The sequence below is a fragment of the Eschscholzia californica genome, unplaced genomic scaffold (assembly GCF_041429995.1).
Source record: "Eschscholzia californica isolate CP2 unplaced genomic scaffold, dmEscCali1.0.p SCAF_2, whole genome shotgun sequence".
Taxonomy (NCBI): domain Eukaryota; kingdom Viridiplantae; phylum Streptophyta; class Magnoliopsida; order Ranunculales; family Papaveraceae; genus Eschscholzia; species Eschscholzia californica.
This window is the reverse complement of record NW_028238309.1, coordinates 50777420-50847593: the sequence shown is the minus strand read 5'-3', so window position 1 is coordinate 50847593 and position 70174 is coordinate 50777420. Positions and strand designations below refer to the sequence as shown.

The following is a 70174-nucleotide window of genomic DNA, read 5'->3' as shown; positions in this document are numbered from 1 at the left end:
CGTATTGAAATTAACCTTCTATACTAGATCTTCGACGACCGAGAAATTTAACACCGCTCAAAAACTATGAAAAATTTCTCTCACTCTTGCTCTATCTCTAGCTCTCTAAAGAAGAGTTGTTGTTGCTTGTGTTGGTGTTGTTATTACAAAGCATTCAACCCCTATTTATATATAATATAAGCCGGTTAACTTAGTGTCAATTTAGAAACCAACCAATTTGAAACTTGACAAATTGAAAAACCGCCATTCTCAATTTGGATTTCACAAACCGCCTCATCTTGATTTCCAAACCGCCTCATCATGTTAAACCGCCTCCCACAATTCTCCACCTCGTACACAATTTGATACTCTTCAAATTTTGGACGAACACCAGGATACTCCTTGTATATATCTGCTTCATGTAACTTCCTCCGACTGCGCCATATGACCATGGCTGCCTACGTACCCTTTTACAGGATCAAGCCTACCGTAGTTCTACCAACCCTTCACATAAAGTTTACCTTGTCGCCATTACGCCCTTTTGGGCAACTTAACACGAGCCGATTTGTAGCAATTCCAGGCAATGCTGAAACTTGCTACATGTCACCACTTTAGTCAACATGTCCGCGGAATTCTCATCTGTATGTACCTTCATGAGAGAAACATCACCTTCCTCTATGACATCTCGTACAAAGTGATACCTGACATCGATATGCTTAGTGCGAGCATGATGAACCTGATTCTTCGCCAAGTGGATTGCACTTTGACTATCACACCATACATCTACGCATCCTGCTTAACCCCTAGATCATCCAAAATACCCTACAACCACAATGCTTCCTTCACACCCTCGGCCACAGCCATATACTCAGCCTCCGTAGTAGATAACGCAACTGTAGATTGTAACATCGATCGCCAACTAACTGGAGCACCATGTACCCTAAATACATAACCAGTAGTAGATCGTCTTCTATCTAGATCGCCAGCATAATCCGAGTCAACATAACCGCTTACCTGACATGTGTCTCCACCAAAGCACAAACCCGTATCAACGGTACCCTTTAAGTACCTCAAGACCCACTTCACAGCTTCCCAATGTGTCTTCCCAGGGTTTTTCATAAACCTACTAACCACACTGACCGCTTGTGAAATATCCGGACGAGTACACACCATAGCGTACATCAAACTGCCAACTGCACTAGCATACGGTACACGATCCTGTTGGGTTTTACACCCTTCTACTAGTGTTTATAGCGGAATTAAGACATCTAATGTCTACACTAGTATTCCCAGGATCACATGCATAAACCTATGATAATCATTAATTAAAACTAGAAAGATAAATACCTTGTTCGCTAGTTTTCCCTCGAACCTTTCCAATTGCTTATGAGAAGACCAAGAGCTTCAAGTGTAGCTCCTCTACTTGGGACACGAGCAAACAAATTTGATCTCCCACCTTGTTGTATAGCTAGCACACCAATGGTGGTTGGAAGAAGAACTCCTTTCTTCTTGACTAGATAGATAGTTAATGGGAATTAGCTCACTTTCTCCTCTCTACTTGATGTGGTAGAGTAAGAAAGCTTAGAGAGAAATTCCACACCTTATTCTCTGCCCTAAGAGTGTTTGTTATAACTAAAAGTCGCGGAAGCTATCGAACCTATCCTAGAAATTGATCCGATTATGAAGATTAATCGAAAAGCTAAGTCAAAATCAAATATGCGAACAGAATTTAACGAGGTTCGGCTTTAAAGCCTACGTCCTCGGGCGAACAAGAAATCTTTATTGAAGGATAGATGAAGACGACTAACACAACCCGCAAGTTCGTCCCAAGATGGTACCGTATAGTAATAACCTTCTATACTAAATCTTCGACGACCGAGAAATTTAACACCGCTCAAAAACTATGAAAAATTTCTCTCACTCTTGCTCCCTCTCTAGCTCTCTAAAGAAGAGTTGTTGTTGCTTGTGTTGGTGATGTTGATCAACCCCCTATTTATATTATTATGAGGCGGTGGGAATTGAACCAAAATTGGAAACCAATTTGGTATGCATCCACCGACCTCAATTTTGGAAAGCTTAGCTTGGCGGTTTCTATCCAATTTAGAAACCAAATTGAATAGCTTTTAGAAACCAAAACCGCCTCTCACCTCTTCACCAAACCGCCTCTCACAATTCTCCACCTCGTACACAATTTGATATACTTCAAATTTTGGACGAACACCAGGATACTCCTTGTAAGATATATCTGCTTCTTGTAGCTTCATCCGGCTGCACCATATGACCATGGTTGCCTACGTACCCTTTTACAGGATCAAGCCTACCGTAGTTCTACCAACCCTTCACATAAAGATTACCTTGTCGCCATTACGCCCTTTCGAGTAACTTAACACGAGCCGATTTGCAGCAATTCCAGACAATGCTGAAACTTGCTACACGTCACCACTTTAGTCAACATGTCCGCGGGATTCTCATCTGTGTGTACCTTCATGAGAGAAACATCACCTTCCTCTATGACATCTCGTACAAAGTGATATCTGACATCGATATGCTTAGTGCGAGCATGATGAACCTGATTCTTCGCCAAGTGGATCGCACTTTGACTATCACACCATAAATCCACGCACTCCTGCTTTATCCCTAGATCATCCAGAAGACCCCACAACCACAATGCTTCCTTCACACCCTCGGCCATAGCCATATACTCGGCCTCCGTAGTAGATAACGCAACTGTAGATTGTAACATCGATCGCCAACTAACTGGAGCACCATGTACCTTAAATACATAACCAGTAGTAGATCGTCTTCTATCTAGATCGCCAGCATAATCCGAGTCAACATAACCGCTTACCTGACATGTGTCTCCACCAAAGCACAAACCCGTATCAACAGTACCCTTCAAGTACCTCAAGACCCACTTCACAGCTTCCCAATGTGTCTTCCCCGGGTTTGCCATAAACCTACTAACCACACTGACTGCCTGTGAAATGTCTGGACGAGTACACACCATAGCGTACATCAAACTGCCAACTGCACTAGCATACGGTACACGATCCATATGATCCTTCTCCACCGTAGTAGTGGGAGATTGTTTCCCCGAGAGCCTGAAGTGTGGTGCCAAAGGTGTTGACACCGCCTTCGCATTCTGCATCCCGAATCGAGAAACTACTCGTTCGATGTAACCTTTCTGATTCAAGTACAGTTTCTTACTTGACCGCTCTCTCTTAATCTCCATTCCCAGTATCTTCTTTGCAGCGCCCATGTCTTTCATCTCAAACTCTTGACTGAGTTGGGATTTCAACTTATCTATCTCCACCATGCTTCGAGAAGCAATAAGCATGTCATCCACATACAAAAGGAGATAAATAAAGTCACCTTCGCGAAGCTTTTTGATGTATACACAACAATCATAGTCACTTCTGCGAAAACCATGCTTTAGCATGAAAAAATCAAATCGTTTGTACCATTGGCGAGGGGATTGTTTTAATCCGTAAAGAGATTTCCTCAAACGACATACTTGATTTTCTTTACCCTCAACCTTGTATCCCTCTGGTTGAGCCATATAAATTTCTTCTTCCAAATCACCGTACAAAAAGGCGGTTTTCACATCGAGTTGTTCCAGCTCAAGATCCCTGTGAGCAACAATACTCAATAGCACCCGAATAGAAGTATGTTTCACGACCGGTGAGAAAATCTCATTGTAGTCGACCCCTTCTTTCTGTGCATAACCTTTGGCCACTAGTTTTGCCTTATACCTTGTACCTTTGATCTCGGAAGAATCCTCTTTCTTCTTGTACACCCATTTACAACCAATAACAGACTTACCTTCGGGCAATGGGACAACCTCCAATGTCTGGTTCTTGTGAAGAGACTTCATCTCTTCTTGCATAGCAACCAACCAACTCTCTCTTTCCGCCGCGGTGATAGCTTGTTTGAAGGTGACCGGCTCGTCGTCTTCCACCGAGAGTGCATATTCAACCAGATTTGCCTGCCCGTAATGCCTAAGAGGTTTGTCTGACCCTAACCTCTGTACCGGCTTATATAACCGTTTCGGCCTAGTGTGTACTGAAACATCCTGCTGTTGTTGTTGTAAAACTTGTGTACCTTCCCCTTGAACCTCCTCATGATCGGGTTCATCAATTTCCTCATCCTGAGTATTATCCTGATGCTCCACCTGATCATGATTCCTAGAAACCCGTTGGTCTTCGGCTTCTACTTCCACTACTTGAGCTTTAGTAGACCCAACATCACCACAACTAGGCACCGTAGCTTTCGCCATAGCTACAATAGATGACTCATCAAACACCACATCTCTGCTGATTACAAACTTCTTGTCTTCCGTACACCATAGCCGATAACCCTTGACTCCTGTAGCATATCCTAAGAAAATTGCCTTCTTTGCTCTATTATCAAGTTTGTTACCTTTAACATGGTAATAAGCCGTACAACCGAAAACCCTAAGTCTCCCATAATCTGCATGTTCACCTGACCACACCTCGTAAGGTATGCCGTCATCTAAAGAAGAATGTGGAGACCTGTTCACAATATAACAAGCTGTAGCAACAGATTCTGCCCACCATTCTACGCCTAATCCCGAATTGGAGCGCATACATCTAGCCTTCTCAAGTAGTGTACGGTTCAATCTCTCTGCAACTCCATTCTGTTGAGGTGTGTTTACTACTGTCCAGTGCCTCACAATGCCTTCCTGATTACAAAACTCCTTGAATGCCCCATCCGTGTACTCGGTTCCATTATCCGACCTTAACATCTTCAGCTTTCGACCAGTTTTGTTCTCAACCATTGCTTTCCACACCAGGAATGTGTTGAATACCTCATTCTTATGCTTCAAAAAATAAAGCCAGACAAATCTCGAATGATCATCAACGAATGTAACAAAATACCTGGAACCACCCTTGGAAGGTAACTTTGCCGGTCCCCAGACATCGGTATGTACGTAGTCTAATACCTCTTTGCTCCTGTGCTTGCTTGTAGAGAACGTCACCCTGTGTGCCTTCCCGAACACACAATGCTCACAAAACTCCATGCAAGGCTTCTTCATGTCCTTCAACAAGCCTTTCCCGCACATCAAAGATAGACCCTTTTCTGACATATGCCCAAGGCGCATATGCCAAAGTCTCGTACTAGCCGTTGGATCCCTTCCACTGATTCCTACTGCTACATCTCCCGTAATTGTTGTCCCCAAAAGTTTGTATAAATTACCGTAACGAGTACCTCTCATTACCACCAAAGAACCCTTAACGACTTTTATGGAGCCATTCTCTATAATTATCTTACAGCCGTTCCGCTCCAACACACCAAGGGAAATTAGATTTTTCCGCAAATCGGGTATGTGTCTTACGTCCGTCAATGTTCTCACCACTCCATCGTGCATCTTGATCCGTATTGTTCCGAGTCCCACAGTTTTACATATACTATCATCACCCAGTATAACTGTACCACCATCTATACTCCTATAGGTAGTAAACCACTCCCTATTTGGGCACATATTAAAACCAAATAAAAAGATGAACTCAAATGAGGGGAGAAGTCTAGGGGTTTCGGAATCTGCCACATAAAATCATCTTTAGAACAAATAGTTAAATAATCAATTCTCTTTTTTTTTATAACTCGGAATTTCAGATAATGAACTATCTTAATTCCGGAAGATGTTTTCGTTTAAAACCAATAATCTATAACAATGTAATTGTATATTTCGAAAAACAAATCTCTAAACTATTGTTTATCAATCAATAAGCATATATCATCAAAGAATCTAATCTAAGCATGATATATCAAATTTAAAAGTATAAACAATGAAAAGAAAATCAATTCTACAAATTTAAACAATTTCAACTTTAAATCACAATCAAGAGAATTAACAAAATAAAAATATGTCTCTAAAGGTTCAAGTATGGGTTTCATCCTAAAACCCTAGATGGATGGTTAGCTAATCATGGCGAATAAGATTAAATTAATATGAAGAATAAGAGAGAATGGAAGAAAACTAAACTTTTTCTCGCTGGAAATTGTTTCCTGTTGCAGCCAAACGCGCCTTAAGGGAAAATTAATTTCTCATCTTCTCGGAAATATTTTCCCTGTGGGAAAAGTATTTTCCAATCTCTTTTCTCGTCTTCTTCACTGTTTTCTCTCTCTCTCTCTCTCTACTGTTTTAAACTTCTTCCAGTACCTCTCTCTCATACAACCATGAATAAAGAAACCTCCAGAGAAACAAAAATGAAGAAGAAATAAATGCAATTGATTATTTATCTCTCTCTCTCTACAATTTACTCCTTTCTCTCACTACAAATATTTCCCTCTCTCTCTCTGTTTCTTTCTCTCACAAAAAGAATTACAGAACAAGAAGAAGAAAAAGAAGTGGATGATAATGGTGTTTCTCTCTCTCTCTCTGATTTTCTCTATAGGTTGAGCTTAGAGATGGTGATGTTCTTGACCCCCAAACCGAGATACTCTACCCGTTCTTGCTCTCCGTTTCTTATAGCCTCCCCAAATTCGTTCTTCAGCCGAGAGAGTATATGTCTCTCTCTCTCTAGAAAATATCTCCAGCTCTTATTTCTTTCTGATTTCCATTGATTCTATTCTATCTTTGGCTTCAGCCGAATCTCTTTCTCAATCATCAATCTCTGTTTTAAAGAAAATATCATCTTCCATCTTTCTCTCGGCTTTGATCTCTCTCTGTACTTCACTTTTTCCTTTAGAGAAGAAATCTCCCCAAATATAATCTTCTCCCTAGCTAATGTATCCATCTCGATTTCCAGCTCACATACTCTCTCTTTCTTTATATTCTTCACGCTCTCTGTTCTTTTTTAAGTAACACAGAGATGGTAAGAATAAGAAATGGGATTTCTTTGAAACAGTCCACGAATGGAATTAGTGAGGATTATTGGCTGCTTCGCGGGACACCATTTTAGAGTGCGTCACATGGGAGCAAACCGTCTGATTTAACGTACACTGGATCTGGACGCTAGGTGGCAAGCGGGAGTACCAGAATTTCGGCGCGCGCATGTATTCAATCGTTCTGCATCACCTATACCGAATGTTCTCCTATACAGCCCACCAGCATACCGAAAACGTATCCCTCGCCGTCTGGTTGGTCGCCATGTGTCAACTAACCACCATATGTCGGGCATTTGGTCAACTTATTTTGACTCAACTTTGACTTACTCTATTTTCCTTGTTCGGGCTCCGATTTGACTTCCGTCTTCGCCCACGAGTTCGTCTTGGACTCTACTTTTCAACCGAGCACCAAAATTGACCAGAATACCCTTGTCATTAAAATGACCAAAATGCCCCTCAAGTATGTCTTTATCACATGTTTTCGCATCGAACTCCATAACCGAGACCTGAGAAAGAAAATCAACCAAATCATCAGAGTAACCGCTCGAACTGGACTAACTAACCCGAGTTAAGAGATTCAGATGAGACATTCTCATGTCTCATCAAACATCCCCAAACTTAGATTTTGCTAGTCCTCGAGCAAAAATAAAACTAAACCCATCTCACCACTTTCGTAGGGAATCACGATTGCACTTAGCACGTGCAATAAGCCGTTAAACCTCTAGGTTGCCCTAGAGGACGAGTTTCGTCTCGTGAGGGTTTGTAGTGAATATACCCACAAAATTCAAATATCAAAAATGCAGAAGGGTCTAAATATGATGTGGACTAAAAATGTTTATCTGGTAAGTTTTCGAAAGTTAATAGAAATGAAATCCGAGTCACTCAAACCATACAAATGCTAAAAATCTTTTCACTAGTAATCAAGACCCAAAGTGCACATGACTAGCCAATATGAGCATCGTTTCGGTTCAGAACAGACAAGACCTTGATTACCTTCTCAATACATTTCGCCTCGACTGCTGCCTCACGGTCATACACTTAAAAATTAAAGTCACTCAGAAATGTTTCACTCAATGTGCGAGTCTGAGCATGAAGAAAAACTCAAAGAAGGAAACAACCACTAATACGGAATGGGGAAGCTAACCTACTCTTCTTACCTGATCTACTATCTAACAGTGTTTCCTAGAGGTCAATAGAAACTAATGATAATGTGAACCAGAACTCCTGAGAACTTGACGTCTTCAAATCTTCAAGAATTTCTTCGAAGGATAAACACTTAAACAAACATTTTTTTCTTTGATTTTTCTATTTCTTTTCTCTTTTTCTTTTTTTTTCTCTATTTCTATTTTCTTTTCTTTTTCCTTTTTTTTTTTTTTTTTTTTTTTTTTTTTTTTTTTTTTTTTTTTTACATAGACTCTGGTAATCATAACACAAATAGGACTTTCTTCACATTATTCTTTCCTTGGGTAAAATTCTCTTCATTTTGCTTCATGCTTTATTCTCAGGGTTCTAACAAATGGATTTCTATCTTCCTCTAGTTGACACTGTTTTCAAGTTTCCAGACTACAAGAGAAAGGTTCACTTCCTGATGACATCCCTAGTGGTTGTAAAATTTAAACTCAGGAGATCAAATGAGTTCGTTTAAATATTGCGAGGTTGAGTAGCTCTTCACTCTACTCGGAGTTAGCACAGAAGAGATCACTCCAAAGCAAAAAAGAAAGGCTCAGAATCTCACATGGTTAAGTCTCCACTAATGATCGATTAAGTTCTCTCAGAAAAGTCAACTCTTCACCTACCTAACACTCACATGGCTAGTGCACAGACAACTTCAAGACTCGAAATTCATGGAAAAACCTTTAGCAAACGGATAGTCTGACAAACTAGACTCTATAACTATTAACAAGCAAAAACAACTAGACTCACATTTTCAATCCAAAAATTAAAAATTTTGAAAAATTTTAAACCCTTTTGAATTTTTGAAATAAGGACTTAGCAAAAATTTCAATCCCCTATCCCCAAACTTAAACCGAACATTGTCCTCAATGTTCTGAAGACTATGCAAAAATAACAGGATGAGGGAAAGATATTACCTGATTCGGAAGTCCTAAGCGTGGGTTGCCTCCCAGAAAGCGCTAAGTTTAACGTCTTCAGCCAGACGAAACAGATGATTCGAAAAAATAAAAAGAATTAACCTACTGGATTACAGATATGTGATTAACTGTAAACCAATATTCGATACATCTGTGGGTCCACCCAAAACACAAAGTTTTCAGTGAACGAAAGTCTCACATTTTTGTGAATTGCAGAGAGTGCATGTGAGACTATTAAAGATGAGGGGCAATCCCCAAACTTAGTGGATGCACAGTCCACTAAGTAACTATAAATACTTGGACCAATGACTAGAAAGTCATCAAAAGGATCGACATAACAATGAAGGGCCAATATATCCGTCGAAGGCAGAAAGTCATCTGCAAGCTTAGTGGATAGAATATCCACTATTTCCATAGACGTTCTAGAGGAGACATCTGAAGTGTCCCAAAAGGGATCAACAACCGAGTCTGAGACCATGTGAAAGGTCAAACTAGACTCTAAGGGTAAGGCAATATGCTCGGGGACCAGGTCAAGGTCCATGGTTTCCTTAGGTACACAGTCTGACAAAGTATCTAACATGTCTCTAACGTTATCAATGTCCTCAAAGACATCTGAAGCCTCGCAGTCAGGTATAATATCATGCCTTCCTAGAATTTCATCTAAGGCTGACTCCTTACAAATCTCAAATGTCGGAAAGTTCAGAATAGTGTCATTCCCAAACTTGCTCATAGAGCCATCATCTTGAATATCAATGTCTAGTGTAGTCCTATCATGGTGAGATGACATAGGTGGAGGAAGCAAGACAACAAGGTCATCAGACCTTTCAGGCTCTAGGGTATTATCAGTAAATTCATCGACATTTAACTTAGTACTAGGGTTAGACGTATTAACCTCGTCATCGTACCTAGTACCTTCCTGAGTTTGGGGTGGTGAACCCCCTTCCTCGTCGGCGAATAACTGTGACTTAAACATTGTCATCTGTTGAGCCAAGGACTCAGTATCCTGCTGCATTTGAGTCGCAAATTGTGACATAATCTCAATAAGACGACTCTCGGACTCTGATCGAGATCTATCTTCAAGAGTCTCCTCATAATAAGGTTCGCTAGTGTAATTAAACGTAGACTCTTGATAATAACTTCCTCCGTACATATTAGGATCATACCTGTCTCTAAAGTCATTGGTCTCAGAATAGTGTGGACAATAAGGTCTCTCATATATATTTGGCGTCGGACCATATCCATCGCTAATCGGACCATCTCTACACATTTGCTGATAATCTCCTAATGTCATATGAGATCGATCAGGCTCATATGGTCTACTCCACTCACTAATCGGACTGTTTCTAGACATTCGTTTATAATCCTGAAATGTCATACCCGGTCGGTTAGGCTCGTCTCTACACATCTGTTGGTACTCTCCTAGGGTCATACCAGTTCGGTTAGGCTCAACTAGCCTATTCCCCTCGTTAAGTCGTTGACAATCTCTTAGAGTCGTACCACGTTGGTTAAGCCAGTCTTTACGCAACTGTTGGTATTCTCTTAAGGTTATATCAGTTCGGTTGATTACGGGTCCCTTTAGATCAAGGTCATCATCATCAACAGGGTACGTCCAACCATTGGAAAAATGTGCCATGATGGTCAGGCACGATCACAAGATGAGAATTGACACTTATGTAACTAAACTTGACTCCTTTCTTTTGGTCTTTTTTTTTTTTTTTTTTTTTTTTTTTTTTTTTTTAACACGAAAACCGAGGAAGCACTACTAAGATCTTATAAAAAGTACCCACTAACAGGGGATTCGTGGGTGATTAGAGAAAGTTACCTCCCGTTCGAGACGGGCGACGACCTTTGCAGACGACTCGGGCCACTCTCCCCGCGAGTGTTCGAACCCGAGGCTTCGTTTTGGTTTTTCGGTTACAATTTATGCCCTTTAAATTAGGGTCAAAACTTAAATCCAAAAATAAAGTTTAGAAAGTCTAAAGTCTCTCTCTCACCAAAAATAAAATAAAATAAAACTGTAAATTTCTTCTTTTCGACTCCTCCTCCTTGTTTGCGCCTTCTCTTTCGCTTCTTAATGTCCTGCACACCAAAAATAGAGAAGCAAGTCAAAGTGGCCAAAAATAAAAACTTACCAAAAATAAAAACTTTCCAAGTTTAGAAAAAATTTTGAACTTAGTCCCCGGCAGCGGTGCCAAAAACTTGATGGGCCTAGAAGGTTACCCTAAATAGGTCACCACCCGCAAGTATACGGGCGTCAAGTAATAATTCCGGTAAGACCGGTTCGTTCCTCAGAGACTAAGTGAAACCTATTCTAAGACTTGGAAGTAACTCGGGTTTGAAATTGGTTTTGGTTTTAAAATAAAATAAAATATTAAAACAAATAAAAAGATGAACTCAAATGGGGGGAGAAGTCTAGGGGTTTCGGAATCTGCCACATAAAATCATCTTTAGAACAAATAGTTAAATAATCAATTCTCTTTTTTTTTATAACTCGGAATTTCAGATAATGAACTATCTTAATTCCGGAAGATGTTTTCGTTTAAAACCAATAATCTATAACAATGTAATTGTATATTTCGAAAAACAAATCTCTAAACTATTGTTTATCAATCAATAAGCATATATCATCAAAGAATCTAATCTAAGCATGATATATCAAATTTAAAAGTATAAACAATGAAAAGAAAATCAATTCTACAAATTTAAACAATTTCAACTTTAAATCACAATCAAGAGAATTAACAAAATAAAAATATGTCTCTAAAGGTTCAAGTATGGGTTTCATCCTAAAATCCTAGATGGATGGTTAGCTAATCATGGCGAATAAGATTAAATTAATATGAAGAATAAGAGAGAATGGAAGAAAACTAAACTTTTTCTCGCTGGAAATTGTTTCCTGTTGCAGCCAAACGCGCCTTAAGGGAAAATTAATTTCTCATCTTCTCGGAAATATTTTCCCTGTGGGAAAAGTATTTTCCAATCTCTTTTCTCGTCTTCTTCACTGTTTTCTCTCTCTCTCTCTCTCTACTGTTTTAAACTTCTTCCAGTACCTCTCTCTCATACAACCATGAATAAAGAAACCTCCAGAGAAACAAAAATGAAGAAGAAATAAAAGCAATTGATTATTTATCTCTCTCTCTCTACAATTTACTCCTTTCTCTCACTACAAATATTTCCCTCTCTCTCTCTGTTTCTTTCTCTCACAAAAAGAATTACAGAACAAGAAGAAGAAAAAGAAGTGGATGATAATGGTGTTTCTCTCTCTCTCTCTGATTTTCTCTATAGGTTGAGCTTAGAGATGGTGATGTTCTTGACCCCCAAACCGAGATACTCTACCCGTTCTTGCTCTCCGTTTCTTATAGCCTCCCCAAATTCGTTCTTCAGCCGAGAGAGTATATGTCTCTCTCTCTCTAGAAAATATCTCCAGCTCTTATTTCTTTCTGATTTCCATTGATTCTATTCTATCTTTGGCTTCAGCCGAATCTCTTTCTCAATCATCAATCTCTGTTTTAAAGAAAATATCATCTTCCATCTTTCTCTCGGCTTTGATCTCTCTCTGTACTTCACTTTTTCCTTTAGAGAAGAAATCTCCCCAAATATAATCTTCTCCCAAGCTAATGTATCCATCTCGATTTCCAGCTCACATACTCTCTCTTTCTTTATATTCTTCACGCTCTCTGTTCTTTTTTAAGTAACACAGAGATGGTAAGAATAAGAAATGGGATTTCTTTGAAACAGTCCACGAATGGAATTAGTGAGGATTATTGGCTGCTTCGCGGGACACCATTTTAGAGTGCGTCACATGGGAGCAAACCGTCTGATTTAACGTACACTGGATCTGGACGCTAGGTGGCAAGCGGGAGTACCAGAATTTCGGCGCGCGCATGTATTCAATCGTTCTGCATCACCTATACCGAATGTTCTCCTATACAGCCCACCAGCATACCGAAAACGTATCCCTCGCCGTCTGGTTGGTCGCCATGTGTCAACTAACCACCATATGTCGGGCATTTGGTCAACTTATTTTGACTCAACTTTGACTTACTCTATTTTCCTTGTTCGGGCTCCGATTTGACTTCCGTCTTCGCCCACGAGTTCGTCTTGGACTCTACTTTTCAACCGAGCACCAAAATTGACCAGAATACCCTTGTCATTAAAATGACCAAAATGCCCCTCAAGTATGTCTTTATCACATGTTTTCGCATCGAACTCCATAACCGAGACCTGAGAAAGAAAATCAACCAAATCATCAGAGTAACCGCTCGAACTGGACTAACTAACCCGAGTTAAGAGATTCAGATGAGACATTCTCATGTCTCATCAACGCCCCTGAATCAAGCATCCACTTATCGAAGATCTTCTCAGACACCTCTGTCACCGAGAAACATTCGTCCGCCTCTTCTGACACATATCCCGCCTCTTGCATCTCTTGTTTCTCCTTGTAGCCTTCGTTCTTTTGCTTCAACTTTCTCTTTGGACAAGCCGCTTTAAAGTGGCCAAGCTCACCACAACTAAAGCACATTTTCTTGAAAGAGCCTCTAGATTTGGATCTAGATTTCCCGCCCTTTCCCTTTCCCCTTTCATTACTCCTCCCCCTCGTTACAAACAACCCTTGTGCTTGATCCTTGTCTACTCCACCCGACGCCATACTGTTAGTAGCAACCTTACGAAGGTCATCTGCTAATAACGAATTTCTCGTCTCTTCCATGCTTAGACTATCACCAACAAGCATCAAAGTTTGAACAAGGTTCTCATAGGATTTAGGTAATGAAAGTAACAATATGAGGGCTTGGTCCTCATCCTCAACCTTAACATCAATATCCTTCAAATCTGAGATAATCCTGTCAAACCTATTCACATATTCCTGAATTGAAGAACCCTCTTCCATTCTACATGTGAATAATTTGGATTTTAAGTAGACCCGATTCGTTAAAGTTTTCGTCATGAAACTGCTTTCTAGCTTTAACCACACACCCGCCGCCGTTGTTTCTTCGTCTACTAGGAACGCCACGTCCCTCTCAAGACACAACATAATGGTAGCCCGTGCTTCGAGATCTAACTCTTCCCAATCCTCATCTGACATATCTCCTGGTTTCTTTCCCGTCAACGTCTTGTGTAATTTCTGCGAGATTAACAGATTCTTCATCTGCATCCGCCAATAAGAAAAATCGTTTTTTCCATTGAACTTCTCTATCTCATATTTCCCTGCTTTGACCGTACCACTTCTCGATCCCATCTTCTCTTCGTTCAATCTCAACAAGGCTCTGGTACCAATTGTTATAACTAAAAGTCGCGGAAGCTATCGAACCTATCCTAGAAATTGATCCGATTATGAAGATTAATCGAAAAGCTAAGTCAAAATCAAATATGCGAACAGAATTTAACGAGGTTCGGCTTTAAAGCCTACGTCCTCGGGCGAACAAGAAATCTTTATTGAAGGATAGATGAAGACGACTAACACAACCCGCAAGTTCGTCCCAAGATGGTACCGTATAGTAATAACCTTCTATACTAAATCTTCGACGACCGAGAAATTTAACACCGCTCAAAAACTATGAAAAATTTCTCTCACTCTTGCTCCCTCTCTAGCTCTCTAAAGAAGAGTTGTTGTTGCTTGTGTTGGTGATGTTGATCAACCCCCTATTTATATTATTATGAGGCGGTGGGAATTGAACCAAAATTGGAAACCAATTTGGTATGCATCCACCGACCTCAATTTTGGAAAGCTTAGCTTGGCGGTTTCTATCCAATTTAGAAACCAAATTGAATAGCTTTTAGAAACCAAAACCGCCTCTCACCTCTTCACCAAACCGCCTCTCACAGTGTTTATATAGAACCCTAATAAGAATCCACCTCCTTTTAGGTTTCCTAAAACACCCTTTAGAATAAGATTTAGGGAAATAGTCGAAAATAGCAACTATTGGTATTTTCTCAATTCCCTAAGTAGGAGGTGCCCAAACACCACGAAAATTGGCAGATATAATGTTTATTATATCAGCAACTAACCCTCCAAAATTCAGCCCAATCCGAGTCCTAGAAGTACCCGAACCGGTCTAGGCCCAAAAACCCTGTTTTTGGCCCTTTTGTACTATCTTTGCCTAATTCCCTTTTAGGCCTATGAGATATGTTTATGGGACACTCCCATGATTATATCTCACTCCCACTAGTCATATCCTAGATCAATTTGTCACTCTTATGTGTAACCCGTTGTAGGATCCGATCGAAGTTAGCCGCGAATTACTCCGTAATTCGACGATCGTAGTTGGTCTCTAGCTACAACTCTACGATCCCTAAATCAATCGGACTTGATGATCTTCCACATCAATTGTCCTAACCTCCTTTTACGACGCGGAGTTTAACGGAACCAAAGTCAGACATTCCTTACATAAGATGAGCTGAGCACTCATGTTTTGAGGAATCTCTTCAATCTTGTCTTTGTGAGAAGTTTGACGATTTCATCATTCTTTGGATGAACTTCTCACGTTGAGGGTTATTCCAGCGTATAATCCCTATTATGCACTCACGTAGTCGAATCGAATACACTATTCCTGTAGCCCATGAAACTGCGCTATCCCATCGACTCCCGTACTAGTCTTCGTGAGTCATTGTTGTCCATGCAATGACCTGGACTAGGGAATTGATAATGAATCACTCCAAGTTCACTTAGTAGGGTTTCATTCATCAGATCACGTATCTGACAAGCCTACTCGGAGCGTTTTCTTTATCGTGTGGACTGTCTCTTAAAATACCAAACCAAATTTTAAGGACAAAATAAAATTTCTTTTATTTTATTTATCGAATGTAAGTAATTAGGTACATAAACTCTATTATGAATCCAAATTACATTTGTTGCCATTCCCCAATGCGCTTTATACCAATGTCCCTCATGTGTGAATCATGTTTGGGCTGAGGTAACGGTTTGGTTAACGGATCTGCAACGTTATCATCCGTATGAACCTTGCAAATTACCACATCTTTTCTTTCTATGATTTCTCTAATCAAGTGGTACTTCCTTTGGATATGTTTGGATTTTTGGTGCGCTCTTGGTTCCTTGGCTTGGGCTATAGCTCCGTTGTTGTCACAATAGAGAGTCACGCCCTCTTCCATGCCAGGTACGACACCAAGTTCTATCAGGAACTTCTTGATCCAAACTCCTTCCTTTGCAGCTTCCGAGGCCGCTAGGTATTCTGCTTCAGTGGTAGAGTCTGCAACTGTGCTCTGCTTGGAACTTTTCCAACATACCGTTCCTCCATTCAGACAGTAGACGAACCCAGATTGTGATTTGAAGTCGTCTCTATCCGTTTGAAAGCTTGCATCCACATGGCCTACAACTTTTAGTGTATCTTCCCCGCCATATACCAGGAAATGATCCTTAGTCCTTTTCAGGTACTTTAGGATATTCTTGGCGGCGTGCCAGTGCGCTTGGCCTGGATTTGATTGGTAACGGCTACACATGCTCAAAGCATATAAGACGTCTGGGCGAGTGCAGATCATGGCGTACATGATTGATCATATTGCCGAAGCATAGGGTACTTTCATCATGTGTGCTAGCTCATCAGGACTCTTAGGACACTGATCTTTGCTAAGCACCATACCATGTGACATGGGAAGGAATCCTCTTTTGGAGTTTGTCATCTCGAACCGTTGAAGAATCTTATCTATATAAGTTTCTTGACTAAGTCCGATCATCCTCCTTGATCTATCTCTATAGATCTTGATTCCCAATATGTATTCTGTTTCCCCTAAGTCCTTCATAGAGAAGCATTTCCGAAGCCAGTCTTTAACTGATTCCAACATCGGAATATTGTTTCCTATGATTAATATGTCATCGACATAAAGGACTAAGAAAACTAGGTCGCTCCCACTAACCTTCTTGTAAACACAAGATTCTTCTGCATTCTTGAGAAATCCAAATTCTTTGATTTTCTCGTCGAATCGAAGATTCCAACTCCGGCTTGCTTGCTTGCTTGAGTCCATAAATGGATTTCTTAAGCATGCAAACTTTTCCAGCATTTTTGGAATCTACAAAACCTTCGGGTTGTGTCATGTACACATCCTCTTCCAAGTGTCCGTTCAGGAAGGCGGTTTTGACATCCATTTGCCAAATCTCATAATCATAATGAGCTGCAATTGCTAGAATGATCCGAATGGATTTAAGCATTGTGACAGGTGAAAAGGTTTCATCATAGTCTATGCCATGAATCTGTTTGTATCCTTTTGCCACGAGTCTAGCTTTGAAAACGCTAACGTTTCCATCCTTGTCAGTTTTTACTTTGAAAACCCATTTGCATCCGATTGGTTTTGCTCCATCGGGCAAATCGATCAAGTTCCATACTTGATTTTCTGACATGGAATCCATTTCCGATCTCATGGCTTTTAGCCATTTTTCGGAGTCGGGGCTCGTCATAGCTTGGCTGTAGGTACTCGGCTCATTATCTTCTAACAGTAGGATATCTGTTTTCTGAGATAATTCCTGGAGCCTTTGAGATCTACGAGGGGCCTGAGCAACTTTTGGAGTGTTCTCAACTAGTTGAGATGTCTCCTGCGAATTTAATTCGACTTGAGCGGGAGGTACTCTCTCGACCTCATTTTCCTCTTCCATACTTTGTGTATAGATAGGAGCCGCTAAACCTCTTGATATTTCTATATCTGTGTTTATTTGTTGCTCATATCGAATTTCATCGATATCTACATTTCTCCCACTTGTCTGTTTGGAAAGGAATTCCTTTTCAAGGAAGACACCATCTCGAGCAACAAACACTTTGTTCTCAGATTCGTGGTAGAAGTAGTAACCCCTTGTCTCTTTTGGATAGCCCACAAAGAGACATTTGTCTGATTTAGGTGCGAGTTTGTCTCCTTGTAAGCGTTTTACATAAACTTCGCATCCCCAGACTTTGAGAAAAGACAGCTTTGGAATCTTTCCAAACCATAACTCATATGGCGTCTTTTCTACAGCTTTTGACGGAGCTCGGTTAAGTGTGAAAGCAGCCGTTTCTAGAGCATACCCCCAGAACGTGTTTGGAAGATTTGCTAAACTCATCATATATAGATCGAACCATGTCTAACAAGGTGCGATTTCTCCTTTCAGAAACACCATTCATCTGGGGTGTTCCTGGCGGAGTGAGTTGAGATATTATACCACAACTCCTAAGATGATCGTCAAATTCTTGACTCAAATATTCACCACCTCGATCGGATCGAATGGCTTTTATTTTCTTGCCTAGTTGATTCTCTACTTCGTTCTGAAATTGTTTGAACATGTCAAACGATTCGGACTTATGCCTCATCAAGTATATGTAACCATAACGAGTGAAGTCATCCGTGAACCTGATGAAGTAGCCATAGTTACCTCTCGCCGGAGTACTCATTGGTCCGCATACATCCGTATGTATGAGTTCCAAGGATTCTTTGGCTCGGTCTCCTTTTCCTTTAAAAGAAGACCTCGTCATTTTACCCATTAAACATGATTCGCATGTGTCATATGATTCTAAATTATACGAACCTAGAAGTCCATGTTCATGGAGCTTCTTCATGCGTGTCATGTTAATGTGACCCAAACGACAATGCCAAAGGTAACTTGGATTTGAATCATCTGACCGTAGCCTATTGGTTTCTATGTTGAAGACTTCGTTCTCAATATTCGTAATATAGAGACCGTTGTATAGCTTAGCACTGGTATAAAACATTTCACCTTTGTATAAAGAACAACGATGGTTTTTTTATTAATAGGTGATATCCCTCTTTGTCTAATTCTGAGACAGAGATAATGTTTCTAGAAATAGAGGGTACATAATAGCAATTATGAAGTTCTAAAACTAGACCAGTTTCTAGAGGTAGACTGAAAGTTCCTACAGCTTTCGCAGCAACCGTTGCTCTATTTGCTACTCGTAGGACAAGCTCCCTTCCAGATAAATACTTGATTCCCTTAAGGCCCTGCACATCATAAATGATATGAGCACCACATCCGGTATCGAATACCCAGGATTGAGAATCAAATGTATTTGCTAAGTTAACTTCGATAACATAGATACCTTGGTCGGAATCACGAGTTCCTTCCTTTTTCCTTTTGTTCTTCTGAATCAGTTGAAGTTCTTTCTTTGATTCAGACATTTCAATGCCTCTCCGGATTGCCTTAGAAGTTCCGTACTTCCTCAACCGTGATTTGTTTCGGGACATGTCCCTTAATCGACGGATGATTGTATGCGCATCCATTTTCCTGAATCTCTTTTGAAGATTAGGCTCCATGGTTGCCAACATAAGGCAAGTTACTGAAATTGATTTCATCCGGATACTTTTGGCCTGCTTTTGTTCCTCAATCTTTGAGTTCGCAGTTATTTTTGGAATAGGGGTATCCAGTACGCTTTCTTTGTTTGTAGATTTGAGAACACTTCTCAATCTCTTTTCCCAATCAAGGAAGTTATCCATGTTCAATTTGTCCTCATCAAGGATTGAACATAGGTTGAAAAGATTGATTTTTGCCATAGTAAAACTACATGAAACAGAAAAAGGATTTTGCTAAGTATTACATTCGATAATTTTTGCAAAAAGTCCTAAGTTTTTGCCACATTATTCAAGATAAAACGTGTCCCTAGATGAATAATGCGATTCCAAGATCCCATCTCTCAAGGATTAAGCGGACTAGGGTCCTGCCCTTAATTCCCATTGATTTAGGTGAGTGAATACTTTCACTGATCATACTATATGATTCTCGGTTGATGGATTACATGTTTAGTGTAAAACCCATCCTTTTGCCTCGAGTATCCAAGACTCTCTTGCTGATCTCGTTGAGTAGAACCATTTAGACATGTAGGCCTCTTCTATAGGCCTACCCGCAATGTCCCAAGGTAGAGGAGGTACTCTGCGAAGGCCGACCCACCTTCCTCGAACAAGGGCGCAAGGAGTGTCTTAATTTGGATAGGCACTGTACTCAAAATTACTTTTAGGGACTTTTACGCTAGTCTGGCGTTCGTTTTAGTGAACTAATTAGCCTAACTAACATCCACGACATAAAGCGTAAATAAGTAAGTAAATGCGCGCGAGAAAGTAAATCAAGCACATATGGATCCTAGTATGGCCCCTAACTTAGAAGATCTAATCTCCTTTGGTTTGCTTCTTGTTTCGCCTTTTAGTTCGTCTAGATCTCCGTCTTTGAACCTCCATTGATTTCTCCCACTCGCCTTTGGATTTCTTCCTTGAGTTTCATCAATGGACTCATAAACCCTAAACTCTAATTACAAGACTCAAACGATTCGCAGATCGTGTAAACTTGAAATTAAAATTATTACAAAACATGCACCCATCCGTGCTCAAAACAAGAATAAGAAATAAATTCTATGGCCATACTAGTTTCCGCATTCACATCACATGCAATCATATAATATATTTCAAGGCTATCTATTATATATGCATGTATATCCGGGAGATACTTTTGTCGACATCCGTATGTCATGTACGCACCTTAAGTCTACATCAAAAGATTAGACTAATGGTGTGTCTTGGTTTGATTTTAAAATTTGATTTTAAAGAGAAATTCCGTTTGGGCCTTGAATGGCCCGGGTTAATTTCGGAAATATTTGGATTGGAATTTTGGGAGAAAATTTGGATAAAACTCCCACTCGAATAGTGGTCCCTTTTCGTGGTCCGAAAAGCCTTGAAAAGACCCGGGACAAGTCCTAGACAAGTCCCGGCCCAAGCCCACAAAAGGGCTTGGACAAGGTCCGGATATGGCACGGCCCATAGGGCCGGCATGTCCGAGCCGAGGCCAATAGGCCTGATCTCGTCCTGGCCGGAGCCAGGAAGCTAGTCCAAGCACCAGACGCGTCCTAGACGCATCTGGTGCTGGACCGGACCAGCACTAGGTGTCTCGGACTTAGTCCGAGACACCCAGGACCCCAGACGCATCTCCAAGACGCGTCTGGTAGTAGCTACTGGACGCGTCTGGAAGACGCGTCCTGGTTAAGCTACTGGTCGCGTCTGGAAGACGCGACCTGGAGCAGCTGGACGCGTCCTCAGACGCATCCAACAGTAATCTGGGACGCGTCTACCAGAGGCGTCCTCCAGGCTACTGGTCCGGCCAGGAAGCTTCCTGGCCGGACCTATTGAGTTTCTAAAAAACTCAATAGTCTCCCCTTTTTTTTTTTTTGTGTTGCAATTTTAAATTGCTTTTTCCAAAATTTGAAACACTTCTAAATATTTCAAATTCTTTTTAGAACAATTCTAAGTTTCCAAATTTTATTTTTCACAAGTTTCCAAAAACTTAAAAACAACTCTCTTAATCAAACCAATTTGGATCAAAATTTTAGGTTTTGAAACTCTTTTCAAGAACAAATTTTGAAATCTTTTGACACAATAATCTATCTAGGAAAGCATGCAATTGGTCCAAAACTTAGATAAGATAGGCTAATTGCAAGAGGCTCTGACGCCACTGTTGGGTTTTACACCCTTCTACTAGTGTTTATAGCGGAATTAAGACATCTAATGTCTACACTAGTATTCCCAGGATCACATGCATAAACCTATGATAATCATTAATTAAAACTAGAAAGATAAATACCTTGTTCGCTAGTTTTCCCTCGAACCTTTCCAATTGCTTATGAGAAGACCAAGAGCTTCAAGTGTAGCTCCTCTACTTGGGACACGAGCAAACAAATTTGATCTCCCACCTTGTTGTATAGCTAGCACACCAATGGTGGTTGGAAGAAGAACTCCTTTCTTCTTGACTAGATAGATAGTTAATGGGAATTAGTTCACTTTCTCCTCTCTACTTGATGTGGTAGAGTAAGAAAGCTTAGAGAGAAATTCCACACCTTATTCTCTGCCCGAAGAGTGTTTATATAGAACCCTAATAAGAATCCACCTCCTTTTAGGTTTCCTAAAACACCCTTTAGAATAAGATTTAGGGAAATAGTCGAAAATAGCAACTATTGGTATTTTCTCAATTCCCTAAGGAGGAGGTGCCCAAACACCACGAAAATTGGCAGATATAATGTTTATTATATCAGCAACTAACCCTCCAAAATTCAGCCCAATCCGAGTCCTAGAAGTACCCGAACCGGTCTAGGCCCAAAAACCCTGTTTTTGGCCCTTTTGTACTATCTTTGCCTAATTCCCTTTTAGGCCTATGAGATATGTTTATGGGACACTCCCATGATTATATCTCACTCCCACTAGTCATATCCTAGATCAATTTGTCACTCTTATGTGTAACCCGTTGTAGGATCCGATCGAAGTTAGCCGCGAATTACTCCGTAATTCGACGATCGTAGTTGGTCTCTAGCTACAACTCTACGATCCCTAAATCAATCGGACTTGATGATCTTCCACATCAATTGTCCTATCCGACAAATTGTTCGCATTGTCACCTTGGTCGAAGGACATCTCCTTCAACTCCTTCAGATCCATATGATCCTTCTCCACCGTAGTAGTGGGAGATTGTTTTCCCGAGAGCCTGAAGTGTGGTGCCAAAGGTGTTGACACCGCCTTCGCATTCTTCATCCCGAATCGAGAAACTACTCGTTCGATGTAACCTTTTTGACTCAAGTACAATTTCTTACTTGACCGCTCTCTCTTAATCTCCATTCCCAGTATCTTCTTTGCAGCGCCCATGTCTTTCATCTCAAACTCTTGACTGAGTTGAGATATCAACTTATCTATCTCCACCATGCTTCGAGAAGCAATAAGCATGTCATCCACATACAAAAGGAGATAAATAAAGTCACCTTCGCGAAGCTTCTTGATGTATACACAACAATCATAGTCACTTCTGCGAAAACCATGCTTTAGCATGAAAAAATCAAATTGTTTGTACCATTGGCGAGGGGATTGTTTTAATCCGTAAAGAGACTTCCTCAAACGACATACTTGATTTTCTTTACCCTCAACCTTGTATCCCTCAGGTTGAGCCATATAAATTTCTTCTTCCAAATCACCGTGCAAGAAGGCGGTTTTAACATCGAGTTGTTCCAGCTCAAGATCCCTGTGAGCAATAATACTCAATAGCACCCGAATAGAAGTATGTTTCACGACCGGTGAGAAAATCTCATTATAGTCGACCCCTTCTTTATGTGCATAACCCTTGGCCACTAGTCTTGCCTTATACCTTGTACCCTTGATTTCGGAAGAATCCTCTTTCTTCTTGTACACCCATTTACAACCAATATTAGACTTACCTTCGGGCAATGGGACAACCTCCCATGTCTTGTTCTTGTGAAGAGACTCCATCTCTTCTTGCATAGCAACCAACCAACTCTCTCTTTCCTCCGCGGTAATAGCTTATTTGAAGGTGACCGGCTCGTCGTCTTCCACCGAGAGTGCATATTCAACCAGATTTGCCTGCCCGTAATGCCTAAGAGGTTTGTCTGACCCTAACCTCTGTACCGGTTTATATAACCGTTTCGGCCGAGTGTGTACCGAAACATCCTGCTGTTGTTGTTGTAAAACTTGTGTACCTTCCCCTTGAACCTCCTCATGATCGGGTTCATCAATTTCCCCATCCTGAGTATTATCCTGATGCTCCACCTGATCAAGATTCCTAGGAACCCGTTGGCCTTCGGTTTCTACTTCCACTACTTGAGCTTTAGTAGACCCAACATCACCACAACTAGGCATCGTAGCTTTCGCCATAGCTACAATAGATGACTCCTGTAGCATATCCTAAGAAAATTGCCTTCTTTGCTCTATTATCAAGTTTGTTACCTTTAACATGGTAATAAGCCGTACAACCGAAAACCCTAAGTCTCCCATAATCTGCATGTTCACCTGACCACACCTCGTAAGGTATGCCGTCATCTAAAGAAGAATGTGGAGACCTGTTCACAATATAACAAGCTGTAGCAACAGATTCTGCCCACCATTCTACGCCTAATCCCGAATTGGAGCGCATACATCTAGCCTTCTCAAGTAGTGCACGGTTTAATCTCTCTGCGACTCCATTCTGTTGAGGTGTGTTTACTACTGTCCAGTGCCTCACAATGCCTTTCTGATTACAAAACTCCTTGAATGCCCCATCCGTGTACTCGGTCCCATTATCCGACCTTAACGTTTTCAGCTTTCGACCAGTTTTGTTCTCAACCATTGCTTTCCACACCAGGAATGTGTTGAATACCTCATTCTTATGCTTCAGAAAATAAAGCCAGACAAATCTCGAATGATGATCAACGAATGTAACAAAATACCTGGAACCACCCTTGGAAGGTAACTTTGCCGGTCCCCAAACATCGGTGTGTACGTAGTCTAACACCTCTTTGCTCCTGTGCTTGCTTGTAGAGAACGTCACCCTGTGTGCCTTCCCGAACACACAATGCTCACAAAACTCCATGCAAGGCTTCTTCATGTCCTTCAACAAGCCTTTCCCGCACATCAAAGATAGACCCTTTTCTGACATATGCCCAAGGCGCATATGCCAAAGCCTCGTACTAGCCGTTGGATCCCTTCCACTGATTCCTACTGCTACATCTCCCGTAATTGTTGTCCCCAAAAGTTTGTATAAATTACCGTAACGAGTACCTCTCATTACCACCAAAGAACCCTTAACGACTTTTATGGAGCTATTCTCTATAATTATCTTACAGCCGTTCCGCTCCAACACACCAAGGGAAATTAGATTTTTCCGCCAATCGGGTATGTGTCTTACGTCAGTCAATGTTCTCACCACTCCATCGTGCATGTTGATCCGTATTGTTCCAAGTCCCACAGTTTTACATATACTATCATCACCCAGTATAACTGTACCACCATCTATACTCCTATAGGTAGTAAACCACTCCCTATTTGGACACATATGGTGTGACGCCCCTGAATCAAGCATCCACTTATCGGAGATCTTCTCAGACACCTCTGTCACCGAGAAACATTCGTCAGGGTCTTCTGACACATATCCCGCCTCTTGCATCTCTTGTTTCCCCTTGTAGCCTTCGTTCTTTTGCTTCAACTTTCTCTTTGGACAAGCCGCTTTAAAGTGGCCAAGCTCACCACAACTAAAGCACTTTTTCTTGAAAGAGCCTCTAGATTTGGATCTAGACTTCCCGCCCTTTCCCTTTCCTCTTTCATTACTCCTCCCCCTTGTTACAAACAACCCTTGTGCTTGTTCATTGTCTACTCCACCCGACGTCATACTACTAGTAGCAACCTTACGAAGGTCATCCGCTAATAACGAATTTCTCGTCTCTTCCATGGTTAGACTATCACCAACAAGCATCAAAGTTTGAACAAGATTCTCATAGGATTTAGGTAATGAAAGTAACAATATGAGGGCTTGGTCCTCATCCTCAACCTTAACATCAATATCCTTCAAATCTGAGATCATCCTGTCAAATCTATTCACATATTCCTGAATAGAAGAACCCTCTTCCATTCTACATGTGAATAATTTGGATTTTAAGTAGACCCGATTCGTTAAAGTTTTCGTCATGAAACTGCTTTCTAGTTTTAACCACACACTCGCCGCCGTTGTTTCTCCGTCTACTAGGAAAGTCACGTCCCTCTCAAGACACAACATAATGGTAGCCCGTGCTTCGAGATCTAACTCTTCCCAATCCTCATCTGACATATCTCCTGGTTTCTTTTCCGTCAACGTCTTGTAATTTCTGCGAGATTAACAGATTCTTCATCTGCATCCGCCAATAAGAAAAATCGTTTTTCCCATTGAACTTCTCTATCTCATATTTCCCTGATTTGACCGTACCACTTCTCGATCCCATCTTCTCTTCGTTCAATCTCAACAAGGCTCTGGTACCAATTGTTAGAACTAAAAGTCGCGGAAGCTATTGAACCTACCCAGAAATTGATCCGATTATGAAGATTAATCGAAAAGCTAAGTCAAAATCAAATATGCGAACAGAATTTAACGAGGTTCGGCTTTAAAGCCTACGTCCTCGGGCGAAAAGAAATCTTTATTGAAGGATAGATGAAGACGACTAACACAACCCGCAAGTTCGTCCCATGATGGTACTGTATAGAAATTAACCTTCTATACTAGATCTTCGACGACCGAGAAATTTAACACCGTTCAAAAACTATGAAAAATTTCTCTTACTCTTGCTCTATCTCTAACTCTCTAAAGAAGAGTTGTTGTTGCTTGTGTTGGTGTTGTTATTACAAAGCATTCAACCCCTATTTATATATAATATAAGCCGGTTAACTTAGTGTCAATTTAGAAACCAACCAATTTGAAACTTGCCAAATTGAAAAACCGCCATTCTCAATTTGGATTTCACAAACCGCCTCATCTTGATTTCCAAACCGCCTCATCATGTTAAACCGCCTCCCACAATATTCTATTTAAGAAGAACATATTATCTACTTGGGATGGTAAAGAATGTTGCAATTGGACAGGAGTGGTTTGCAATCCGAAAACGGGAAATGTTGTTGAACTTCATCTTCAAAACTTATCACTCGGTGGTTTTAAATCCTTCTTTGCTTCAATTAATTAAAACATTTAAATTATTTGAACTTAAGTTTGAATAATTTTGATGGTATTCATATACCTTCTTTCTTGGGGTGGCTCCATAATCTGAGATATCTCGATCTACACGAAGCAACTTTTGGTGGAATTATTCCTCAGGAAATTGGAAATTTATCCAATATTCATTTTCTTGATATTAGTAACAACTACCAGCTAGATGTTAGTGATATTCAATGGCTCTCCCGTCTTTATTCGAGTTACGTCTAGATTCATCCACATTACCAACTCTTCCACACATAAACTTTACATCTCTTTCAATTCTTGGATAACAATATTAATTGTTCATTACCTCCGTGGTTATATAGTCTTACTAGACTTGAACAACTTTATCTAAGTGAGAATAATTTCTATGGAACGATTTCAAAAGATATTGGTTATCTCACTTCAATCAAGAGTGCCTTTAAACCCAACACTATATCAAACTCAGATAACAACAAAGCTATATAATTGGTTGATCATAGTTAATGTTTACTATTTTATTAGTAGTTCTGGGTAATAATGATTCGAACGAAACAAAAGGAGTTGGAGGGAGAGGGATGGACTTCCCAGCATACTACATCACATTTTTTTCATAAACCTTCCATATTGTTTTGTTATCAACTCAACTCTTTTAAGTTGTTTGAGGGGCAACTACGCAGGTACAGCCCTTTCAACACGCCTGGCCTAATTGTGTACTAATGTGCCTCTATTAAGATGACGCAAATGAAAGAAAACACAAGTAATATCAGTGAGTCTTCGTGACTAGCATTGGCATTTCTACATAAAAAAGCCACCAGAAATCCTGTCAAACAGAGAGAAAAAGCTTTGGTCACTGACATCCTAATTTACGTATTGTGCTTTTCTTATGGGTTCTAGGTAAATTGATATTGAATTTGGGGATTAAAGGGCGAAGAAAGTGGTTTAAAGGAGTAACAAACAAAGAAATTGGTTTTGGAGGGATAATGGCTGGTTCTTCCTCTTACAGTCGCCTCAAATGAGTTTGGAGGACCACTTTTATTTATCTCACCACTGTTGGAGGACCTATGGTTGTTCAAGGTGCATCTTGCACGTGTAGCGCCCCTTCAAACACGCTCTTCTTCACTTGTATTATGTACTCTCTATTAAGATAATGCAAGAAAGAAAATCAAACCACAAAAAACACAAATTACAATTAAAATAAGTTAGGAGATAACTCATCAACTAAAATATTAACTTTGCTCCACACATCTAGTACTGATACTCTAGGCAAATTAACTGGTTGGGCAGAAAATTCATCGTTCGTCTTTGAAAAGACTCATTCAAACTAGGTCAGTTTGCATCCAAAATAATTATCAGTAGAAGTCTTGGTGACAAGCTAGCATTGAAATTTCTACATAAAGAAGAAGACACAAGATGAAATCTTAAAACATTTATTGTGAATAGTCTATAAAACTTCAATAAACAACCAAAAGAATTAGAATGAGAAAATAATGAGTTCAATAGAACCCATTCAAATGATTGAATAAAAAAATTTAAAAAAGTCAGAAAATTCTATAGATTTTAAAGAGTGACCAATCCATTATACTCTCATAATATTTGTAAGTCCCAATCAGATAGTTGGACTACTGAATAGAAATAGAATCTAGCTCAAGTTTACACCGAGAAATAATGTTTCCTAATAATAACCACCAATGGAGACGACTAGGAGTATTGATTCCAAAATTCATAAGGGTAGTAATGATACGAACATGACAAAGAAATTGGAGGCAGAGGGATGAACTTGCAAGCATGTGCTATTTGACGCTTAACATACTACATCACATTTTTTTCATGAAAAGTTAAACTTCCATATTTTTTTCCTATCAAGTTAACTCTTTTGTTTTTTCGAGGGCTTTCAACAAAAAAATAGTTGACATTTCTACATAAAGAAGACAGAAAAACAAAAAGTTGTTCGAGGGGGAAACTACACAGGTTAAGCACCTTCAAACACGCTTGGCCTAATTGTGTACTTGTATGCCTCTATTAAGATATTGCCAACGAAAGAAAACACAACTAATATCTGTGAGTCTTCATGACTAGCATTGACATTTCTACTTAAAGAAGACACAAAAAATCCTATCAGACAGAAAGAAAAAGCTTCCGTCACTGTCGTAACTTACAATGTCATAGCTTCGGTCACTGTCATACCCCTAAGGGGCAGCCAAGTTATCCTATAGTTCATTATTTATATCCTTAATACCCCAAGTCCAATAAATCATATATTCCACGTCCGATGTCAATCGAGCTTGGAATCTCTGAGATTTTGGAGTAAATGTGATACCCACTGACCTAGCAGTTGTTGGAAAATCAAACCCATTGAGAGGGCCGATGAATAATCAAACTTAACAAGGTAGAAAAGGCTATGAATAATCAAACTTAACAAGGTAGAAAAGTCTGAAAACTTGAGCAAAGTCTCCGACAAATTTATTGTCCCAATCTTTGCAAATTTTAATGGAGCCATACTAATTTATTACTCTCTTTGTGGCCATAACATCTTAAGATATTACACTCCACGAAGAATTGATTGATTGTACAGAAACCCGAGTCTTGAGACTGATTACCGATTGAAGGTCGTGTTGACTCGAAAATTGACAATTCAGCTAAAAAATAGAATACAGTATGAGAGGTCCTAAGACGCGGAAACTTTAGATTTTCTGTGTGTCTATATATATATTAACAATTCAGTTTGAAAACATAGTTAATTTCTGGTTTTGATTTCAGTTCTTAATAATGGAGTCGAGATCTATTTTTCTAGCTTCCTTTCTTGCTGCATTTTTCTTATTCGGAACAGATTACAACAACTTCAGTTTTGGTTTTGTTTGTAAGGAAAGGGAGAGACAAGCTCTTTTGTCCTTCATAGCAGATTTAAAATATCCAGATGATTCATTCTCCAATGAAATTCTAAATACTCTATTTAAGAAGGATCTATTATCTACTTGGGATGTTAAAGAATGTTGCAATTGGACAGGAGTGTTTTGCAATCCGAAAACAGGAAATGTTGTTGAACTTCATCTTCAAGACTTATCACTACGTGGTAAATTAAATCCTTCTCTGCTTGAATTAAAACATTTATATCATTTGAACTTAAGTGGGAACCATTTTAAAGGTAATCAGATACCTTCTTTCTTGGGCTCCCTCCATAATTTGAGATATCTCAATCTTCACAGAGCAGGTTTTGGTGGAATAATTCCACAGGAACTTGGAAACTTGTCCAATCTTCATTTTCTTGATATTAGTACCTACCAAGCTAATAGCATCAAGCCGCTAGATGTTACTGATCTTCAATGGCTCTCTCATCTTTCTTCTCTCCAACACCTTGACATGAGTTATGTGAACCTCAACAGGGTGAGTCATAAGTGGCATCATGCGATTAACATGCTCCCATCTTTAGTCGAGTTACATCTTGCTGACTGTAATCTAAATTCATCCAAAGTACCAACTCTTTCACACATAAACTTTACATCTCTTTCAATTCTCGATCTTTCTAGCAACAGAATGGATTCCTCATTACCTTCATGGTTATATAATCTTACTAAACTTGAAAAACTTGATCTAAGTTACAATAATTTCTACGGAACAATTTCAAAAGATATTGGAAATCTGGGCAACCTGCAGGAATTAGACTTGCCGGAGAACAAACTTTGTGGACATAAATCTGGAGTTTTAGTAAATTCATCTAAATGTATGACCAGTAGTTTAAAGTTGTTGGATTTATCAGCTAACAAACTTTCTGGTCCTTTGCCTGAGCAATTGGGGAAATTACAAAATCTCGAATACCTCTATCTTAGATGTAACTCGTTTTCTGGTTCAATTCCCTCGTCCTTGGGAAGATTATCATTATTAAGGGTTTTAGAACTTCCATCTAACAAATTGAATGGATCATTGCCGGAAACAATAGGGAATCTCTCGAGCTTAGAAAGATTTGAAGTTTTTGATAATAACTTACAGGGCGTTGTAACTGAAGTTCACTTCGCCAATCTACGAAGATTAAAAGAGTTACAAATGGATTCAGTTAATTTGAATTTGAGCTCTGCTTGGGTACCTCCTTTTCAACTCAAACGATTATCATTTAGAAATTGTCACATAGGATCTCGATTTCCCCAATGGTTAAAAACACAAATAAACTTAACACATATTGATTTATCCAACACAAGCATTTCAGGCACTGTTCCTACATGGTTTTGGGACATGTCTTCTCAAATGTATGATTTAAATCTGGGCCAAAATCGACTCACTGGAGAATTGCCAAAGTTCTTCAATTCTAGTTTGTACATAGAAATTGACTTGAGTTACAACCATTTTAACGGCTCAATACCCCGTGTATCTGGTGTTTCAGTGTTAGATCTTTCTCACAACTCCTTATCATGTCATATTTCCTCGTTTCGATTTCATACATTAGACAGTCTTGATCTCTCAAACAATGCCCTGTTTGGAGAGATTCCAGAACTTTGGTTTAACTCATCCTATCTGTCATTGCTAAATTTGGAAAGTAATAAGTTAACAGGAAAAATTCCAAGCTCTATTGGTTCTTTAGTTTATTTAGAATCCTTGCATTTGGGTAATAATTCTCTATCCGGTGAACTACCTCAGTCATTGCGAAACTGTACCAATTTAATAGCCATTGATCTTGGTGAGAATAAATTCAGTGGGACCATATCAACATGGCTGGGAGCAAACTTTCCAAGCCTTTTAGTTCTTAGGTTGCGTCAAAATAAGTTCAATGGTGGTATTCCAGAAGCACTTTGTAGCCTTACTTCGCTACGAATACTGGATATCTCTTATAACATCTTATCAGGATCAATTCCAAGATGTTTCAGCAATTTAAGTACCATGGCTTTGAAGCAAAAACAGATGGGTTATTTTATTCGTGGAGGGCGTAAAGAAACTTTTTCACTGGTGACAAATGGAAGACAATATGAGTATAGTAACACTCTTGGACTTGTTACAACCATGGATCTTTCTAGAAACAACTTATCCGGGGAGATTCCTCAAGATCTAACAACTCTTCACGAGTTACGATTTTTGAACTTATCTGGGAATCATTTTACTGGAAAGATTCCAGACAAAATAGGCAAGATGAGCACATTGGAATCTCTTGATTTCTCAAGCAACAAACTTTCAGGTGTAATTCCTCAAAGCATTACAGACCTGCTTTCTCTGAATCACTTGAACTTGTCATATAATAACTTGTCAGGCGAAATTCCTTCACGTAACCAATTGCAAAGCTTTACTGAATTGAGTTATGTCGGCAACCCAAAACTCTGTGGTTTTCCACTCGAGAACTGCAATGAGGATGAACACCCACAATCGCCGGGATATGGTAGAGAAAAACAAGATGATGAGGAGGATGATTGGCTTGAGATGAAGTGGTTTTATATAAGTGCAGGACTAGGATTTGTAACAGGTTTTTGGGGTTTATGTGGGGTGTTATTATGGAAGCAATCTTGGAGACATGCTTATTTTGGGTTCATTACTTCTATTACACAAAAGCTCTTCAAGTTATGTGTGCGGTAGTTTGGACATATGTATCGATATCGTAACAATATTTCAAATAACAGACCAATGCCAATTATAATGAGACTTTGGTTCTTAAGGTAGTGATGGTTTCTTTTTTCTTTGTGTGTCATCTCATTAATTCGGGTTTGATGACTTGCTTGTAACTGGCTCATATGAAACTTGCTGGTTGAAATGTTATAAGTTAGCATGTTTGTTATCACTCACAAAAGTTGTCTCTGAACTTTTTCCCTCGTACTTATGCTCTTAAATCTAGGCTAATGAAGGATGAGTCATATTCTCTACACTCTCCAATCTATCCAAATTAACATTTCTTCTTGTAAAACTAGGGTTTCAATGAAAACAGGAAAGAAAGAATTAGGGATTTTCGAATAAGCTGAAAGAAGGAATTAGGGTTTTCTATCCCTCTTATACTTAGGTCATGAATAACAAATATGACCTAAGTCCTTGTCTAAAAGAACTCGCAACAGTCAAAGTATTTTGACTTCAATTGATTCTCTAAAAGCAGCCACAAAACTCTTGAAGACTTTTCTATAAAGGCAACCTGCAACAAGAAGAAAATTAGTTACTCAACTAATTTTCATAACAAACTTTTTCTGTTATTTGTAATTTTCTGTTTTTCCTCTTTGATCAAGTACAAAAGCAAAACAATGTAATTGAAACAGGCATTGAAATAAAATAGAGCAAAGAGAGATTTCTTACATGGTATCAGTCTAGGGTTCTTAAAGATCCAAAGCTAGTTTTGTAGATCCAAAACTAGGGTTTTCTCTCAAACAGCTCAATAGCAATCATCATCTCGCAAGATAAACAAAATCAAGATTAAAATTCAGAAGATTTAACATTCATCATCATCAAAATATCAAGAAAATTGAATAATTCAGTTTCAAAAGGTTAGAAAATTACTTTTTTCGGACTTCTTTCCAAGCAATCATCAAATGGCTTCACCTCAAGGTAATTTACCCCCAATTTCATTTGTTACTAACTTCATAACTGAGAAGTTAGATGATTCTAACTTTCTCATGTGGAAAGACCAAGTGGAAACCCTTCTCAGCACTTATGACTTGCTAGGGTTTGTCACAGGCACTATTGAATCACCACCCCAACTTAGGTTCATATATGGGATTGAACAAGTCAACCCAGACTTCCAACAGTGGAGGAGTAAGGAGAGTTTTGTAAGATCTTACTTGAAAAGTACTCAATCTGTTTACTATGATACATATGGGCTGAACTCAGCCAAAGAGATTTGGGATTATCTCTATCTTATTAATAATGAGGGTCTTGAGTCTCAAAAAGACCAATTAAGAAGAAAGCTGCAGACAATAAATAAAGAAAGGAAATTCCTCTATAACTGAATATCTTAGAGAACTGAAACAAATTTCTGATTCTTTAATGTCTGTCAATGATAGGGTCAGTGAACCTGAGTTAATAAGGTTTGCAATTCAAGGTTTAAGTGTAGATTATGATCCTTTCACTATTGCTATTAGGGCAAATAATGAACACTTAACCTTTGCTAAACTTAAATCAAGATTAGTTCAACATGAGCAATGGTTGTTATCAAGAGACACTGATCAAGAAGCTTACTATGTAAAAAGGTATAATCAGAAGCAATATGCTAAACCAGGGTATAAGCCATCACCCACATATTATAGAAATCAAGGCCAAATAAAGAAAGATGCTACAAGTTCACAAATTCAAGTTAGACCATCACCAAATTCTCAAACCAAAGTGGGTATTAGGGCTGATGATTTTGATTTCACCACTGTCCCTTATGGTATATGTAAAAGATGGGGACACTCTGCTGGGGTTTGCTATTTTAGGTATACACCAAACAAGCCTCATATGGGCTATCATTCAGAATCTCAAAATCAGCATGAGGCAAATGATTCTAGTATAGAAAACACTCATGATACTATAACAGAACCACAGTCTTACTTATATGAGGATGAAGCTTTACTTGAATGTAATAATGCTATGCTATATGAATTTGAACAGTCCAATGATGATGATGATATTTTTCAAGAATGTCACACAACTATTGTACATGATCAGGATAATGATATATTCTCAGATTGTGTCTCAGTCATGACAGATTTTGATGAATGTCATGTAGTCACAGAAGCAAACTCAGTAAAAGATAGGGCCTGACTGGCTGATTCAGGAGCCAGCAGCCATATGACACACACTGCTTCAAATCTCACAACTAGTCAATCTTATCAAGGCACAGAGGCTGTTATGATGGCTAGTGGTAAGTTCTTACCAATCACTAGCACTGATTCCTCTCAGCTATCTACTTCTAATCATACTTTTGAGCTAAATAAGGTGTTGTGTGTTCCAAATCTTAAGAGAAACTTGTTGTCTATCTCAAAATTTACTAAAGACAATTCATGCTCAGTTGAATTTCTGCCTTGGGGTTATACTATTAGGGACATTTGGTCTAAAAAGCTCTTGGCAGAAGGTCCTATGAAACAAAACTTATATCCTATAGAAGTTCATAACAGTATGCTACAAGATAGGTCTTATTCAGCTAATCTAGCTCAAACTTCTACACACTATGACATATGGCATGCAAGACTCGGTCATTCTCACCATGGTGTACTTCAACAATTACAAAAGGAAGATAAGATTCATTTTTCTACTTCAAAAGAAAAGTCTTTTTGCTCTTCTTGTGAAATGGGCAAAAGCAAATGTCTTCCTTTTGAGGATTCATCTACAACCACCAATACTCCACTTTACTTAGTTCATTGTGATGTTTGGGGACCAGCCCCTGTCACCACACCTAATGGAGCTAGATACTATATATTATTTCTTGATGATTTCAGCAAATTTAGTTGGATTTATGCTATGAAGGTAAGGTCAGACAGTATTAAGTGTTTCACACACTTCAAGGCAACACCTGAAAATCTACTTAATGAAAAAATTGTCTACTTTCAATCTGATGGTGCACCAGAACTCATGAAAGGGGAATTCAAAAGTTTTTTGGACAAGAATGGTATTATTTTCAGAAGTTCATGTCCCTATACACCACAACAAAATGGGAAGGCAAAGAGAAAGCATAGACATATCACAGAACTAGGTAATACTTTATCCTTTCATTGTTCTTTACCTAAATTCTTATGGTTTGATGCTTTCAACACAGCAGTATACATCATTAACAGAATACCCACAAAAACACTTCAAGGGTTATCACCATATGAAGTTCTTTTTCATATTGTTCCCAATTACTCCCACTTAAAAATTTTTGGTTGTGCATGTTTTCCACATTTGGGAGTACTTAGAAAAGACAAGTTAAGCCCCAAAAGCCTTCAATGTGTATTTTTAGGATATAGCAATGAACACAAGGGGTACAAGTGTTATGAACCTATATCCAAGAGGGTCTATATATCTAGACATGTTACTTTTGATGAAGGAAACTTTCCCTATTCCAACATCCAACAGTACATGTCTAGTGGTGATCAGAATAAGCACTCACATGTTAGCTTACCTTAGCCATCTCTATCAAATAGACAAGCTATCTCTACTGAATTAGGGACACCTAATAATAGTACACCAACTAATTCAGATTCTAGAGAGTCTGGTTCAAGAGACTTGGGCATTTCTAATAATAATATTAGTACACCAGCAACATCTCCTGTTCCAGTGTCTATTCAGCAGCCTAGTCAGATTATAACTAGGGGCAGAAATGGAATTATCAAGAGTAAGCAACTGCCATCAGACTTTGTGGCTCATTACACATCATCTCACACTTTAGATGTTGCCTATTTGTCCATTCTAGAGTTACCTACTGAACCAACATCTTATAAGGAAGCTGCTAAACATAGTGAATGGACAAAGGCTATGACTGATGAATATCAAGTTTTACTAGATAATGAGACATGGTCTTTGGTCCCATATGACAAAAATATGAATGTACTTGGCTGCAAATGGGTCTTCAAGCTCAAACAGAAGAGTGATGGTACCATTGAAAGGTATAAAGCCAGACTTGTGGCTAAGGGTTTTCACCAACAAGAAGGGATAGATTATGATGAAACATTCAGCCCAGTGGTTAAAGCAAACACTATTAGGATTGTACTCACAATTGCAGTAACAAAATCATGGCACATAAAGCAACTTGATGTGTCAAATGCCTTTTTACATGGCATTCTTGATGAAAATGTCTACATGATTCAGCCACCAGGGTTTGCACAAACAGGCAAAGAGACACATGTTTGTCATCTTCACAAAGCTTTATATGGGTTGAAACAAGCTCCTAGGGCTTGGTTCAACAAGTTTGCCTCATTCCTTTATCAATATGGGTTTCATAAAAGTAGGACAGACCACTCAATGTTTGTCTATCATTCCTCACCAGGGACTTTAATTCTATTGTTATATGTGGATGATATCATCCTCACAGGCAGCTCAACTACTCATATTGATTCACTGATCAAGGATTTAAGTGTGGCCTTCAAAATGAAAGACTTGGGTTCCTTGTCTTATTTTCTAGGAATTGAGGTATCTTATGATCCAATACATAAGAATATGCTTCTAACTCAAAACAAGTATGCATTACAACTACTACAGAGAGCAAAATTATTGGATTCAAAGCCATCAAAATTGCCTGTATCTACTGGCCAAAGAATTTCACTTATAGAGGGTGATGAGCTATCCAATCCAACAGAGTTTAGAAGCTTGGTAGGTGCCTTACAGTATCTCACTTTAACTCGACCAGACATATCATTTGGAGTGAATTACTCAGCACAGTTCATGCACAAGCCAACAACATCTCACTTAGTACTTGTAAAACAGATACTTAGATATATTAAAGGGACAATGGGCTCTGGTATTAAGTTGGAAAAAGGAGATTTAACATCTCTAAAAGCATATTCAGATTCAGACTGGGCTGGTTGCCCTGACTCGAGAAAATCAACAGGAGGCTATTGTTTATTTCTTGGTTCGAGTCTAATCTCATGGAGCTCGAAGAAACAGGCAACAGTTGCTAAATCTTCAACAGAAGCAGAGTATAAATCATTATCAAATACTGCAACAGAGATGGTCTGGGTATCTTACCTCATGGATGAACTTGGTTTTCCCTTGAAGAAACCGTTCGTACTATACTGTGATAACATCAGTGCGAAGTTTTTTGCTTCGAATCCTATCTTCCATGCAAGAACAAAACATATAGAGGTTGATTACCACTATGTTAGGGATTTAGTTTCGAATGGAACCATTGTCGTTCATCATCTTCCAACAAAGGAACAGATTGCAGACATATTCACTAAAGGGATTCCACTCGATCTCTTTGATTTCTTTCGGAACAAACTGATGATTCACAAGTCTTCATCATCGGTTTGAGGGGGGCTGTAAAACTAGGGTTTCAATGAAAACAGGAAAGAAAGAATTGGGGATTTTCGAATAAGCTGAAAGAAGGAATTAGGGTTTTCTATCCCTTTTATACTTAGGTCATGAATAACAAATATGACCTAAGTCCTTGTCTAAAAGCACTCGCAACAGTCAAAGTATTTTGACTTCAGTTGATTCTCTAAAAGCAGCCACAAAACTCTTGAAGACTTTTCTATAAAGGCAACCTGCAACAAGAAGAAAATTAGTTACTCAACTAATTTTTATAACAAACTTTTTCTGTTATTTGTAATTTTTTGTTTTTCCTCTTTGATCAAGTATAAAAGCAAAACAATGTAATTGAAACAGGCATTGAAATAAAATAGAGCAAAGAGAGATTTCTTACACTTCTCTTTCACTTAAATACCTATAAAGGTGCAACTAAGGTGTTTTTCATTATACCAACATCTCCATCGCAAAACTAAATCTGAAAAACTGAATTTATAGAATTTTTGAAGAAAAAAATCTCTCCACACAAAATTTAATGATTTTAAGAGGATGAGTCAATATTTAATTCTAATATCCATGTCCCAGAAAGAAACTTAACATTTGATATCTCTCTACAAGACTTCAATTTTCCACTCAATATTACAAAGAAAAAACTACGCACCAGTTGAAACAATTTGGTGGAACGACTCTTATGTAATTTTAAGTTTTTCTTGTGTTTTGCATTGGAGATGCTCTTGCGTATAAGTTTATTCAAGATGAGTTAAAACAATTTGGTGGAAATGTTTAAGTACCAGTTGTTGATCGAAATAGATTAGATGTTATTTATTGGAGACAATTATCCTCTTCTCTAATTAAACAAACTGAACTTAAGATTGTTCATCAAAATCTTCTAAGTTTTCCGAACGAGTTTGATACAAAGTATGAAACAACTTTTCAATCAGACAAATAAAAACCATTGACATTTCTACATAAAAAAAACCACAAGAAATCCTATCAAACAGAAAGAAAAAGCATTGGTCACTGGCATCCTAATTTATGTTTTGTGCTTTTCTTATGGGTTCTAAGTAAATTGATAATGATCTCATAAAAAAAAGAAAGTAAATTGATATTGAATTTGTGGATTAAAAGTTGAAGACAGTGGTTTGAAAGAGTGACAAGGGAAGAAATTGATTTTGGAGGAATAATGGGTGGGTCTTACTTTTACACACTCATCAAATTAGTGTTGGGTTTAAATTAATAGCTTAAAATTGTACTGACTTTAAAGGCACTCTTATAGTGAAGTTCATAATTAGGAGGACCATTTTTATTTATCTCACAACTGTTGGAGGACCCATGGTTGTGCAAGGTGCATATTGCAGGCGCAGCGCCCCTTCAAACACGCTCTTCTTCACTTGTGTTATGTACTCTCTATTACGATAATGCAAGGAAGAAAATCAGACCACAAAAAAGCACAAACTACAATTAAAATTACTTTGGAGATTATTCATCAACTAAATATTAACTTAGCTCCACACATCCAGTACTGATACTCTAGGCAAATTAACTGGTTGTGCAGAAAATTCATCGGTCGTCTTTGAAAAGACTCGTCCAAACCAAGTCAACTTGCATCCAAAATAATTTGATCTGTTTGGCCTCATTCATAACTTCACATCAATTATCGCTAGAAGTCTTGGTGACTAGCTAGCATTGAAATTTCTACATAAAAAAGAAGACACAAGATAAAATCATAAAACGTTCATGCTGAATAGACTATAAGACTTCAATAAACCACCAAAAGAGTTAGAATGAGAAAAGACTGAGTTCAATAGAACCCATTGAAAGGATTGAATAACAAAATTTAATAGGCCACAAAATTCTACAGATTTGAAAGAGTCCCCATCAATTATGCTCCCACAATATCTGTAAGTCCCAATCAGATAGTTGGACTACTGAAATGTTTCGAAAAGTTTAGTATCTGGAATGACTCATTCCCTCAAAAGAATTAGAATCTAGCTCAATGTACACCTACAAGTAAATTTTCCAGAAAAATAACTAATAGATAGAGACGACGAGTATTGATTTAGAAATTCATAAGGATATTAATGATAGGAACATAACAAAAGAAATTGGAGGCAGAGGGATGAACTTGTAAGCATGTGCTACATCACATTTTTTTCTTCTCAAGTTAACTCTTTTAAGTTGTTCCAAGGGGGGAACTGCACATGCTAAGCCCCTTTGAACACGCCCGGCCTAATAGTGTACTAATATGCCTCTATAAGATGACTGAAACAAAACGCAACTAATATCGGTGAGTTTTTTTACTAGCACTGCATTTCTACATAAAGAAGACATAAGAAATCCTATCAAATAGAAAGAAAAAGCTTTGATCACTCTTATAACTTACAATGTCATAGCTTCGGTCACTGTCATACCCCCTAAGGGCCATACGAGTTACCCTATAGTTCGTTATTTATATCCTTAATACCCCAAATCCAATAAATCATATTTTCCACCTCCTTTGTGAATCGAGCTCGGAATCTCTGGGATTTTGAAGTAAATGCAATACCAACTGACCTAGCAGTTGTTGGCAAATCAAGCCCATTGAGAGGGTCGATGAATGATGAAACTTAACAAGGTAGAAAAGTCTGAAGACTTGAGAAAAGTCTACGACTGTTTTTATTGTCCCAGTCTTTGCAAGTTTCGATGGACCCATGCTTATTTATTACTCTCTTATATTGAAGATCATAGTTTGGAGGACCATTTTTATTTATCTCACCACCTGTTGGAGGACCCATGCTTGATCAAGGTGCCTATTGCACGCAAAGCGCCCCTTCAAACACGCTCTTATTCACTTGCGTTGTGTACTACGTTGTCTCTACTCTCTATTAAGATAATGCAAGGAAGAAAATTAAACCACAAAAAAAACATCTTACAATTAAAACAAGTTGGGAGATAATTCATCAACTAAAATACTAACTTAGCTCCACACATCTAGTACTGATACTCTAGGCAAATTAACTGGTTGTGCACAAAGTTCATCCGTCATGGTCTAAAAGACTCATTCAAACTAATTTGCATCCAAAATAATTTGATTTGCTTGGCCTCATTCATAACTTCACAACATTTATCAGTACAAGTCTTGTAACTAGCTAACATTGAAATTTCTACATAAACAAGAAGACACAAAATACAATTTTAAAACGTTTATCGTGAATAGTCTATAAGACTTCAATAAACAATTGAAAGAATTAGAATGAGAAATTTGTGAGTTCAACAGAACCCATTAAAAGGATTTAATAACAAAATTTAACAGGATAGAACATTCTATAGATTTTAAAGAGTCTCCAATCAATTATACTGTCACAGTATTTGTAAGTCTTCATCAAAAACTTGGATCACTGAAATATTTCGAAAAGTTTTGTATCTGGAATGACTCAATCACTCAAAAGAGTTAGAATCTAGCTCAAGTTTACTCCAAGAAATAATGAGTCCATAAAAAATGGAGACTGAGTATTGATTCCAAAATTAATAAGGGTAACGACTAAGCTGCGTAATTGTTTGATCGTAGTTAATGTTCACTATTTTATTAGTGATTCCGGGTAATAATGATCCATTTAAAATAAATTGGAGGCAGAGGGATGAACTTGCAAGCGTACGCTTTTTGATGCTTATACTACATCACATTTTTTGATAAAGAGTTAAAACTTCCATACTTTTTTTAGGGGGAAACTATACAGGTTAAGCCCCTTCGAACACGCCTGGCCTAATGGTGTACTAATATGGGGCCAACAAAACCAAACACAACTAATATCAGTGAGTTTTCATGACTAGCATTGACATTTCTACATAAAGAAGACACAAGAAATCCTATCAAACAGAAAGAAAAAGCTTCCGTCGTTGTCATAACTTACAGTGTCATAGCTTCGGTCACTGTCATACCCCCTCGGGGCCATACAAGTTACCCTAAAGTCCATTATTTATATCCTTAAGAATCCAAGTCTAATAAATCATATATTCCCGCTCTGTTGTGAATCGAGCTTGGAATCTTTGGGATTTTGGAGTAAATGCGATACACACTGAGCTAGCAGTTGTTGGCAAATGAAACCCATTGAGAGGGCCGATGAATAATCAAACTTAACAAGGTAGAAAAGTCTGAAGACTTGAGAAAAATCTCTGAATAATTTTATTGTCCCAATCTTTGCAAGTTTCTATGGATCCATACTTATTTATCACTCTCGTTGTGGCCATAACGTCTTAAGATATTATACCCCATGAAGAATTGAGTGGTTGTACAAAAAGTCGAGTCTTAAGACCGAATACCGATCGAAGGTCTTGTTGACTCGAAAATTGACAATTTAGCTGAAAAATAGAATACAGTACTAGAGGGCCTACCACGTGGAAAAGCTTTAGATTTTGTGTGTATATATATATGTCTTTTCTTTCCAACTTTCTCATAGTTAACTTCTGGTTTTGATTTCAGTACTTAATAATGGAGTCGAGATCTATTTCTCTAATGTTCTTTCTTGCTGTATTTTTGTTGTTCAGACGAGATTACAACAAGTTCAGTTTTGGTTTTGTTTGTAAGGAAAGGGAGAGATAAGCTCTGTTGTCCTTCAGAGCAGATTTAAAATATCAAAATACGTCATTTTCATATTTTGATAAAAATGAAAATATTTATAATGAGAAGAATATGTTCTCTCATTGGGATGGTAAAGAATGTTGCAACTGGACAGGAGTCTTTTGCAATTCGGAAACGGGAAATGTTGTTGAACTTCATCTTCAAGACTTATCACTAGGTGGTAACTTAAATCCTTCTCTGCTTGAATTAAAACATTTAAGTTATTTGAACTTAAGTATGAATGCTTTTAACGGTATTCAGATACCTTCTTTCTTGGGCTCCCTCCATAATTTGAGATATCTCGATCTACACGGAGCAACTTTTGGTGGAAAAATTCCTGAGGAACTTGGAAACTTATCCAATCTTCAGTTTCTTGATATTAGTGACACCAACCTGCGAGGTTTTTTTAACGACCTAGATGTTAGTGATCTTCAATGGCTCTCTCATCTTTCTTCTCTCCAACATCTTGACATGAGTTTCCTGAACCTCAGCAGCGTAAGTCATAAGTGGCTACATGTGATTAACATGCTCCCATCTTTAGTCGAGTTACGTCTTGCTTACTGTCATCTAGATTCATCCATAGTACCAACTCTTCCACACATAAACTTTACATCTCTTTCAATTCTCGATCTTAGTGGTAACAAAATGAATTCTTCATTACCTGAATGGTTATATAATCTTACTAGGCTTGAAGAACTTTATCTACGTGGCAATAATTTCTACGGAACAATTTCAAAAGATATTGGTTATCTGACTTCAATCAAGAGCCTTGATTTAAGCTTTAATCATGAGCTTGAAGGGGAGATACCTAGTACATTAGGAAATTTGTGTAAACTGCAGGTATTAGACTTGTCAGACTGCAATCTTCATGGAGATATATCTAGATTTGTAGTAAATTTATCTGGATGTATCACCAGTAGTTTAAAGCACTTGACATTACAATCGAACTACCTTTCTGGCCCTTTGCCTGAGCAATTGGGGAAATTACAGAAACTCGAAGGCCTCGTATTGAGGGATAACTCATTTTCTAGTTCAATTCCCTCGTCGTTAGGAAGATTATCATTATTAAGGTATTTAAACCTTCAAACAAATGAATTGAATGGATCATTGCCGGAAACAATATGGCATCTCTCAAATTTAGAAACATTAGTCGTCTCTGAAAATGAATTGCAGGGCGTTGTAACTGAAGCTAACTTCGCCAATCTAACAAGATTAGAATGGTTAGAAATTCCTTCAGTTGAATTGAAGTTGAGCTCTGCTTGGAGACCTCCTTTTCAACTCGAGCGATTATCATTTAGAAATTGTCACATAGGAACTCGATTTCCCCAATGGTTAAAAACACAAATAAATTTAACATATATCGATCTATCCAACACAAGAATTTCAGGGACAGTTCCTACATGGTTCTGGGACATGTCTTCTCGAATGTACATTTTAAATCTAGCCCAAAATCGACTCACTGGAGAATTGCCAAAGTTCTTCAATTCAAGTTCTGGCTTAGAGATTAACTTGAGTTTCAACCATTTTGACGGCCCACTACCTCATGTATCAGGAGTTTCCATACTAGATCTTTCTCACAACTCCTTATCACGTCCTATTTCCTCATTTCTATGTCATCTAGAGTTAGGCGAAATGAATGCATTAGCAACTCTTGATCTCTCAAACAACGCCCTTTTTGGAGAGATTTCAGAATGTTGGTTTGGGTTTCGCTCATCATCTTTGTTATATCTAAAGTTGGAAAGTAACAAGTTAACAGGAAAAATTCCAAGCTCTATTGGTTCTTTAGTTGGATTAGAATCCTTGCATTTGGGTAATAATTCTCTATCTGGTGAACTACCTCGGTCATTGGGGAACTGTACACATTTAGAAACAATTGATCTAGGTGAGAATAAATTTAGTGGGAGCTTATCAACATGGCTGGGAGCAAACTTTGCACACCTTATAGTTCTTAGGTTGCGTCAAAATAAATTCAATGGTGGTATTCCAGAAGCACTTTGTCACCTCAGCTCACTACAAATACTGGATATTGCTCATAACAACTTATCAGGATCAATTCCAAGATGTTTCAGCAATTTAACTGCCATGACTTTGAAGCAAGAACCCAGGGAATATTCTAGCATCGCCATTGGACCCTTAGACGACGCCGCTTTAGTGGTGACAAAAGGAATACAATATGAGTATAGTAACATTCTTTTACTTGTTACAACCATGGATCTTTCTAGGAACAACTTGTCCGGGGAGATTCCTCAAGATCTAACAAAACTTCACGAGTTAAGATCCTTGAACTTATCTGACAATAATTTTACAGGAAAGATCCCAGATGAAATAGGCGATATGAGATCTTTGGAATCTCTTGATTTCTCAAGCAACAAACTTTCAAGTGTGATTCCTCAAAGCCTGATAGGTTTGCATTTTTTGAGTTACTTGAACTTGTCATATAATAACTTGTCAGGGAAAATTCCTTCTAGTACCCAATTACAAAGCTTTACTAACATGAGTTATGTTGGCAACCCTGAACTTTGTGGTATTCCACTCAAGAACTGCAATGGCGATGAACAAGCTCAACCACCCAGATATGGTGAAGGAAAACAAGATGACGAGGATGATTGGCTTGAGATGAAGTGGTTTTACATTAGTGCAGGATTGGGATTTATAACAGGTTTTTGGGGTTTATGTGGGGTGTTATTATGGAAGCAATCTTGGAGACATGCTTATTTTGGATTCATCACTTCTATGACACAAAAGCTCTTCAACTTTTGTGCATGGTAGTTTGGAAATATGTATTGATGTGGTAAGAATATTTCAAATAACAAACCAATCTCAATTAGAAAGAGATTTGCGTTTCTTAAGGTTGTGATGTTCTTTTTTTCTTCTTTTTGGGTGCGCTCGCTAGTTCCAATCTGATGACTTGTTTGTAACCGTCTCATCTAAAACATACTAGTTGAAATGTTATAAGTTATCATGTTTGTTATCAATCACAAAAGCTATCTCTGAATTTTTTTTTCCTACGTAGTTATGCTCTTAAATTTAGGCAAATGAAGGATGAGTCATATTCTCTACACTGTTCAATCGATCCAAATTAACATTTCTTCTCTTTCACTTACATACCTATAAAGGTCCAAACAGGGTGTTCATTATACTAGCATCTCTGATGCAAAACTTGATCAATTTGAAAAATTGTAATTGTCACCTAGAATTTATAGAATTTTTGAAGAAAAAATCTCTCCAACACAAAAATTCATTTTGGATTTTAATATGATGTGTCAACATTTAATTCTATTATGCATATCTCAAATACAAAGAAAACTACACATTTGTATTGAGATCCTCAATACAAAAGACATCTCAAATGTAATACTCAAAAAACTTAAAGATTACTTAGGACTCAATATTTGTTATTTCTCTCGAAGACCTGAATTTTCCACTCAATATTACCAAGAAAACTGTGCATCTAGGAAATGACTCCTAAGTAAGCTACATAATTGACTGATCATACATAGTCAATGTTTACTATTTCATTAGTAATTCTGGGTAATAATGATTCGAGTATAGGAAAAGAAATTGGAGGCAGAGGTATGAACTTGCAAGCATTTGCTTTTTGATGCTTACTGGACATACTACACCACATTTTTTCATAAAAAGTTAAAACTTCCATATTTTTTCCTTATCAACTCAACTCTTTTAAGTTGTTCATGGGGCAACTACACAGGTAAAGCCATTCGAAAACGCCTGACCTAGTTCTGTACTAATGTGCCTCTACGAAGATGACCTCTTTCACTATTTATATCTTTAATAATCCAAGTCTAATAAATCATATATTCCACCTCTGTTCTTAATCGAGCTTGGGATCTCCAGGTTTTTGGATTAGATGCAATACCAACTGAGCTAGCAATCGTTGACAAATCAAACCCATTGAGAGGGCCGACGAATAATCAAACTTAACAAGGTAGAAAAGTCTGGGAACTTAAGAAAAATCTTCGATTAATTTTATTGTCACAATCATTGCAAGTTTCAACGGACCCATACTAATTTATTAATTACTCTCTTTGTGGCCATAACTATAAGATGTGTATTTTGAGCTCTCTTCTCAGTGAGAGACTCAATAAAATTCCTTTAATTTCTAGATGATTACACTTATTACATAAGGAAGGAATACACAGATCAATGGACTATACAAGGAAATTGAGCTACTATGGAAACAATAATATTCTAACATATATTATATTATTTGGTATGATATCAACCAAATATCTACCATACTCGGTTAGTTGCTTAATTGGTGTCAATGATATCTTGGGTTGATCTAATATGCCCCCTCAAGTTCAACGGTCTCTGGAGAACGTTGAGCTTGTCACGTAGTAAAGTAAACCGAGGTGTAGATAATCCTTTTGTAAAAATATCGGACAATTGATCTTTAGTGGAAATGAACTTGACTAGAAGATGCTTTTGTTTTACCATTTCCCGAACAAAGTGAAAATCAATTTCGACGTGCTTAGTACGTGCATGAAAAATAGGATTTGAAGTTAAATATGTAGCACCAATATTATCACACCATAAAGTTGGTGGAGCGAAAAATTGAACACCCAACTCTGGAAACAATGGCATGAGCCAAATGACCTCTGTTGTTACTAGATTTTGCTACAGTATTCTGCTTTTTAGAGCTCCATGAGATTAAATTATTTCCCAAAATACACCATAACCACCAGTCGATCTTCTATCATCAGGGCAACCGCCCTAGTCGGCATCAAAATAGACTGAAATTAATGAAGGAGGCGATTTATAGAGCTGTAGTCCGTGGGAGACTGTTTGTATTAAATATCGTAATATACGCTTAACAAGTTGCCAATGCTCCGTCGATGGTTTTTGCATAAATTGACATGTTTTATTCACTGCATAGGAAATGTCGGGGCGTGTTATGGTTAGATATTGTAGGGCCCCTACCACACTTCGATATTGAGTAGCATCAGATAAAACCTCATCAGATTCATAAGAGAGTTTCTGTGAGGCTGAAATTGGTGAGGAGATAGGTTTAGAATCTTCCATCTTTACTTTTTTCAAAAGATCTACAATATACTTTTGTTGAGAAAGAATAACACCGGATTGATTACGAGTAATTTTTATACCCAAAAAATAATGAAGATCCCCAAGGTCCTTGAGAGCAAACTCTTCACTAATCTGTTGCACGAGTCAGTTTAATAGTTGAGGTGTTATTTCCAATAATTAATATATCGTCAACATAAATTAAAACGTAAAGAAGATTAGTCCCTTGTTTTAAGATAAACAATGAAGCATCAGTTTTGGAGCTTTCAAAGTCAATAGATAATAAATATGTGCTCAGTCGAGTATACCAAGCGCGTGGAGACTGTTTTAAACCATATATGAACTCCAAAAGTTTGCATACATAATCGGGATGGGAAGAATCAACGAAATCCGAAGGTTGAGACATATATACCTCGTCTTCCAAAATACCATTTAGAAAAACATTATTAACATCAATTTGCCGCATACATCAATTTTGAGAAACCGTTGAAGAAATAACAGCATGAACTGTTGTAAATTTGACAACTAGACTGAATGTCTCATTATAATCCACTCCGAACTGTTGGTTGGACCCTTTCGCCACTAGGCGAGCTTTATACCTTGCAATGGTGCCATCAACATGTCGTTTAATCGAGAAAATCCATTTTGAACCTAATACATTCATATTTATCTATCGTGGAACCAAAACCCAAGTACCTTGTTATAGCAATGCATTTAATTCAGTTGTCATTGCATGCCGCCAATTAGGTACCTTGACCACTTAAAATGCACAAATCGGTATTTCTTCTTCTTTGTGATTGAAGACAGTGGAATAAACTAATGGATACTTCGAAAAATGAAAAACCCGTCTTTTGAAAATCCCATCCTTGGCACGAGTCTGCATGAGATGAATAGAGACTCTTGTATTTTCACTTGGAACACATGGTGTAGTATTTTGTGAAACGTTATCATTAGCTGAGGAGAGAAGACCTGGAGAAATTTGATTTGGTAAGGGATCTTGAGCCAACTCTGACCTTGGCAAGGGACTCTTATCAATTGGTAATGGTGGAGATGATGTATCTAATCTTGCATCAAATAAAGGTACTGTAGATTCAACTTCAGTAGGGGTATTAGGCACAATTGGAGCATGTATTGATGGAAGAATTACTCGTGACTCAGTAGATGAAGAAGTACTATATTTCTCATCTGCGAAAGGGAAAATAGATTCATTAAAAATAACATGCCGAGCAACATAAATTCGTTTATTTGATAGATCAAGAAATCGATAACCATGGTGCGAAGAGAATAACCCAAAATACACAACGTACTGAACGGTAATCCATCTTATGACGTTAGACGGTCTAGTGTAAGGATAACATTCACAACAAAAACCTTCAAAAATTTGTAATCTGGTTTTGTCTTACACAAGAGTTCCAATGGTGTACGCCTTTGTAAGACTTTGGAAGGAAGGCGATTAATTAAGTATACCGCACTTTCAAAAGCATGATGCCAATATTGTTTTGGAACGTTTCCTTGTGCCAACATAGTAAGGCCTGTTTCAACCACATGGCGATAGCGTCGTTCAACAACCCCATTTTGCTAATGAGTATGGGGGCAAGCAATAGGGTGTAAATTCCATGATCCTGAAAAAATACATTTAATTTTTGAAATTCGCCACCCCAATCAGATTGCACCGACTTAATTTTAGTATTAAATAAATTCTCAACCAACAACTTAAATTTATTAAAAATACTAAATGCTTCAGACTTCAAAGTCATCGGATAAAGCCAACAATATTTAGAAAAATCATCCGCCACGAAAAAAATAAAATACTGATGTCCATCGACAGAAGCTAATGGAGTCGGTTACATTAGTAAAAATTAAGTCAAATGGTGCAATTAAACACAGAACGTGTCTGAGCCAACGGAAGTCGATGACTTTTACCTAGCTAACATCAGCCACATATTCCCATTGCTTTATTTGAGCCGACTGGCAGCTTATTATTATGTAGAACAAACCGCGTGACCTGTTCAGCTGGATGACCAAGACGATTGTGCCACATTTCTACCGGACAACGTTCACCTACTCCTACGAAAATCTCCCCTCTTTTATTCATACTGTTAGTGAGGGGGAGATGATATAAACCATCTTTACTCTCTCCTTGTAGTAGAACTTTTCCTGGCGAACGATCCTTTATAAAGAAGGCATCATCAAAAAAGACAAAGTAAACATTATTGTCACGACAAAATTGTTGAGCTGATAACAAATCCTTTTTGATGTAAGGAACCCGTAGAACTTTATGCAATTTAAAATTATGGCCAGAAGAACTTAAAATAGATGTACCAATGTGAGTGATTGGCAAACCTGATCCATTTCCGACTTTAACAACGTCTGCACCATTATAATCCGAATGAGTTGTAAGATTGGAAAGATCAGGTGTTACATGATGAGAAGCATCAGAGTCAGGGCACCAAGATTGAATAGAGTCTTCTTCGTTACGAGTCAAAAGCGACGTAACATGAGCATATGGTTGAGCATTAAAAGTCTGTGAGCGATTAACATATTCTTGAGGCTCGTCATCATAACGGTTATAACATCGTTTGGCACTATGTCCATTTCTTCCACATATTTGGCAAGGCACCTGAAGACTAGAAGAACCCTGGTTTCCATGAGAATGAATAGGGTGAGGTTGAATTACCTTGATAATGTTGGCCTCCTCGACTATAATTCTTGTAATGACCACGACTCCCTTGTCCGCGACCACGACTAAAACTTTGTTGTTGGGGTTGATTAGAAAACTGTTTGGAAGACCGATTAATTTGTTTTCCTGCAATATGAATCTGAGGAGGTACATCAGTGGTCATAATTTCTTCAGCAATACGAAGTTCCTGGGTAAGGAGAAAGCCTTGTAAATCAGCAAATGTGATTGGAGAAGTCCTTGTAGTAATAGATGTCATAAATGAACTATATTCTGGTCCAAGACCTCCAAGAACATGAAGGATTAATTCGTGTTCAGAAATAGGCCGGGAAGCAGCCGCAAGTTGATCAACATTATTTTTCATTGCGGGTAAGGTAATCTAAAATAGATGAAGACCCTTTCTTGGTTTTGTGTAACTGTAATTTGAGATGCAGAAGACGCGCTTGAGGTGGAGGTGCAAATGTTTCAGGAGAAGTTATAGAGCCAACGATTTGAGCATGAACACTTTCATAGACAGATGAATAAATACAACTTAGGATCAATTGATCCTGACGTTCCCATTTTGCAAATTCAGGATTAATAGTAGGAGTAGAATCCGAAGACGATTTATCAACATCTCGAGACGGACATGGAAGACTACCATCAGCGTATACGAATAAATCATTACCACGTAAAAATGCAACAAAGTGTGAGTGGCATAAGATGTAATTAGTGGGATTCAACTTAACAGTTATGGCGGATCCCATAGAAACAGATGACAAAGAAGACATTTCTCAACAATTCCTAAGAACTACCAAAACTACTGATACCATATGATACAGTCCGTTGGTCTGCTCTTTTCAAAGTATTGCAGAAATTTGGTTTGCCGAATCGCTTTATAGGTTGGATCAAGGAATGCGTGTCCACTCCCCGGTTCTCGATAATGATTAACGGCGGCGCTCATGGGTATTTCGAGGGAAGGAAAGGTTTACGACAGGGCTGCCTGATGTGACACGAAAATGTCACATTTGGAGAGCCTAACTTAGACTAATTAGTCCTTATCGAGTGTTATCAATAATATTTTATGTGTTTTTCTTGTTTAGGTACCATATTTGGAGCTAAACATGGAATTCGGAATAAAGATGGCGAATTATCACTATCATTTCATGTGCCCAAAATGAGAGAAAAAGACTTCAAGCAAATCATATGAGAAGAGGAGTCAAAGACGAGCCCAACGGTGAAAACGGAAGTCAAATCCGAGTTCGGACGGAGAAGTTGTGAAAGAAAGAAGTCGAGGTTCGGTCTTAAAACAAGGATTCTATGAAGGCACCCTCCTTTGGTTATAATTCTAGAAGGCACCCTCTTGATTTCCATATGAAGTAATGAAACCCAAGCCCAAAGAAGATGAAAGAAGGAAGAGATTTTGGAGGCACCCAATGGACCCAAGTTTGAGTCAAAGTCAAGGTTGACTAAGTCTAGGGTTGGAGTCAAATACACTATTCATCTTCTTCTTTAATCATCATTCAACAACCAAGAGGAGGGAGAGAGAGAAGGAGGCAAGGGGCTAGGGTTCTTCATCACTTAGTAGAGTTTGAGAGAGAGAAAAAGAGAAGAAGGAGAAGGAGGAGTGCCGGCCAAGGCAAGGCCGGCCTAGCCTTGGCCGGCAGCAGCTCGGGCTGCACGGCAGCAGCTCGAGCTGCTCGGGAGAAGCTGCTAAGCAGCACAGCTCGGGAGAGCTTCAGACCAGGCCGGAGCAGCACTTGCTAGTCGCGACCAGCAGCATAGGACGCGTGCAAGCAGCTCGGGTAGCTGCTGCTCCTGGCCGGATGCAAGGTAGCTGCTGCATCTGGCCGGTCTTGATGCTTCATAGCTCGGGACGTGCAAGGGGTAGCTGCTCACGGCTCGGACGTGCAAGGACAAGAAGCTCACGGCTCGGGACAGTGGCCTTTTGGCCGGATTCCATGGATTTTGACCGGATTTCTTCATATTTTGGCCGGACTTATATGAGTTTTCCGGCAACCTTCTTGGTTCGAAACCTTAGAGCTTTTACTTCCCATCATCTTGGCTAGCTTCCCATGTAGTTTGATTTGATTTTGGACAAGAAATTTCTAGAGGGAGAAAGCTAGGGTTAGCTTTAATGGAGGTTGTGTTCTAAATGGAGAAGATGATGGTGGTCGCTATGGGGAACCCAGAAAATTGCTAAGGGGAGATCGGCTGCAACTAAAACTCATATTTTCCGACGATCTTAGCCTCGAACCATCATCGAAAAAGGGGGATTCTCTCACCATTTCCTTTCCATTTCTTATTCAATCACCATATTTAGCTAACTTTAGTTTGTCGATTATATGAGATGAAATGTGATGAATTCGTGATTATGTTTAATATGATTTGATGTTTTGATTATAAATTGATGTTCATTTAGTTCGATTATCGTTTTGATCGTATTTTCATGTGTCTTGTCAAGCACTTCGCATAGTTAATAGACGAAACGAAGTATTCGATATCGATCGTAGTCTAAGTCATAATTTCATGTGTCTTGTCATGCACTTCACATAGTTAGGCGACTAGACGACACTTTCGATGACTCGGGATTAACCGATTTAGACGTTTGTCTGACTAAGTATGATCTCCGGATATACATAGTACTTAGAGACATCTACTTTAGGAGTCGAATATCGATTGTACCTCGACACATCAAATCGGACTACACATAGTCGTAGGTTTATCATTATGGATTCCCGGACTTCGACACCTCTCTCACTTATTTGTTGCCCGAATCGAGTCTTACCGTCTCCCGACTCTTGTTCCTTCGACTCTTCTCTCGAATCTCTCTCGCCCATTTACTTTTATTGTTTAGTTTAGCTTATTTTACTTGTTTGCTTTATTCTCTTATCACCTTATTCGATCAAAACCCCCAGTTTATCTTTGTTCTTCTCCTTTTTAGTCTAAGTTAGTTTGTGATACCTAGACCGAGGGATAAGACCCTTCGATATCCAAACTACCTTCCTATCCTTGGATCGATCCCGGCTTTGCCGGATTACTACTTGATACCTCCGCTTGGGTGTGCAACCTTTTCGGGTGCATCACTGCCCACTTTCACCCTATTTATTTGTCATGGTAATGGAGGTATTCTCTACTATTATTATGCAGGAACACCTACAGGGTCGTTTAAAACTTCACCCCAAGTGCAAAGACCCAGTAGTTACTCATCTCTACTTCGCCGATGACCTCATGGTGTTTATGCGCGGTGATGTAGGCTCAGCCCATGCACTAAATGTGGCAATCAACAAGTTATACAAAGGTACTGGACTAGCAGTGAATGTAGGAAAAAGTTCAAGTTTCTGTGCTGGAATGAGTAATGAGCAGAAAGAGGTTATTAGACAAGTTCTCGGCTTCCGGATTGGTGAATTACCTATACGATATCTTGGGTTACCATTGCTTGCCTCCAGATTATCATATAGAGACTGCATTCCGTTAATTAACCAGATTCAGAGGAGAGTGCAATCTTGGAAGATACGTTTTTTTCTCTTACGCAGGTCGACTCGTCCTTATTCAGACAGTTTTGGGCAGCATGATAGTGTTCTGGTGTTCTGTTTTTGTACTCCCAAAACGAGTCTTCAAAGAGATCAACCAAATTTTTAACAGATTTTTGTGGAGAGGGCTCGAAGAAGGAATTAATAGGCCAGCCGTTAAATGGCTTGACGTTTGTTTACCTAAAGAAGAGAGAGGGCTGGGGATTCGTGATATTGAAACTATGAACCAAGCTATGAACCTCCGACATGTGTGGGATCTCATTAGTGATAAGAAGACACTTTGGGTTCGTTGGGTACAGAGGAACTTGATCCGTAGCAAAAAATTTTGGACCATGAACGTCCCATCTAGTTGCTCTTGGTGTTGGAGGCGTATATTGGGCAGTAGGGATCAGGCTAGGGAGATGGTTAAATACTTAATTCATGATGGCAACAACACTTATTTCTGGAGAGATGTATGGCACCCCTTGGGTTCACTAATTGAGTATTTTGCTGAACACCATCAGGTTGCTACTAACCTGAGAGAAGATGCTCTAGTATCCGACTTTCTTATACAAGGAGAATGGGTATACCCAGCCAATGTGGGTCAGTCCCTAAGTGAGATTTTCGGGGCTCTACCGAATGTGGAAGTGGGGGGTGTGGGAAATGACAGTGTGGTTTGGAAAATTACTACCTCAGGGGAGTTTACGGTAAAAGATACATACAATTGCCTTCGTCGTAAAGTGAATAAGGTATCATGGGCGAAATTAGTATGGTGCAAAGAGGGCATCCCGAAGTTCTCATTCATAGCCTGGATTGCTCTAAAACGCGGGTTCAAAACAAAGGTGAAACTGCGGTCTTGGGGTCTTCCAATTGATGAATTGTGTCCATTTTGTCAGGATTCGTCGGAGACGGACGAGCATATCTTTTTTCAATGCAGGTTCTCCCTTAGCATCTGGACTGAATTGTTACAAATGCTAGGCATTAACCGTAATCATACTGGAAATTGGACAGAGGAAATAAATTGGTGCGTTGACTCATTTCAAGGGAGCTCGATGCTTGGACGATTGGGTTGTCTAGTCTTCACAGCATACATTTATAATATTTGGATTGAGAGGAACAATCGGGTCTTCCGAAGAGAGCCACGACCAAGTCAGGTAGTTCTTCAAGAGATCATTAGTGGAGTTCGAATTAAGGTAATGTCATGGAAGGGTATGATAGCTGAGTCAGGAGAAGCAAGACAACTCTTAGTTCGATGGAATCTTGATCTACCACTAATCAGGAAGCAGCCGAAGACATGCAAATGGGAACCCCCGATTGCAGGATGTGTTATGATAAATACGGATGGATCGTTCGACGGGGAGTCAGGTGGGTATGGTGCCATAGTGCGAGACTCGAATGGGGACATCATAGTAGCAGCAGCTGCTAGAACAACAAGAGAGTCCGTTTTGTTACATGAACTGCAAGGTATTAAACTAGGACTTCAATTGGCACGAAAATTAGGCAGGAACCGAGTATGTATAGCTACTGATTCTGCATTAAGTGTTTCAATTCTAACAAATATAGCGACGCAACCACCGTGGCAGGTGAATAGACTATACCATTAGATTAAAGCACTATGGACAAATTTTGAGGATTGTTCGATCAAACATGTCTACCGAGAAACAAATCAGGCAGCTGATTTCCTCTCGAAATTGCGACCGTTGACGGGGATTATTGAGATGCCACCAATAGCACTCCAAGAAGAACTAAAAAAGATACTGGATGAAGATAAACGAGGTGTTATTAGAATTAGACATTCTTAATTGATTAATAAGTTCAAGCATAGTATTTAGCTCAATAAGCTTTGTTAGTTTCTTTTTAGTTTTCCTCCTTTCTTGTAAGGGTCGGGCCCATTAACCCGTTGACAATTTCAAATAAAAAAAAGATTACACTTACTACATAAAGAAGGAATACAAAGATCAATGGACTATACAAGCAAATTGAGCTACTATGGAAACAATAATATTCTGACATATATTATATTATTTGGTATGATATCAATCAAATATCTACCATACTCAATTAGTTACTTGATTGGTGTCAATGATATCTTCGGTAGATCTAATAATAACATCTTAAGATATTATGCCCCACGAAGAATTGAGTGGTTGTACCGAAAGTCGAGTCTTGAGATCGACTACCAATTTAAGGTCTTGTCACTACAAAACAATACGGTATTAGCGACGGAATATTACCGCCGTTTTTCATAAAACCGTCGGTAATGTGTCTAATTCCCGACGATTTGTAAGAAACCGTCGGTATTGACCTTTTGTACTAACGGTTTGGCACAAAGCCGTCGGCAAGAACCTTATTTTAGGACGGAATTGCAGGACAAAAAAGGAATGAGAGAAGTTGGCGTCAAGGTATTAACGACGGGTTGAAAAACCGTCGTTTATTATTACTACTAACGGCGTGGGAAAATGAAATTCCGTCGTTGGATGGAAAACAATTCCTGCAAAAAAAAAACCCAAACGCGCGAAAACTTTTCGTATCCACAGTAATTTCCCAAATCAGTCCACTTCTAAAATTTCCCAAAACTATTCTTCACTCTCTCTCCACGTCCTTCTCAAACCCACGATTTCTCCATCTCTTCTCCTCTTCACTTCTCTTCTCTTCTCCATCTCAATCTCTCTAACTCTCCTTCTCCCTCTCTCATCTTTTCATCGAAAAAGCTATTGTCCATCTTCATTTGGATTTCAGGTTTGTTATCTACTTTGAACTATTGTTGTATTATGAGTTTAGTTATTTGAATTCCATCTCCATTGATCCTATTATTTGATTTGAGTTATGATTAAGAAACCCTTATAGATTATGTTTTCTGTTCATAAGCCCGTGTCAATCAAAGAGATTAAGAAACCCTAATGTTTGTATTGATTGTTTGCCCTTGTTTTTTGATTTACCAGGGTAAAGAAGCTTGTGTTCATATTGTTTTAGATCTTTACCAAACCCTAATATTCATAAACCTGATGCCTACTGCTTTATAGAAAGAAGAGTTTAGGTTTTCTACTTGTTCATCTTCCTCTATTCACCCATATTCATCGGGGTTTAGATAAGGACTGAGTTGGGGGGAAAGGTAAGCCCTAGGTGTCGAATTTGAAAGCCCCAAATCAATTATTCATCTCTTCAAGAATAAAAATTCTTGTTATTCAAAAAAACGTCAAGGTTACTAATATTATGTAAAAGCTCTGATAATATGACTGCATTGACCGACATGTGGGTTCTTCAACATCGTTTTGGTCTTCTTATTACGAGCTTATCGTAGCATATGATAATATGACTAACAATCTCAAATTGTTGATGACAGACGGCCTGGGAGTAATTAATACCAGTCAAACCATTCATCTATCTCATTTAGATATGCTGATTCATATAGGCATTTAGAGAATAATCAGTTGGTTGGAGAGATACCTCCATCACTTGGCATCATTGGAAGTCTTCGTGAACGGTAAGCTCTACTCGTCAATGTTATACCTCTGTTTTACAATTTTTCTTCTGAAGCGGAACATCGCTTCTGATTTTTCACGAGTCTAATTAGTTATATTAGTTATGGAATCACCATAATTAGTTATATTAGTATATACTCGAGGAATTGATAACTCAATAATGAATGATTTTTCTTATATTATTAGCTAACGCCAATGAATTTCGTAATCTACATTATTCTTATGAATTGTGTATGCGTTTAATTTTCATACCATTTCATCCAAAATTTTAACTTTGATTGATATCATGTGGGTATAGATTTACATGTTTCCAAGTGATTTTTAGAGTAAATTCATTAGTCTTCTTGACTTAGTATTACTTAGTTTGAATCGAGTGATTCACTTGAATAACTTGTGAAATCAGACTTGAATTGAGCTAATTCTATATTGAAACCCCCGATGGAGTTAATTATCATATGATTGAAACTTTATGCATTTGTTTAATTTGTTTATTGTTTGACTGTTTAGTACTCACACGTTATAAACCTTGTTATGCAGGATATACATGGAGTTTTGAGAGGATAAAGAAGATTTTTTATGAAGATTAAGGGTCGTAAAGTAGTAGACACTAAAGTATGCACTTTTTATGTGTTTTGCATCTTTGAATACAATTTAAATGTTGTTTCTTTTCAGGTGTCGACATTTTGGGATATGTTTGTGTTCACATTTTGAGATATATTAGTGTTAATGTTCGTTTTGTTCAATGGATGTGAATTATTGTTGCTTTTTGTGTGTTTGAAGGAATTATCTTGAGGGTTAGGCATTCTGCCAGTTAAAAAACAGGGGAGATATTGAAAAAAGATTAAAAACATTAGCGACGACAAGAACCGTAAGTAATATTAGAAACGGTATATAAATTGTCGGTAATAAGTATTACTAACGGTTTTTCCTGTCGTTTTTTTTTTTTTTTTTTGGAATTCAACTTCATAGATACTGACAAACAGTTGATGAAAACAATTACAAGAAGTTAAATCAAACACAACCAAAGGAAAAGGAACGGGTGCCCTAATCCACCTTTAAGCCAAAACCAGCTGGGCCGTTAAGTGGGCTTCTCCATTTGCTTCTCGGTGACAGTATTGGATGGAATTAGGGTGTTGTCTGAGAAGGGTCGCCCTAGCTTCTAGAACGCTGGATCTAATCCTCCATGGGGGGGAATCACGGCCGTCCAAGATTGAGTGAATAATAGTTTGACAATCTCCCTCATATATAATAACCTTTTGCCCTAGGGTTTCCCCTATTTCCAGAGCTGTTGAGAACGCCACCATCTCACTTTCCATAGCCGATCTTGCCAAGATAACTCTGCCTTCTCTTCTAATCACTTCCCCTTTATGATTTCTCACAACCACCCCAATAGCTGAACTGGTATTCGTATAAGCTCCATCGAAATTAATTTTCAATTGGTTTTCTGGTGGAGGAGTCCAAGTGGTGATAGAATCTGATATAGCTGTAGTTTGATTTGGTACTGATTGAGCTTTCAACCGAGCCTGGTGGACAATCTGGTCTAGATTAACCTGTTGATTACGAAAAATTTTGTTGTTTCGGTTTTTCCAGAAACCCCATAAGAGGTAAGAATAAAATACCAATCTCTTTTCATCTTTTGGATGTTGTATAAGCCCTTTGATAAGTTCCTTTTCATCTGCATGTGGAGGGGATTGTTCGAAAGTTGCTGCTCTTTGACACAATTGCTGGAATATGATGCAAGAATAGAATAGATGTTTTGATGTTTCCTCCTCAAGAGAACATAATACACAACTCGAGTCTAAGTTTGGAATTCCACGACGAATGCTGGATCTAAGAGGTAATCCGTTGTTGACTAATCTCCATATGAATATAGAAACTTTAGGTTCAATGTGTTTACTGTACCAAAGCTTCATCCATGGAAAGTTGTCTGTAGTACTTTGATTATTGTCGATATTTATGATACCTCTATAGTAAGACTTGGATGAAAATTTGCCTTTGATTTGTGGAGTCCATAGAAGTTTATCTGCTGCCGAGTTCGTACCTATCTTAATTTTCAGAATTTCTTCTGCTGATTCTTTCTCGAAGTAGTTCTTAATGAGATTCACATTCCATGAGTTGTTAAGCATAAGTTCTGATACATAATATTTCTCTGTCTGCATACTATGACTGATTTTTGGAATAAACCCTTGAAGTGTAGGTACCCATGGATCCGATTCAATTCGGATAGAAGAGCCATTCCCCACCTCCCAGCAGCAGTTCTTCCTAATGGTATCACGAACAAGGAGCATAGAAGACCATATAGCCGATGAGTTTTGTTTCGTTTGAACTGACCAAAAGTCAGACATGTTGTTGTATTTAGCTTGTAAAACTCTAACCCATAGTGCATCTGGATGTGTGAGGAATGTCCAGGCTAATTTAACCACAAGAGATTCATTGACCTTGGCCAAGTCTCTAATGCCCAATCCCCCTAGCTCCTTGGGTTTTTGAATTTTGTCCCAAGGTAGGAAATGCATTTTGTGCTCGCCCTCCCCTTGATCCCACCAAAAGTTGCGTTCCAGCCTCTCTAATTTGTGAATGACTCCTTGTGGAATAAACGAGAGGCTGAGAAAGTACGTACTAATAGGGTTTAAGGCTGCCTTGATGAGAGTGGTCCTACCTGCTTGGGACATAAGTTTCTTTTTCCAGCCCGCAAGCCGAGTCTTGAATTTATCTATTAGGAATTCATGAGATTGAATTCTGTATTTCGGCTTTAGAATAAGAGTACCAAGGTATTTATCTGAGTCATGCATTAAAATGGTACCAAGTTGAGATAGGAATCTGACCTTGGTATTTTGTTGCACTCCAGGGCTAAAGAACATAGAAGACTTGTTGAAATTGACTGCCTGTCCCGAGAATCCTGTGTAGAGATTAATAATCTCTTGTACGCCCTTGAGGTTTTTTTCTGTAGCGTCTCCCAAAATAAGAAGGTCATCTGCAAATAACAAGTGAGAAATCCTTGGAGCAAAACGATTGACCCTATATCCCTCGAACAGAGAGTTTCTTTCATGTTGTTCTATGAGAATCGACAGAGCTTGTGACGTAAGGATAAATAAAAACGGAGACAGAGGGCATCCTTGTCTAAGTCCCCTCGACGAGCTAAAATGACCATATTGCTTCCCGTTAATGAGGATGCTGAAAGTTGGGGTTGAAACACATGTCATAATGAGAGAACGTAGTACTTCTGGAACCCCAATTGCAGCTAAAACTTGTTTTAAAAAATTCCAGTTTACTCGATCGTATGCCTTCGCCATGTCAATTTTCAAGGCAAATGCTCCTCTTTTAGATTTAGATAGATTCATAGAGTGCAGACTTTCATGTGCAATGACTAGATTGTCTATTATTTGTCTACCTGGCACAAATGCACTTTGATTACATCCAACACTGTCTTCCATGAGGGGTCGGAGACGAATAGCAATAAGCTTTGTGATGATCTTGTATAAGGTGTTACATAAAGCAATCGGTCTGAAGTCCGTAGCCATCGACGGGTTCCCTAATTTAGGAATCAATACAATATTAGTCTGGTTAATAGAAGGGTCGAAGGTCCCCTGCTGAAATGCCTGTTGAACAAATTCAATGATCTCCGGGCCAATGACCTCCCAACCATTTTGGAAAAATAAGGGTGGCAGACCATCGGGTCCAGGACTTTTAATGGGAGCCATACTAAAAACCGCAGTCTTAATTTCTTCTTCAGAAGGCGACGTCGATAGGGAATACTGGCTTTCAACTGAAAATTGCTTATAATTAAGTAGCACCTCACTGGGGACAGGTAAAACTGGTTCCTCGGTGAATAAGGTCTGAAAGTGGTGGACAATATGATTAGCTATCTCTTCTTCAGAAGTGACCCTCTCCCCATCCGGTTTGACAATCAACTGAATGTGGTTTTTCTTTCTTCGAATCGCATTTGCGGTATGGAACGCCTTCGTATTCCTATCCCCATTGAGAGCCCAGAACTGCCGAGTTCGCTGTTCCAACTTAGTTCTTTGCATTTCTTCTAAAAATATAATTTCTTCTTGAAGAAGAGATTCCCTTATCATCGTGTCGTCAGTTGGGTTCAACTTTTGAACTCTTTTCAGTTGATCCCGTAACACCTTTAGTCTTCGATCCATTTCCCCAAATGTACTCCTGCTCCACTTTACTAAATCTGATTTAACCTGATTGAGTTTCTCGAAGATTTGCGCACCATTTTTACTCCAACTGTTTTCCAGGGTCTGTGTGTATTGTTGGTGTTTCACCCAGAATGCTTCAAACCTTTCTAGTTTAGGACCAGCTGACCTGTGAATCATAGTTTTTAATAGAATAGGACAGTGATCACTATTGTACCTTGGGAGGTGAAAAACCCCAGCATTTTGATAGAAGTCCAGCCAGCTTGAATCAGCTAATACCCTGTCTAGCCTCTCCCTGATTAGGTGACTGAGATTTCTATTATTAGACCAAGTGTAGGCAGGCCCATTGAAACCTAAGTCGATTAGTCCGGACTCAGAGATGAACTCAGAGAATTGATTTGAGAAAGGGATAGAGGATGATCTCCCTCCCCATTTTTCCGTCCTAGATGACAAGGCATTCATATCTCCCAAACATAGATAAGGAGTAGATAAGGAACGAAGAGTAATTTTGAGGCTGTCCCAGAAAGCTGCTCTATTTCGAAAGTGGGGAGGCCCATAAATACAAAATAATTCCCAAGTAAAATCAGAATCGGTAACTTGCCCATGTATAAGATTCATGGAAGACGAGATAATATTTAATTTGATAGATGACGACCAAAATAATGCCGTACCTCCACTCAAACCCATAGACGATATCATGCAAGAGTTGGTTAGCCCATACCTATCGAGATTGAGTGCCGATCTGTTGTGTTGTAGCCTGGTTTCGGAAAGGAAAAGCACGTCTGGCTTAACCGATCGGAGGAACTGATGTAACGTGTGGATAGTCGAGGAGTTCCCCAATCCTCGACAATTCCACGAAAGAACTAACATGGCCCTTGCGGCTCTTTGGGAGCAGCCGCCACGACCCTTTGTGATTCATAGTTTTCATCAGTCCTACTGTTTTTAGATGCTTTTAGTGTAGTGGACCCCTGGTTTCGAGCACTTCTTTTTAAATACTTTCTCACAGACCCCAACTTTGGAGAGTTTATGTCTGAATTATCATCCTCCGACATGATACTGTCGGTTTCAGCGAGCACCAACGAAAGTGATGTGGTTGTGTCCCTCCTAATATTTTGTTCTGTCTCCTGGCTGGTTGTGGGAGTGCTCATAAAAACGTTCCTGGCTTGAATAAAATTTTCCCTTAAGGGCACAGTATTAGACTGGCCCACTTTTTCCATGCTGACCTGGTATTTAGGTGAGGGAGGATTCATTGGAGTAAAAGTAACCGTGCTAACCCCTGAGTGGGTCCCTCCATGATCCGCTCCACTCATCATCGGGAAGTTAGAATTCTCAACTGTCTCCTTCGACTTTGACGGTTGACCAATCTTCGTTCTACTAGGTGGCGCCGCCTCTGTTGGAATTTTCTGTTGAATATCATCAAGAATGGAAGGAGAAGGTGTAGAACTCTTACCTCGATTCTTCGTCTCCCAGAATTGGAGAACTCTAAAATCGTCTGGATACTTAGGTTTAGCCTTGTCTAGAATCATTTCTTGTTTGTCCTTTGATAGCCCTTCATGGATCATGTCTAGGAGTTTTAACCGACTAGCACAGAATGAAATCATATGTCCCAGAAAACCACAGTAATGGCAAAATCGTCCTAGACGTTCAAATCGAAGGTTAACCATGATGGAAGAGTTCTTATGTTGAAAAAGAACCACTTTGGGAAGTGGTTCTGTGAGAGAGACCTCCACCTTTACTCGTCCATAAATCGACCATTTAGCCGCCTCCTCTGTTGTTGCCGGAAGACAATGACCAATAGTTTGTGCCAGACAATTGACCGTGGGGGCGTTGAGCAACTTGCTGGGGAGACCATGAAATTGAATAAAGAACCAGGCTGAGTTAAAATCATGATCCATAGGTGATTTCTCTGGGACACATTTTTCCACCAAAATCATATCATCTTTAATAATCCATGGTGATCTCTTAGTAACAATATCAACCTCTCCTGAGGTTCCAAGTTTGGCTAAGAATGTGTTGTGAGAGACCTCGGTGAAGGAGTATGGGAATGGTAAGTTCCAAACTCCTTTGAGCTTTCGGACCAGAAGATCAACAGAGAATTGTTTATAACTTAAGATTTTGACTACACATTGCTGTTTATATGTGGTGGATTCGAAATCTTCCTCCTTGCTGTGAACAACCTTGAAAGTGGGATCATTGGTTGAAAGTTCAGCCAGTTGTTTAAGGAAGAGAGCATCAGAATCCATGAAATCCTAGAAGGACAAGAAATCAAAAGAGAGACAAAGACAAACTAACAGGTCCTAAAGACCAAAGAAAAGGTCCTAGAAGACCAAAGAAAAACTATCTTGAGAGAGAGAGTTGAAGTTTGGTTTTTCCTGTCGTTGATGTTTAAAATAAAGGAAATAGACGTTGCCAAGAATCAAACTATAACGACGGTAATAAAAAAAACCGTCGTAAATGACCAAAACATCAGTGACGGTATGTGTAGAAACCGTCGCAAGGTCCGTCGGTAAAATTATCGCCGACGCCACTTGTACCGACGGTTTTACTGTCGTCGGGAATACTATTGGCGACGGATTTTCTCTATTAGTGACGAAATAAAACCGTCGCTAATAAGCTGTTTTTTTGTCGTGTGTTGACTCAAAAATTGACAATTCAGTTTGAAAACAGATTTAATTTCTTGTTTTGATTTTAGTACTTAATAATGGAGTCGAGATCTATTTCTCTAATTTTTTTATTTGAATTTGTCTGCGGGAATAAAGGGCCCGAACCCGAACAAAGAGGACTAGAAAAAACTAGAGAAAAAACAATAATACATCAAAAAGTCAAGAGAAAAACAAATAAACGAATAAACAATAAAGAATAGAGCAAATGTTGTCTTGCTAACTAGCTACGTCGTACTCTAATAACTCCTCTTTTGTCGTCATCTACAATCTTCTGAAGGTCAGACAGTAGATATTGTGGTAACATCTCTATATATCCCGATACTGGCTTCATTTTCGATAGGTAATCTGCTGCTTGGTTGATTTCTCGGTAAACATGTCGAATAGAGCATTCGTCCATTTGCCTCCATAACTCCCATATTTCTCGGACTACACGGATAAGTTGCCAGGGAGGCTTCTTCCCCTCATAAGACAAAATCGAAACAGCGAGGGAGGAGTCCGTAGCGATCTTCACTCGTCTTTTACCAAATTTCGCCGCTAGCTTTAATCCTAAGCAAATTCCCTGCATCTCATGCATAATTACCGACCTCCTCTCTGACCATGCTGCTGCCGCTATTATAGGCTCACCTCGTGAGGTTCTCAAGATCGCACCATAACCACCTGAGACATCATCAAATGCCCCATCGGTATTGATTAGAATCTGATCCATACTAGGGCCTGCCCATTTACAAGTTTTCGATACTTGAATTGATAGTGGTACAGTCAGATTCCATCGTTCCAAGATCTGCTGAGCACCATCCAACCCATTCGGTTTACGTTTCCACGTCATTACCTTTATTTTGATGTCGCTGACTATTTGCCTGAATAGGATTTGTTCTGTTTTTTCCTCTCTACGAAGGACTCGGTTATTGCGTTCGATCCAAATGTGATAGAAGAAACCGTTAAATACCATGCTACCAAGTCGTCCTATAATGGAGTTTCCTTTGAATGTGTTAACACACCATTCAAATTCGTCAGCCCAGCACCCTATTGCATTTTTCCTAATACCCATTAACATTAGAAGATCTGTCCATACCTTAAGAGAATAAGAGCATTGAAAAAAAAGGTGTTCATCGGACTCTTCAGCTACTTTACAAAGTGGACATACCTCATCTATATCCAACCCCCATGATTTTAACTTTACTTTGGTCTTTAACCCTCATTTCATGGCGATCCAAGTTATAAATGAATGTTTTGGTATCCCCTCCGGACACCAAACTAATTTTGACCAGGGAACTAGCTGATTTTTTCGCCTTATAAAGTTGTATGTATCTCTAACCGTGTAGTCGCCCGTATTAGTTATCTTCCATACCACCGTATCATTTTCAATCCCTCCCACCGCAACTTCATTTAGAGTATTAAAACCTCCTCGAAAACATGCCCAATCTGGTCAGAGAACTCCCAACGACCCTCTAGTAAGAAGTCCGATACCAAGGCGTCTTCCCTCATATTGTAAACGAATCGACCATTAGCTTTGAAGTAGTCGATAAGTGATCCCATAGGGTGCCAAACATCTCTCCAGAAAAAGGTTTTTGTGCCATCGTGTATCAAACCATACCTCTAGCCAGATCCCTACAACCAAGTATACGTCTCCAACACCACGAACAACTAGTAGGGACTTTCATGGTCCAAAAACTCTTTTTCCGAATCAGATTCTTCGTTACCCATATTCTTCGTTACCCATCGGACCCATAAAGTATTCTTCTCACTGATTAAGTCCCATATGTGCCTAAGATTCATTGCTAGATTCATAGTTTCTATATCTCGGATATCAAGCCCTCCTTTACATTTTGGTAAGCAGACATCAAACCATTTCACCGCAGGCCTATTACTCCCCTCCTCGAGTCCTTTCCATAGGAATCTGTTGAATGTACGATTAATTTCTTTATAGACCCTCTTTGGGAGAACAAAGACCGAAGCCCAAAAAACTAACATGCTGCCTAGAACCGTCCGGATCAACAGTAGACGACCTGCATAAGATAGGAATCGTACTTTCCAAGACTGTATTCGAGTCTGAATTTGATTTAATAACGGAACACAATCTTTGTAAGCTAGTCTGGATGCTAGTAGAGGTAGCCCCAGGTACCTGATCGGTAGGGTTCCCAGCTGGAACCCATGAGTACTGCTCTATTTCTCTAATGTTCTTTCTTGCTGCATTATTCTTATTCAGACCAGATTACAACAAGTTGAGTTTTAGTATTGTTTGCAATCCAAAAACGGGAAACGTTGTTGAATTTCATCTTCAACACTAATCACTAGGTGGTAACTTTGATCCTTCTTTGCTTGAATTAAAATATTTAAATTATTTGAACTTAAGTTTGAATCATTTTCATGATATTCAAATACCTTCTTTCTTGGGGTCAGTCCATAATTTGAAATATCTCGATCTACACAGAGCATATTTTAGTGGAATTATTCTTTTGGAAATTGGAAATTTATCCAATATTCATTTTCTTGATATTAATGGTAACTACCAGGTAGATGTAGGTGATCTTTAGTGGCTCTCTCATCTTTCTTCTCTCCAACATCTTGACATGAGTCAACTGAACCTCAGCAGGGTAAGTCATAAGTCGCTACATGTGATTAACATGCTCCCATCTTTAGTCGAGTTACGTCTTGCTTTCTGTCATCTAGATTCATTCACAGTACCAACTCTTCCACAAATAAACTTTACATCTCTTTCAATTCTAGATCTTTTAGGTAACTTGATGAATTCTTCATTATTACTTGCATATATAGTTATATCATAGAATTAATTTCTGATTTTAGTTGATAATTGTACAAAAATTCCAACACAAAAGCTCCTCAACTTTTGTGTATGGTAGTTTGGAAACATGTATTAGTAAGAATATTTCGAATGACAGACCAATTTCAATTAGTAGAATGAGATTTTGGTTCATAAGGTTGTGATGGGTTTTTTTCTTCTTTGCGTGTGTCATCTCATTAGTTCCAGTCTGATGACTTGTTTGTAACGGGCTCATTTGAAACATACTAGTTAAATATTTTTTCCACTTAATATTACAAAGAAAATTACCCGCCTGGATTTTTAAATTTGAAGACGATGGTTGTTATACATACGAACATGTTTTGGTTAGAATATTATACAAATAAACATGTTTCAGTAAAAATCTACATAACAAAACAGAAATAAATATACAATGACTAGGGCAAACATTTTTTTCTAAAAGGTCACTGTCCAGAGGTCATTTGGTTTTGTACGCCAGAGTCTATTTCAATAATTTGGGCGGATCAACTGTCAAAATCAATATAAGGCCTCTCTAATAATGTAGATTAATTTGAAACACATAATTGACCAAAACTTGATATCTTCATCTTCCTCATTACAATCTATTCCTCAACCTTCTTCATCCATCACAAAAGCTATCCGTGAACCCCCGTAAATATAAGAGGTATAAGAAACCGCGCGCACATGAATTACTTTATTGGTGTTTGACAAAAAAAAAATGAGAATGAAAGTAAACTCTAAACATATTTTTGTTTTGGGGGTGTAGTCCTAATATTAGTAAATAGTTGGTGGTCTTCTTTAAATAACCTAAACATTTCGTGAAGTGTATTTTTGTCATAAGACACATGTGGTTGGCCCATGAACCACGTAACTGAAATTTAACGGAAAAAATCGAGAATGGCGGTTAACGTCATACATATTTCATTTTCGGAGTGTAGTCCTAATATCGTATTTTGGGAGTGTAGTCCTAATATCGTTAAACACTTGGGTAACTGTCTAAATTACCCAATCTTTTTTCTCTATACAATCATTTGTTTCTCACTCTAGGTTAAAATCAATAAACAATCTTGCATGTTTGAGTTTTTAGCTCTTATAACAAGTGATATCAGAGCTCAGGCTAGATTTATCGTTCAGAAATATGGAAGGAGTAGTAATCGCATGATTAGTTTAGATTGAGAAAACTATTTGATGTGGAAAGACAAAATGGAAGATTTGTTATACTACAAAGACCTAGCTGCACCCATTGAAAATCACGGTACAAAACCGATGAAGATGGATGAAGAAGACTGGAAGGTATTAGATCGAAAGGTTGTCGGTTTTATTCGACAATGGGTACACTCTAGTGTTTTTCATCATGTATCGACGGAGACTTCCGCTTTTAGTCTAGGGAGGAAATTAGAAGAGTTATATGATCAGAAGACAGCTGCCAAAAAGCCTTATTTGTTCAGAAAGTTAGGAAAATTATAATATAAAGAAGGAACCTCAATTGCTCAGCACTTGAATGAGATGAAAAGTCTAGTAAACCAGCTTTCTGCAATGAAGTTAGTTTTGCATGATGAGTTGCAGGTCTTACTTCTTCTAAATTATTTACCAGATAGATGAGAGACATTGGTGGTGTCTCTTAGCAATTCTGTTCCTGATAGCATAATGTGTATGAATCACGTAGCAGGTAGCTTGTTGAATGAAGAAACAAGAAGGAAATCGTCGTCAGGCGAGTCTCGTTCAGAAGCACTTGCTACAGAAGGACGAGGAAGAAAACCTCATAATCGGGATAAGTCAAAAGGAAGATCAAGACCAAAGAAAGAGGTTAAATGTTTTGGTTGTGGAAAAATGGGTCATTACAAGAGCGAACGCGGGAAATCAAAGAAGGAAAAGAAAAAGGATGGTGAAGAAGAAGATAATGTTGCAACAAATGATGACATTATCTTATTCTCGAGTTATGAAGACACTTGCTTAAGTATGACTGAGTCAGAACTAGATACAACATGGTTGGTTGACTCAGGTGCTTCGTATCATGCAACTTCATGTAAGGATTTCTTTAGATCTTACAGAACCGGTGACCTTGGCAAAGTCAGGATGGGAAACTTAGGTTTCTCAAAAATCGTAAGAATTTGAGAAGTGAAAATGGAGACAAGCACAGGGAGTACATTGATTCTTAAGAATGTGAGGCATACCAGATGTCTGATATAACCTAATATCTAGCGAAGTATTAGATGATGAAGGGTATCTAGTAACTTTGGTGATGGAAAGTGGAAGCTCACAAAAGGATCAATGGTGATAGCAAGAGGGAAGAAGTGTTGCACTTTATCAAGACTAAAGCAAAAAATGTGTTTTGAAGAAAACGTGTTTATGATCGAGAAAATCCATACTGAAGGCAATGGTTCAGATATGATGATAAAACCATTACCCAAAGGCAAACATGAGCTTTGTAGCAGTGTTGCAGGTTTGGGGATGGTAGGTTCCTCTTCATAATTCGAGAGGGGAGTTTGTTGGGGTCCCTCCTTGTAATAAAAGGACTCCTAATTGAAATAAGATATCCCTTATTCCTTATTTTAGGAGAATCGAAAACTTCTATTTCAAGCCTAAAAAAGAATCCTATTTCTATTGGAATACCTCCCTATTTATCATTATAAAAAGGGAATGAAAGGGAAGAAATTATTCAGACTTTCAGAATAGAGAGAGGTGAGAGAAAGAGAGATTTCTGAAGTGGTTCTTTCAAGAGAGATGGAAAGAGAAGAATATTGGTTTGAAGAAAAGAAGATTATAAATCTTGGGAAGCAATTTATTTGGTGGCCAATATATGGACAAACAAAATTTTTATATGGACAACCAAATTGGGTGTAGAAATAATTCCCCTCTTCATCATCTATACGGCTATACTTTTGTCCTTGTCCCCTTCATCGTTTATCTCTCTACTTTCCCTCAATTTCGTGGAGCTTCTCTTGATAAAGAATGAGTTTTGGTATCTCTGGAAGGCGGATCTAGAATACTAAAATGATGTCCATTTCCATTTATGTGTATCCTCACCTTCTAATCTTCATGGTGTACCTTCAATCTCTTCCCATGTAAGGAATGGTGATTCATCAACACCCGAAGCAGGACAAGGTGTCTTAACATAGTTATGTCGGTTATCGGATTTCTCAACAGATTCAACATAAAATTGATTAGGGCTTTTTTCGCGTATTGCCCACCATTTAGTTTGTGTTAAACTTCTTTACTTGTCTCTAATCTCTCTCTGATATCTCTTTCTCTAATCTGAGAGGATATGATCTGGAAGGATTCTCTACTTGTCTTATCTCTTTGATCTCTCTCTAACCCAAGAGGATATTGATGCAGGCGCATAACATGTGGCCCCACGTCCACGCGTGCCCACATCCTATTCGGCCATAATAGTAGTTTTAATTAGTATAGGATTAGGAAGTTACTTTAATTTGATATTTCTTTATTTTGAAGTTTCTATGTTTTGAGTATTTTATTATTTTAGGAATCATAGTTTGAGTCTATCTAGGAAAGTTTGTTATCCTATAAAAGGAGGTCTAGTCTATTTTATTATGGATATTGAAGAGAAAAACCATTGAAGTTAATCAAGTTTTAGTTTATTTATCGTTTTCTTTACAGTTCTTCGTTTATTTTATTGTTCTTATTTTAATTCCGCTGCGTCAACATCAAGTGGAATTCAGAGCCATTTTTTTAACCAATCACAATGGTTAATACTACCGTTCCTGCTACAATAATTAAAGAGAGGACACCAACTTTTGCCTCCGAATGGGACAACATCAACAAGAAGTTATCCTCGGTTAGAAAATTGGAAGAAGCTTTCAAAAATTACAAGAAGGAAAATATGGAAAAATTCGGCAATATCGATCGTCGCTTTGAACAAATCAATTATTCCATCAAGAATTTATCAGTCAAAATCGAAGGTATGTGTCGAAACTCGTCTCTTATTTCTACAACAACCCAACCATCCACTATCTTCAATCACACTTCTTCACATCAACCCACTACACCATCTTCGTTACAAAGTTCTACCACCACCGACACTCCATCGAATACTTCTCTTTCTTTAGAAAATCAAAGAAACTTTT

At 38.6% G+C, this 70174-nt stretch overlaps 2 protein-coding genes across 2 annotated transcripts; both read left to right on the top strand.

The window, feature by feature from the left end:
- The first annotated feature begins 30063 nt into the window (after positions 1-30063).
- On the top strand, positions 30064-31893 carry LOC147558749 (receptor-like protein EIX2). Its single transcript, XM_086659106.1, has one exon. It carries the CDS (start codon positions 30064-30066, stop codon positions 31891-31893), a length of 1830 nt encoding a protein of 609 aa, XP_086515232.1.
- A 9991-nt stretch (positions 31894-41884) lies between these two features.
- On the top strand, positions 41885-44581 carry LOC147558748 (receptor-like protein EIX1). The gene is made up of 2 exons (XM_086659105.1): positions 41885-42867; positions 42940-44581. The coding sequence occupies exons 1-2, from the start codon at positions 41885-41887 to the stop codon at positions 44579-44581; spliced, it is 2625 nt and encodes an 874-aa protein (XP_086515231.1).
- Positions 44582-70174: the final 25593 nt, after the last annotated feature.

Coding starts and splice junctions, on each gene's coding strand:
- LOC147558748 (XM_086659105.1), top strand. CDS start 41,885: ATGTTCTCTCATTGGGATGGTAAAGAATGTTGCAACTGGACAGGAGTC. Junction 42,868..42,939: donor ATTCCCTCGTCGTTAGGAAG/ATTATCATTATT, acceptor AACAATATGGCA/TCTCTCAAATTTAGAAACAT.
- LOC147558749 (XM_086659106.1), top strand. CDS start 30,064: ATGACCAGTAGTTTAAAGTTGTTGGATTTATCAGCTAACAAACTTTCT.